Here is a 72,089-nt window from a genome sequence, read left to right on the forward strand (position 1 = left end):
AATTAGGCAAAGCCTCAGAAAGATCCTATGTTCTCGAATTCTCACACAGAATCACATAAAAAGCCTCATGATTGTAATGTTATTAAATATGATAATTGTGATAAGTGTGCATATGACATGGTCATGTTGTGAAATAAAAACAAACGATTCACTGAATTTGTTCTTGTTAAATAGAGAAAATCACCACAAATTACCTAATCGTAGGCATAGCCGTAATTTACAGTAACAATAATCAGAACTGGCCAGTGCAACCCCCCCAAAAACCTAATCTAATTTCCCTAACATAAATAAAGACATTTGCACCATAAATTGGTGCAGAAAAATTCACCAGAATGCAGAAAAAAAAGATTTTGCTTAAAAGTGGAGATCTGCGGCCCATGTACTTAGGCTCAGTCCTTACCGCAGCGGCCCAGGTTCGATTCTGACCCGCGGCCCTGTGCTGCATATCATCCTCCTCTCTCTCCCACTTCCCTGTCTTAAGCTGTCCTATCCAATAAAGGTAAAAAAGCCCCCAAAAAATCTTTAAAAGTGGGGATCTCAACCCCCCCCCCACACACACACACACACACACACACACACACACACACACACACACACACACACACACTAAAAACCTACTAAATGATGAAGAAATGAACACAGAACATACATTTCTGTATAGTTGTATCTGACTGCAGTGAAATCCAGTGAAGCTACAGTATATTGTGTTAGTGTGTGTTGGCTATGAGTGTTTAACACAGTGCATGGGTTAACACAAATATACATTACTCATATGTCCTCATCAGTGAACTCCCACTTATTTTTAAACATTTGTTTAGTGGTCACAAGGCATAAGTAAATGATATTTTCTTGTCCTAAGAAACCAACACACTTGTCATTTAAAAATCAATTCAAATCTCTACAGGCTGTAGGATATAACAAGGAAACATTCTCCTATTCCTTAAATTTATTTTTTATTTTTCACCACTTTGTTGGAAAAAACAAACAAACATTCAAATATAGCCTACAACATTTCAGACACGTAGGCCTACTCAAAATAATGATCCAGAGAAACAATAATATAACTTGATATGGATTGCTATTTTTTTTCTTCTTTCTAGTAGCCTAGCTCACATATGACAGGACACAAAGTGCCTGTATAACCACTGAAGGGAAAACCCGAAATAATGCATGGATACGAAGGCTATTTTAACACGTGAATGTAATATTGATGAAGTTTTCTTTTTTTCTTTTTTTTTCCCGGGACTGGATTTGCTCTGACTACTGACTGCATCCGGCAGCGGTTGCCTTTCGCTTTTATTGTCGGCGGATGGATCCCTTTAATAAGTGAGATGGAAGTGAGTGGAAGCGGCGCTTAGTTTAGCTGCAGCTCTTGTATGCAGAGCAGCAGACAGCACGGTGGAGGAAGAGACACAGCACAGCACTTCAACTGAAAAGTCCAGTAAGGATCCCCGGCTGTCATCTACATCCGCATGCGTCATTAGTTTCCACACCGTCCCGCAGGAAAGATAACATTTAGGTGAGTGAATCGGAACTTACTACAAGTCTTTCATTTGAAAACGTGTATAAAAACGACATATTCAGGTTTACTGTCAGAATATTAAAAGACTTCAGCTCCATGTGTGCATTAGGTGGAAGTAGCTGCTATTGTGTGTTTTGTTGCATATTTAGCTGTTAGTGATGATTTAATGACTTGTAGTTGAACTTATGAGTAGCCTACAGTACGTGCAATTAGATTTGATACTAAAGTTGAATACAGCTTCTTCACAGCACAAATAATGAATGATAATTTGTTCATTTCAGCTGCAATAATTGCTGGAAAAGAGGCATAATTATTATTTGTTACTTACCACCTGTGCTTTTCCCTGGTACAGCCAGTCAAAAATATCTGTATTATTTGGGAACAATATAGAAACAAGAGTGATCTGATGCTACCAAGGCTAGCAATATTCAGGTTGAACACGATTTATTCAGAAAGAAAAACAACATGTAAAATACAAGATGAACAGACTTGACAGGGGAAGAGAAGAAAACCAGGTGATGCTCATGAGTCAAACATGTAAAGGTCCACCTTCCTTCAACTTCACGGTCGACAGTAGAAGTAGAGCCTTGTGTTTGTGTGTAAGAACTCAGGCAGTTTAACTTTCATTTTTTTTCATTTGCAAACCAGAAACATTCCTCAAAAGAAGCATGCAGTTCATGTTAATTCAATGACTTTCATCTCGTTTTGTTATTAGTTTCTGCAGTATTGTTACTGTTTGATAAGAATCCAGTTCATCGGGGCATGAAATTGTTTCAGCTTCTAAAAAAAGAGAGCATGGTTTAGGAACCTCTGCTTTAAAAAGCTGTTTAAAGGAATAATTAGAAATGTGCAGAATACACTTAAGACATTCTCTCAGACATTCAAGAATCTTCCTACCAGCAACTCTTAAGGGCCCTGACACACCAACCCGATAATCGACCGTCGGGCAGTCTGGTAAGGTCAGTGACTCGAGTCTGTTCGGTGTGTTCCGTGCCGTCGGCCTTCATTTTGGCCGACCTGACTTGCTGGGTCGGAGGGCGGGCAGTCGGACTCAATGACCAATCTGATTGGTGGAGTGCTAGCCCTTGACTAGCGAATCAGTGCACTTATGTTAGCGTGACGAACAGCCTCTCAACATCTGACGAAAATCTTTTAAACTGACCTTTGTCGATCTGAAATGAAGACAGATTTCATCAACTGCATGGCCTATTTCTCGCTTAAAATGTTTTCAGAAACACGGTGAACTATCTTCGTAAAATATGAGATTGTATTCTGAATGAGCCGCCATTAAGCTCGGTTGTAAAATCCGGGAGCAGCCAGACCCACGTGACGCGTTCGTCCAAACAGCTGCCGGGTTTTCATTTTTTGGGCGGCAATACAGATTAGCGCCGCTTGCTATTATGGAAACGTATTACGTCTCCATAACAGTACGTTCAAGTCTGCGTCGTACGTTCAAGTCTGCGTCGCTTCGGAGTGTTCCGAGGCACTTTTTTGACCAACTCGGGGAGACTGATCAGTCCGACTGCCTTTCCTCCTGACGGTCGGCTGTCGGGTTGGTGTGTCAGGGCCTTAAGGTCACCAGTTAACACTTTGTATCTTGTTTGTTTAATTCATACACAAACAGTAATGTAAAAATGACAAACTTGTGGTTTAAGAGCTTTTTCCTTTTCAGTCTTTGTGCTAAGGTAAACTAATCAACTCCTGGTTCTAGCTCCAGAGTTAGATATGAGAGTGGTACCTTACCTTCTCATCTAACTTCTAACACATTACCCAAAATGTTCCTTTAACATTCTACTTGAACACATTTATCAAGTGAAAACATCTAAACTGTAAAAAATTTGAAATTTTTTTAGACTGGATAATTATTCAATTACAGTGATTAACTGACAGGAACAATTCTTTATACATTACTCGATAAAGATATTGTTTAACCGCACTACTGTTACATCACTTTGTCTTTATATAACATTGTTTCAGCAGCACTTCACCGAGCCATATTCATGTCATTAGATGGCTCCATTGATCCTCGTAGATAAACTAAAAGTGGATTAACGTCCCGTTACATTTACCTGCTCTCTCTGTCTGCCTCTATCTCTGTGTGTGTGAGAGTGTGTTTCTCCTCCTTTGATGTCTGATCCCTAGTTGTTTTAGTCATTGTGACATTAGAGGTACTTGAATGCAGTAAGTGATTCTGGGAACAGGAAGTAGAGTGTGATGCAGTACAAGCTGCATAACTCTCCCACCACTGCAGTACACTGCGCTGCAGCTGCAGCGCTGCAACTGTGGGGCTATTCTCATGCTAATCGAGATGACTCTGTGCACTGGAGTAATGCATGTGAACCTAACCTCACTGTTGCATGTAATAGTTGGCGGATTTGTCACAATGCATTACATGTCATACATCAAGGCTGAAGACTAACTGCTTGTACAGTAGATCCATGCTGTTGGTTGATTGCATATTTATACACTGAGTTATCAGTTTTTGGGTGGACCTAGGACCTCGAAAACTTTGTCGCTCTGTGACTAAGTGATGAAGTTCCACTATTGGTCTGAGTGAGTGTGATGACATAAGGGTTGGTTTTTCCCCATTGCCCTTTCAAAATATATTGGAGCCACTTGCAATACACTGTGTGTGTGTGTGTGTGTGTGTGTGTGTGTGTGTGTGTGTGTGTGTGTGTGTGTGTGTGTGTGTGTGTGTGTGTGTGTGTCTGTCTGTCTGTATGTCCATCTGTCCGTCCGAGTTTTTTCTCGCACGATTATTTTACAGCGGCTCCGTGCGGAGCTTAGCACCGCCCATGACGATTGTGATTGGTTTAAAGAAATGCCAATAAACCAGAGCATGTTTTTCTCCCATCCTGGAATGCTATGTGGAGTAGCCAGACCCTCCTCTGCTCCACAGCATAGATGGTCTGGCAAAACGAGACTATGTCAGTACAAAATGTCAAGCAATGCTATAGTCCCAGGTCAGATTTATTCCAGGACTACTGTTGTATTAGATTGTACAGATGTACCAAACAAACTGCTAACTGAGTGTATGATGTCATGAAGATTTGGTGGCCATGAGCATTTGATTACCCAGATAAAGACAGACGTCGACTGGTGGTGGTATTGATGTTTTCCTTCAGCTTGTACAGGACCTGATGGCCCTGCAGGCTTACTGCCTTGTCACCCTTTAACCTTCTAGGATCAATGGGCTTGTACCTATGCCTGGTTAGAGCTAATTGATTAGCATTGGCCATCAGCCAGTTTAGTGACCCTTGACTGAGTAGTAGCTCTAAGTGTAAAGGATTTGGAGCAGTCACAGTGTGTTTGTGTGTGAAGGGTCACAACATTTACAGCAAAAGACAACCGTAACAAGAGTCTCTTCTGGTCACGTCATCACTGAGACAGCTGTTTAATCAGTGGATGCTGTACAAACTGTAGCAAAGCTCACAAGTCTCATAAAAACACCAGAGTGCCACAATGCATGTGGTATTAAGCCAAAAGTATAATAATTGTGCACAATGTGTTTGTGTCCACACTCACCTCTGTTTGTCATTCAGACTGACTGTTTGCATTTCAGATTATTCTGTGTTCTCTCTCCGTCTGTTCTTTTGCATCTTGGTCGAGCAGTTTGTCTTTATTTTCTCTGCTCCAGGGAACGAGAGAAGCAGTAGTCAAATAACACCAACAATCTGATATACTCTTGTTTTGCCTTTGTTGCTTAATATCTAATGTTCTACACACTGAGCTACAGCTGATCATTGGACTCCCTTTCGACATTCAAACTGGTACTGATACACGATGTCCTGGGCATCTGGTTTGTTGTTGTTTTAGCATAAAATGTCACGAGCCATGTCACATTTAGGCACTTAGAAACAATTCAACATTATACTGTATATATACACAGTATATTGTTGGAGCTCCTAAATGTGTGGTTTGTTATGGATTTAAATTCTGGATCTTTAGGAGATATATTCAGCTGGTGTCCTTTACTTTGTTACACAAATAACAGTCCGTCTTCTTTATATAAAGCTAAGTTGAAAGATAATTGAATCATATCCCTGTGTATGCACAGAGCCATGTTCTAAGTAATCCAGTTAAGTGGGAGTGGATGTACAGGGGAACAGATGCTTTTGGATAATTACTACAAACACAGTTTGTGGCCTGCCAATAAGATACAGCTTTCAAGAAATGGGGAAACTCTCTAGGGGCGTGTGTGTGTGTGTGTGTGTGTGTGTGTGTGTGTGTGTGTGTGTGTGTGTGTTTTGTTTTTGAGTAACCAGCAATGTTTCTCTGCCAAGATGGAAGTATTGTATAGTATAGTAGCCTATATAACAATGTGGTAACAATGAAGGGAGGGCAGGTGTCACAACGGCATGCTAATTTTGCTATCATGTTTTGGGATATTGGGACTAAGGTTTACACACATTCAGTAATGAGATACTAATCACTTGTTAACAAAAAAGGCACAGGTATCAAACTTCAGTATTTTTTTTGGTACTGGGCAAAATCTGTCTGTAGCGCAGAGTATCGACATTTCCAATCCGATAAGTTGTCTTGTTTACTTATTCTTTCTGGAGTTTAATTACGATTTTTCCAGTTTAGAAAGTTCTGGAGCTTTTGACCATTTCACAGTATCTTCATCAGCAAACTGTTCACCCAATTGCAGATTTTTCAAAGTTTTCAAAGATCAACTGCTGTTTTCAAGGTCAAGAACTTACTCGGACGCACACCATTTTGCTAAGACTGTTTTATGATGGCAAAGTTCTTGCCTTTTAGACTACAATTAACGTTGGAGAAATTTGTTAAACCTACATTGTGTAATTTTTGGAGTTGATTCTTAGCAAAAACCCCTTTTGTTCTTTCACAAATATGTGCTCATTCATGTGTAATTACTTCCACAAACTAATCAAAGTATTCTCGTAAGCGTAGAATCTGACATTTAGAATCATTCAGAATACATACGAGCGAGTCGCTTGAATGAGGGCAGCCATATTGCGCCTCCATCTTTAAAATACATTAGCCAAAGAGGGACATACCTCCGCATTTCGCCCTCTTACACCTAGTGGCACCGTGACGAATGCCAGGGAGAGATTACTCGCCAGGGAAGCGAAAAAGAGAATTAAGAGAATTAAAACGACAACGACAACTGGTCTTGTTGGCAAAGCAACAAGACCAAAGTTAAGGAGTGGCTAGAACAGCTGCGTGTAAATGATGGAGATACTAAGAGCTAATTTCAGGTTCGGCCACCGTAGGAGTTAAAACGCGATCGGAATGGGAGGGGCTAGAAAGTAATATTCAGTTGGTTGTCATATACAATTTCACCGCTAGATGGGAGAAATTCTTACACAATGTAGCTTTAAATTAAAACAAGACCAGGAGTCTGCAGCCATGCTGGAGGCTCGGTGAGGTTGTACATAGGCATAACACCAGCAAGCTAACATCAGCAAGCTAACATGCTCGCATGGCAATGGTTGATTTAAAGCAGACAGTGTTTTGCATGCTAACATTTGCTTGTGGTTGGACTGACCGACCAACATTTCCATCCATAGAGACACACTGCTAGTAGTAAAAAACATGTTTATATTTCTCAGCGTGATAAGAAAGAGAGTATTGTATTGGTTTATTCAAGTGAGTTGTGGGTAAAGTAGTCCTCTTCTTCCTCTTGTCTCTCTGTTGAGTTGTAGTCTATGATTCTGTTGCATCATCTGCCTCTTGTTTACCGGCTTTGCTTCAGTGTGCCGAGTCCCTCGAGGCAAACAGCACAGATAGTAACACGCTTGTTCAGCTGGTGAATAACTGCAATTTCACTCACACACTAGCTAAGTGAAACTAACATTCACGTTCTGTGTATGACTGCGCTGTGGTCATTGCGCTGTGGTCATTATTCAGAGGATTATGGTTATGGTTATTGTGGCTTTTAATTTATGGACCATCTTGTTTCAATTACTGTGACTTTGGCTAGCTGTTATGCTTGAATTCTCACGTCAACCTCAACTCTCAAGAATGGCAATGTTAAAACTATTTGTTTTACAGTCTGCAGTAAATTATGCAAATGTTCAGTTCTTTAGGGACATATGTGTTTAAGATTTGACGTTGAAGTTGGGCTTATCTCCTTGCAGCTTACTACAGAGAAAAGATGACGTGTACTTGGGGCCTTTCTTGGAAATTAAGATAAAATTGTGCACATGACATCAGGGTTAAATTTTTCTTTATTTTATTAAAAAAAAAAACAAAAAAAAAAAACAGCATTAACCATGTAATACATGCTTTGTTTATTGTACTAGGGTCAGTTCTTGGACAAATAATTTGTCTCCTGTTGGACAGCTTGGTTTCCCTTCCTCTTCTCTTGCTGTCAGTGTCCTCCGTCACTCCTTATCAGTTACTCCTCCATGCTGGTCATGCCTCTGGGACTCTGCCCTCACTGGGGTTAAAGAGCGGCACAAGCTTTAAGCCCCACCTCCTCCAGCCTCACTAAACCCTCTGATTGGTACGTTCTTTCCTTCTACACCACCTGCTGGCCCTCCCCCTCGGTCTGTGCTTACCCAGTGGCTCCCGGTCAGTCTGTTTGGATTATTGTAACAGCTCAGGCCTCTCACATGCCCTCCCTTCTCTGCCCACTGCACACACTACAGTATATATTAGAGATGAAGGATTAGGTGACAGAGAACAGCGTTTGTTTTCACCCCAGAGAAGAGAGGAAGAAAGGAGAGTGATCATGGAGGTGAAGTAAGTGGGATGTTTGGGGTTTAAAGATGGAGAGGAGGTTTGGAAAGAGTGAGCAATAGATGGAAAAATGACATGAGGAAAGAGTAAAAGCAAAGATTTGTGATTAAAGGAAATGGGGGGACTGTACCAATGTTGTTTTGGGAAAGTTATGCAGACAGTTGATGAATTGCTTGTATGTCTGTTTGGCTTCTGTAGCTGGAAAAGATTATTATTAAAAGATGGAGCTAATACTAGAAATACAGGTTAGCTCACATGGTTTCAGGTGTTCACAAGCAGTGAACTTTACATAGTGTTTACTTAGAGCAGATGTGCTTTAAGTGGCTTTTCCATGCAGGTGTATACTGCACTGTATGCTGGCAAGAAAATATTGGCTTTATTCTCATTTCCTTGTTCCTGTTTGTCATGATCAGTGGCCTCAGCTGGTTTGTCTTGAAACCAAGAAGGTGCACTGTACATGTGTTGGGAAAAACTCAAGTCAATCTTATTATAATAAAGTTTGTCTCCAAGGGCTTCACAATGTACAACATATTGTGGTGGAATTTCCAGAAACACTGCACTGCACAATAACACATTGTGGTTATACTGTACTGCTTGCTTAATTGTCTCCTCAGTTGAGTGTTCATTAAATGCTCCTGTGTAGTTCATCAAGGTCTCCCGAATGTTCTTCACATATGTGAAATGAGTTGTGCTGCTCCTTTTCCTTAAAGTGCTCATATTATGCTCATTTTCAGGTTCATAATTGTATTTAGAGGTTATATCAGAATAGGTTTACATGGTTTCATTTTCAAAAAACACCAGATTTTTGTTGTACTGCACATTGCTGCAGCTCCTCTTTTCACCCTGTGTGTTGAGCTCTTTGTTTTAGCTACAGAGTAAGACATCTCACTATTCCATCTTTGTTGTGAGTTGCACATGCGCAGTAGGTAAGGACTACTAGCCAGTCAGAAGCAGAGTATGAGGGCGTGCCATGCTAGCAGCTAGGCGAGCATTATAACGTGTTAGAAAGTGACGCACGTTCGTCACGGTAGTAAAGGCTGGACTACAAGAGAGCTCTTTTGGAGCAGTTTGTGAACAGTGTTTTCTGTTGGAGATGGTAAGTCCCTTTGGGGTGGACTTTGGGCTTTTTCACTTTGTAAACCTTTAACATGCACAAAAAAGATATATAACGCAATAAAGGAAAGGGGAAAAAGCCAAAAAGCATAATATGAGCACTTATAAACACACTTGATGTGGTTAAAAAGCCATTTAGTGTTATTTATCAGTGTGGGAGAAGCTGCAGGATGATAATAGAACTCTGACAACAAACATGATGCATCACTTTTCTTCTCATTTAAGGCACCGCCAGGCTAAACGACTGCTAACACTAAAGGCAATGTGCAAAGTGTTATGTAGTTCCTAGCTAAACACAAAAGGAAGGAAATTTGAAACTATGCGGATGGATGGATGGAGTTAGGGAATTTAAGAGGTGCTGGTAGGCAGATTATAACAATTTATCATTACAATTTCATTTGTCTACTCTAAACTCTAAAAAATTGTTAGTATGACTCTGTGTTGACAAGTGCGATGCAGGATTAAAGATCAACTAAATTAAAAACCATTCATGGTGCATTTTGTCTGGGCGTTGAGTCACAGTTTTTTACTTCATTGAATTCTAGTTGACAGATGTGCAGCATGGACAGTTTCCAATGGCACTACGCTAGCACATCTGTAGGCCTTAATTAGAGGTCAGTAGTTAGCATACATGTGCTAACACACACAGACACCCAGACAGGGGCAGTGTCTTATCTTGTGTCACCAGAATGCACGTTTGGCAGATATATAGCCCAGTGACGCAGTTACATTATTTCCCTATTTCCTGCAGCCCTTAGTGCAGCCCTTTTTCTCTGAAACATGTCAATTTGACCCAGGAAACATTAAAGAATGGTAGAGAATTCAGTTCTTCAATAGGATTAGCACTCAACAAAGTTTGCTTAAATTCGCAAAAATGTCTTAAAGCTGCCTGAACTAAACCCCTAAAATAGTGTTCATGTATCGCTATCGATACCCCCAATTGACCAGTAGACTTTCATCTGTGGTTTTCAAAGATGCTGCTGTTCGTTGAGACTTTTCAAAGCGGGAGGGAGAATGTGAAATTAAACTAAATTAAAGAGGGGATGTTCAGGCTAAAGGCGTGCTCTGCCGCTGTAATCTCTCATTATCCTGTCTCCAGTGATTGCTTTAGATTAGCATGAGAGAGTTTTTTAATTCAGAGGAGAGGGTTATGTCACCCTCTCCAGCATTGAAGGCATTTAAAGCCCCTGATTCCACTGAAAGCTTGAAAGCACTACATACAGTATACAGTACACTGCACTATATAAAGGTGTGGTTTAATTTTTTTTGCAACAGCTCCCTGCAGCTGCTGCTAAATCATTACAGCAGCTGAAGTACGGTAGTCTTAGTATTTTTAAGTATTCTGTTGTGAAGCTAGTGTTGATGAAATGGTGCGATTACCAGGGTCACCACAGACATAAGCCTTATTGACAGACCATCTGGTGCTGAGAGGATTTAAAGTACAATACATGCTGACAACAAACTGTCAGCTCACACATAAACATCAGTTATTATGATGATATAGTGGGCTTTGAGTCTGTAGAGTCAACACAGTCTGTGTAGCATTCAGCCATTCAGAACTGTTGCCTAACTAAAAAAGTAACCTGATAAGGTTTAGAAGGTTACTTTTTTCACTATAGTCTTATATTGTGTTCCCAGAATGCACAGTTGGCAGATATACAGCAAGTGACCCATTTACATCCTTCATTCAGAGAACATCCTTTTTCTCTGAAGCATGTAAGATGTGATCAGACAGTTAGATGAGAAGAAGATTGAAAGCACTCTCATGTTTGTGTGTTAAGTATGGAAGATGCAGTTAGCCTAGCTTAGGATAACGACTGGAAGCAGGAGGCAACGGAATGCAACCTCCCCTGAAACCACACATTGTAGTTTTTAGCTATGAAAGCAACAAGCCCTATGGAAATGTCAGTCTGTTGGTTAGTCCTCCACACTGAAATATGCCAACACCTACTGGTGGATTGAGATGAAATTTTGTACAGACATTCATGGTCCCCAGGGGATAAATATTAGTGACTTTGGTGATCCTCTGACTTTCCCATCCTGAGGTTCATGTTTGTGGTTTTGAGTTAAATGTCTACACAACTAAAGGATATACACACATTCAGGTTCCCCTCAGGATGTTTTTAAAAATAATTTTGGTGATCCCTTAACTTTTCCTTTGGCGCCACCATCAAGTCAAAACTCCCAATTGTCCAAATCTTTGGTTTATGACCAAATACCATTACCCTCAGCTGTTACCCTCATGCTAATTAGCATTAGCATGCCAAAACGCTAAGCTAAGCATTGGTGCTTTGACTCTGAGTCTTGCATTACTGTTTGTTTACGGATTAAACAAATGAGATATATGTTCTACCTCGGTATTTAATGCAGACATTTGAGTGCTATGGATTTTCTCATCTAACTTGAATGAGCATATTTCCTGAAAACGATTCAGTGCATCAGTCTTTTTAACTCTCTTATTGTGGTTACGTAGATTGCAGCAACATAACAAACATTGTAGCCTATTTGAATTTGCACAAGCTCTTCAATCCCAAAAACAGTTCTTTCTTTAAGCGTTTTAAGATAGTTTTAGCTTCAGAGGAGAACAAATATGACTCACCCTGTTAAGGTGTGAGGAACATATCAATGTATAAAGTGCAATCAAAATAATCAAAAAACACTTGCACAACAATACAATCTCAAGTTTAAATTGCTGATGTAAATAAAGTGGCTGTGCATGAAAAGAGCAGGAATAAACTGTCATGTGACGTGACTCTCTCGAAATTCTCTACCCTGGAGTTCTCGCGAGAGCACAATTTGAATTTGCTCAGTGAGTCACTCTGGCATTCAGTAATGATGCTCATTAACTATGCCCTTGTAGCCAAGCTGCACCAATCACATCATTGTATCTGATATAGGCGCGCCAGAGGCGAGCTAAACAGATGACGACAGTTTAATCTACCAGTTAGCTCCGCTGGTAGCTAAGCGTATGGGGCTCTGGCTACGTCACCCCGTTTCAGATTTGGGTCTGGATATCCAGGCTACAACATGGTAGCACAGCAGTGAACCTGCATGTGACTGGACTCTTGGACTTCTGACTTGACAAACTACTGAGTCTCACTTTCAATAATGTTCAGGCAAAGTGAGACAATCGGATTTCCATAAGTGCTACCAAACAGCAGTGGTGGAATGTATCTACTACATTTACTCAAGTACTGTACTTAAGTACAAATATATAGGCCTACAAGTACGGCTGAAATGATTAGCCGATTAACACAGAACTGTTTAAATCGTTTCCACTTTCTAAAATGTGAGGATTTTTTTGCATTGAGTACTTTTCACTTTTAATACTTTAAGTACATTTTACTGATAATAACATTTCCAATGCATGGCTTTACTTTTAACAGAGTATTATTACAGTGTGGTATTAGTACTTTTACTTAAGTAAAGGATTTGAATACTTACCACTGCCAAACAGAAACCCCTCATTATCTGAATGAACATGACGTGCAACATGTGACAGATCCACCTGTTTGTCTTTGGTTGTATACATTTTGAAAGCGGTCTTCTGACTGTGCAGGGTCATTATTGTGCAGGGTGACATGGCATTATGTGTGTCACTGTGAACTAGAAACAGAGAGATGGTAAAAACAGCTGAGGTCAGTACTTTGGAAAGAGCGGTGGGATGGACACCAGAGGGAGACCCAGAGTAACATTCAAGCCACCGCAGCTACTATGTCAATCCAAACCTCGAATAAACCTAAAAGTACAGTTTGATAACGGTTTCCTCTTCATACTGGTGAGTGAAAATGACCTGGTTTCAAAATTACAGCTTGCTCTAGAGCCTCTACATACAACATTTAAAGTTAATTGTTGGTCAAAGTTGTGTTTTCTTTGTTGGAGGATGAGTTGAGAGAGCTGTTGTTGTTTTATTACAGCGACTAAGTCAGTTGGAAATGCTGTTTTTGCTTTATGGGGATGTGGGTGTGAACAGCGAAGCAACACAAACAGGTTAAGTAAAGTGTTGACTCTTCAGTGTGTGTTAATGTGTTTGTGCCCCTGAGCTATTAGTGTCTTTACTTTGTTATTTTCATACAGGCCTTCCAGTGATGTAATGGGTCCTGCTGGCCCCTACCTCTCCCATTCAAAAGGCCATTTGACTGAAAAACGAGAATACGGTAAATCTTAAAAGTGCCGTTTCCGTCCTAAATATGCTTTTAAACGAAAGTTTGACCCGGGTACATTTACAAAAAGACCCTAGGTTGCATTTTGGCGAGAGTTGTGTGTGAGAGTGAGTGTAGGAACAAAGTTTGCATTATCCAAATTGAAGGCAGCCTCTGTAACCACTCATTAAAGGTAGAGCTGTGGAGCATCCTGTGGGATTTGAAGCAATGTTTTTTTTGTGTGGCATTTTTAGGCCTATATTTGACAGGACAGCTGAAGACATGAAAGGGGAAAGAGAGGGGGAATGACATGCAGCAAAGGGCCGCGTGTTGCAGTCGAACCCGGGCCCGCTGCGTCGAGGAGTAAACCTCTATATATGGGCGCCCGCTCTACCAACTGAGCTATCTGGAAGCATTTTGCTCATATGGGGAACCTTCAAACCACAAGGCTGGTAATATTAAATTATTTTCCTGTTCCAACAATCCAACAATGTGATAATCCGCCTCTCTATGCTTTTAGCTTCATCCTTTAGAGTACTGAATCCAAGTTGATTGTGCAGCTGCATGTTAATGATACACACACACACACACACACACACACACACACACACACACACACACACACACACACACACAAATGATGTGTTGCATTAGTTTCTCTTTTTCTGTGTCCCACTCCTCTGACTGACTCACTGAGTTTGGCAGAGGCTGAGATGAGATCACTGGAACAGCCTCGAAGCTGCCAGGCATAATGAAATGTGTGAAACAGCTCAGTCAAGATCAATTGAGTTTGTTTTAAAATGGAAAGGTAGAAAAGCTACAAAATAATTTGAGAACTTGTTATTCACTGGTAGATGAAAAACAGCATTTTCTCAGCATATAAAACGATCATTCAAATCAAGCAACAAATCCCAGCCTCAGAAACTAGAAGTCTTTGGAAATATGGTCAAAATGCCCAATATTATAAAATGTCAGCATGTTTCTGATGAACAGCAGAAATCCCCCTCACTGTGTTTTTACTGTTATAGTCTTCCTCAAGACAAAATTAGATTCTTAGCAGATAGATCTTGATCTTGAACTGACTTCAAAGTATGTGTGTTATTATTTGAAGACATATCCAAGAAATAAAAGGAAATTTTAGTTATATTTTTTTCTTCAACTATTGAAGCCATTCATTTCTTAAATAGACTCCCATTCTTACCACCAAGGGTGAACATGCCTTCAGTGTTCTTAAATGAAGATACTTGATGCAAGCAATGGAGACAATTTAGCCAGATAATCATATTTAATTTAGTTTCAATTCATCCATTCAGCCTGACATTTAGGGTTATTTTATTTAGCCTTAACCAATCACATGATGTCATTTTCAGTTGACGCAGAAGATGTGGCTAAAGCAGTTGTCAGAAGCAGTTGCTTTTTTCACATTGATCAAAGAAGTCTGTAAATTTACAGTCACTGTTTATCAGGAATGCAGCTAAGTAGCTAGTTAGCTATGCAGGACGATAACGCTCCCGTTCTTAATCCTGACATTCTGAGATCTACTACGATTGGTTGACTGTTTCTGGGCCAGTCAGGAAACACGCTAAAAACAATTAGCAGACAGGTCGCTGAATTGTGCAAACTTAAAGGGGTGATAGAATGCAAAACCGATTTTACCTCATCATAGTTGAATAATGAAGTTCGGTGGGTAAATAGGACATACATAGAAGCTCAAAATCCCATTGATACCCATTTACTATGCAAATCTCACATTTTGAAACTGCTGCTGAAAACGGGCGAATCTGAACAAAGCTAAAAGTTGACGTCAGCATCCCAACTCCTAGTCTGTGTCACGCCCCAACATTTGCATAGGCTACACCACTGACCTGAGGTCAGCTTAGTCTTCTGAATCTAGCTAGGTCATGCAGATCTCCAGAGGTCCGCTATTGAATTACTAAATTCACTTCTGAGACTTTTTTATGCGAGAAATCAGCTACGTAGAGGTCAAATATGGGCCGTTTTACGAAAATTGATGGCTAATTGCAAATTTTGTCCGACTGTGTGTCGCAGTTCAGCAGGAGCTCAGCAGGCTACGTGACAGCGGCCGGTGCTGCCTCGCCGCCCTGCTTGTCCTACTTCATGGACTCTGGCTTGCTGTGAGCTAGCTGGATCTCCGTCACGAAGGGAAGCCCGCGGCGCTCCATACCCGCGCAAAGTCACCGGTTCTGGGTTACTGGACTACAAAATGCCTAGGCCCTGATGGAGCTCCAGGGCTTGCAGCTAGCCGCGATCTTTACCCATAGGATTGAAGGGACAGTAGCAGCTAACGAAATCCCTAATGTTCACAAAAATGCATTAAATTGAAATCGGAGACCATTGTTAGCTTTATAAGACCTTGGGGTAGATGTTATATAAGTGGCGTGATGAAATTCAAACTGTAAATATACTCTAATTATGCTAAAAGTGAAGCTAACTAGCCGCGATCTGTACACATAGGATTGAAGGGACAGTAGCAGCTAACGAAATCCCTAGCTAATGTTCACAAAAATGCATTAAATTGAAATCGGACACCATTGTTCGCACTGGTCTGGTCTTGGTCTTGTCTCGATGTCGATCCACTCTGGTCTTGGTGATGTCTTGGTTTAGGTGGTCTTGACTACAACACTTGTACACAGTGTGCAGCCATGATGCAGTATTGGCTTCATTCAGAAGCTCAGTGTTTACTCTCTTCTGAAGGTAAAGCTTTATTCAATTACAAATTCAAAATGTGATATATGTGATATAAATGATCTGGTTCTGCTGGGCCACTCAGGGATTGCTTCTGGGCTGCCAATTGAATAGGCCGACTTTAGGTGATCTTTTCTAGTAACTGTAGAAAGCTTTATAGAGTTCATCTTATCACACAGACAGCAGTGCAGTGATTGAGACCTAGGCCTCTGAAATCACATGGGCCCTCAGAGGTCTTCATCTTTATCTTTTCATCTTTTTTGAGAAAAAAAGGAAATGAGTTTCACCTCATTCTTATGTCAAGAGACTATGAAGGAATTACAACATACTGCGTTAAGGTGTGTGTGTGTGTGTGTGTGTGTGCGCGCGCATGTGCGTGCGTGCGCATCTCAAGGAATGTGCATATATATATATATATATATATATATTAGGGCTGTCAGCATTAATGCGTTAATCCCGATGCGATTAAGGGCCGAGCATAACGAGTTAATTTTTTTTAATCGCATGCCACCATTTATTAATTTATTTTACACTTCACTGGGCTTGGCGTCGTGCCTAACAGGCTACTATTTTTACTATTTTACTACTACCTTTGCTGCACCTTTACTTATTATCAAGCTGCCATACTTCCTCGTAACACATCCTGCTGCTGCAGGCTGCAGGCATGATGGAGAACTACAGCAGCAACACAACTCTGAATGGAGCTTTTTATTTTCCAAAACTCCCGGACGGGTCGAAAGCCACATGCACATTGTGTAAAGCCGAATTAAAATATCACCGAAGCACGTCAAGCTTGAGCTACCACCTACGAGCTAATTAACGTGACTCAGGTTGATGCTAGTGGGCTCAGGCAAAGCACTATTTTGGAGAGTGCTACTCGCTGACCTGTTGATGTAACCAAATCCAAAAACATTTACTACAGCTCTTGCAAAATGGGTGGCAACTAACTGCAGACCTGTCAGCATGGTAGAAGACTCGCGTCTTAAAGACTACGGTTGGCATGTTCTGATCCGTCTCATTGTTGTCGAGGAGGACGGTAGTTTCACCACACACAGCCTGTACGACACAGAGAAAGCAGCCACATTGGAACAGCTGCAAGGTGCTGCAAACGCTGTCTCATTAACCGGGGATCACTGGACGTCAGTGAGTAATCAAAATTATTTTGGAGTTACTGCACACTATATTGACTCTGGTAAGGATAGGGATTTTTAGTTTATTAGTTAGGTACTTGGAGGAATTGTGCAATAATGACAATTTGATTTCCAATTAAGATACACTGGTAAGAATTGCTTTCCATTAATCATGTGATAAAACATGTGATTAATCGCGATTAACTATAGAAATTCAGCGATAAAAAAAAAAAATGAATCGTTTGACAGCCCGTTTTGACAGCCCTATATATATATATATATATGCCCTTTCTGTCATACTTGTATTACCTTATACTTGATAATCAGACAATCTAATAATCTATTTCATCTCTAATATTTTGCCTCTGATTTTCCCTCTCTTACCTTTTTTGTTTTGCTCTGTCTTTCTAATAAACAGTGAGTCAGCAGCATGCTGACTCACCCCTTCCTTACACACACACACACACACTCAGAAAGATCGCTTTGGCTTTAACTCTATTGGCTGTGAAGGCGACCCATAACTGCCACCCCTTTTTTCTTTTTCTTCCATTTGTTAGATCACCATACGTCAGCCAGTACTTGCTTGCATACTCCTGATGCTGCACATGCTCGCTGCACTGCAGTGAGCCAGCATTTACTTCAGACAGACAGAGAGAAAGAGAGTGAGGAAGGTAGAATGGACATGAATGGATGAGACAGACTGAGCAAAGAATGCACGTGATGGGAGGAGAGGAAGTGGTCAGGGAGAGTAAAGGAGGGAGGGGGAAGAGATGATGTTAAAACTGACAGACAATCTGGCTAAATCGCCCCTCCTCAACTTCGCTCACGTGTGCGCACACACCCATAAACACACGGAGGAGCTGTGTCGCTCACACACATCCTGTCGTCTTCTGTTTGCCTCGTTGCTGCTACATGGAGGGACGCATCATTTCATGTCAGAGCTGACATGAAGGCAGGTTTGGAGGGATTTTAGTTCCTTCTTTACTCACATGGAGCCAGTGTTTCTGTATATGTACTAGAGTGGGTGACGCCTGTTGATCGGCCTATAGATGCAGCACAGTAAGTGTTCCCATTAATGATGCTGTGAGCCAAACCTTTAGAATAACTGGTTTTGTATTTTGATTATAACTATTTTCTCTTGGCGTCATTATATGCAAAAAGGTGAAATTCCAGTCATCAAGTATGAATTTCTCCAGTTATATTTGCCTTTTTCATGTGTACCCTCTGCTGCGTGTTAAATGACTGCTCAATCCAGCAGGAATTATTCCGCTTAGCTGGTGCAGATCTGATTATGTAAGACTGGAGTGATGTGAGGCTGCTGCAACCTTGTGCACCGTTAGCACAGGGCTGCATCTGTTGTGGCTGTCTGCAGGATTTAGGAATTTGACTTTTATAATCCATGCCATATTTGATGCTCTGTTAATCTGTTTAATCCAGCCCATGAATATATAAGAGAGAGATTAAGAGAAAAAAGAAGAGAGGGAGCGCATACACCGTACAAAGAAGTACAGTCCCCGAGGGTTTCCTCTCAGCAGCAGAAGTGGCCTGTTTCTGTGCCTGTCTTGAATGTGAAGAGACAATAAAAGCACTGACACACTTTCTGTGTCCGAGTTAGCTGCCAGATAACGTTAAAGTGAAGTCCGACATTAAAGTAAAGGAAGCAGTAAACAGATGTTTTGGATACTGGAGAGCAAGTTCTCCACAATTAAGAAGAATCATGTTTATTTTCTGTAGGTTCAGTGTTCTGTCTCTCGCAGATGAGTGCTGAACACCTAGTGCCTTGCTTTCAATTTTATAATCAAATATTTAACAAGTACCTTTTATGACAAACACCCAGCCAGAGCTGCAGCTCTCATTCAAGCTCCCGCTCTTTTTGCGACTGCGCTGCCAAGCAACAATTACTTTTTCTCACCCAATACCAATTTTGATACCTGAACAGTATCTTCTGAAATCGAGTACTGATCCAATACCAATGCACGTGTTCCTCCTGAATCTAAAATCTGTATATACCTCATGATTGTGACAGCCAGTCATGAGTGAATGACTGCGTCTGACAGCTGAAACTCTGAATTAAATAATGATATCATCTACAAAGAAACTGTGTCTAATTTGGATCTGTCACATCTGGCAGATACCTGATCATCTTCTCATCAGTACAGGTGCTAATACAGATCCTCGGGGCACAAATGTGCAAATTTGTAGTAAAACTAAATGAGTTACCATAAACAGGCTGACACATGACTCTGGGGTTTTTGATGCCCTGGGGCAGTTGCCTGCTTTGCCTGGTTTGTAATCCAGCCGTACATTTGGTTTGAATTCTCGCAACTGGATGTGAGCAACCTGAGGCATGCATGGATATATTGTAGAAACTAGATACCAGACTCAAAGATGGCCTTTTATCTGCTCTAGGGAAGTTTTGATATAAACCTCAATGTCCCTCCATCCAAAATTCATAAAAGAGTAATAATTGACCTTCTTTGCAGTTGGAGGTGAGGTTTTATAGACGTCTCTTTTATAATGGTGGTCTATGGGGAACAAGAGGTTACCGTGGAAGCACTTTGGGGGTCATGAGCCAAAAAGGTTGGGAACAACTGTTCTACTGCATTCTCTGTCAGAAGAGCTCCATCTCTGGACTCACTGGACGTAGCCGTAGTTTCAGTCTGAACTTTCAAGTCTCTAGAAGTCCTTAAAGTGCTCAGAGGAATGGAAATTTGAACATCTACAGACCACAAGGTCTTTTTTTAGTGGCTATTTCCAAAGGTCAAGAAATATTGCGGATTCTGTCCTGGTCGTGGAACAACGGACCAGAGCTTCACTCTGGCAAGGATCCTGGAGGGAGCCTGGGAGTATGCCCAACCGGTCTACATGTGTTTTGTGGATTTGCAAAAGGCGTATGACTGGGTCCCCCGGGAGATACTGTGGGAGGTGCTGCGGGAGTATGGGGTCCCTTCTCAGGGTCATCCAATCTCTGTACGACCAAAGCGAGAGCTGTGTCCGGGTTCTCGGCAGTAAGTCGGACTCTTTTCAGGTGAGGGTTGGCCTCCGCCAGGGCTGCGCTTTGTCACCAATCCTGTTTGTAGTATTTATGAACAGGATATCGAGGCGTAGTCGGGGTGGAGATGGGTTGCAGTTCGGTGGGCTGGGGATCTCTTCGCTGCATTTGCAGATGATGTGGTCCTGATGGCATCATCGGCCTGTGACCTTCAGCACTCACTGGATCGGTTCGGAGCCGAGTGTGAATTGGCTGGGATGAGGATCAGCACCTCTAAATCGGAGGCCATGGTTCTCAGCAGGAAACCGATGGAGTGCCTTCTCCAGGTAGGGAATGAGTCCTTACCCCAAGTGAAGGAGTTCAAGTACCTTGGGGTCTTGTTCGCAAGTGAGGGGACAATGGAGCGGGAGATTGGTCGGAGAATCGGCGCAGCGGGTGCGGTATTACATTCTATTTATCTCACCGTTGTGATGAAAAGAGAGCTGAGCCAGAAGGCAAAGCTCTCAATCTACCGGTCAGTTTTCGTTCCTACCCTCACCTATGGTCATGAAGGCTGGATCATGACCGAAAAAACAAGATCCAGGGTACAAGCGGCCAAAATGGGTTTCCTCAGGAGGGTGGCTGGCGTCTCCCTTAGAGATAGCTCAGTCATCCGTGAGGAGCTTGGTAGAGTAGAGCCGCTGCTCCTTCGCGTCGAAAGGAGCCAGTTGAGGTGGTTCGGGCATCTGGTAAGGATGCCCCCTGGGTGCCTCCCTAGGGAGGTGTTGCAGGCACGTAGAGCTGGGAGGAGGCCTCGGGGAAGACCCAGGACTAGGTGGAGGGATTATGTCTCCAACCTGGCCTGGGAACGTCTCGGGATCCCCCAGTCGGAGCTGGTTAATGTGGCTCGGGAAAGGGAAGTTTGGGATCCCCTGCTGGAGCTGCTACCCCCGCGACCCGATACCGGATAACCGGACGAAGATGGATGGATGGATGAAGAAATAACTTTCAATTTCTTGTTTTTTTTAATTGGAGCTAGAGATTTAAAACTTGCATCTACAGTGATGCACATGTTTTAAATACTAAATTAGATTAGATTAGATTAGATCAGATAGACTTTATTGATCCCAAATTGGGAAATTTCAGTGCCACAGCAGCAAATATAAGACACACAGCACACATACAGAATATACAAGAAATTATAAATAGGATAGATTACAAGTTAGAATACAAGAGTTAGTTGGCGCTTTTGCAAACATTTGATGTTGAAGCCATGAGCACAGTTTGACCTCCCTCTTCACAACCTCTCAGATGAGGTATCTGTATCCTAGGCTGTTAGTCCCACTGAATCAGTGAGTAAAGTGTCTATATGTAGGCTAAATCCAATCCGATTTTAATAAAGCAGATTTAAAAACAACAGTTGACCAAAGTGCTGTACAATCAAAGATGACAAAACAAAAAACCCAAAGTAAAACACAAAGACCAGTTTAAAAGACAAAATGACAGTAGTATAGAAAGGCAACTATCATAGTGTGTTAAAAGCCTTGAGCCTTGATCTTGTGACCACAAGGAGTGCCTGATCAGCTGAGCTGAGTGACCATGGGGGGGGCGTATGGTTGTAAAAGGTTGGAGAGGTTGGAGCTAGCGCATTTAATGATTTTGTATGTTAATCATAAAATCAATCCCCTAAAACGTACAGGGAGCCAGGGCGGGGAGTATTTCAGTATGGGGGAAATGTGCTCTCACCTGCGTGGTTCTGTTGAATGACGAGCTGCAGCGTTCTGGACCAACTGCAAGCGTGCGAGGGAGGCCTGGTCTACACCAACATAAAGGACATTACTGTAGTCAAGTCGGGTCGAGATAAAAGCATATATAACTCTTTCAAAATATCGAAAAGACAAAGTGAAAAAAATAAGTATATCCAACTGAGGAAAAGGAAGATCATCTAGAAGTTGGTTTTGTCTTGGAGTAGATGTTTACAGTCTAATTTAAATACTTCTGTGTTTATGAGTGTTCAATTACATTTTATTTATATTGTCAAATCACAACTGGAGTTATCTCAGGACACTAGGGATAGAGTAGGTCTAGACCACACGCTATAATTTACAAAAACCCAACAATTTGAAGCCTGTGGCCACAGCAGCTGATTTGTGTTTCTGTTTGTGCATTTGGCATTTCCTCTCCTTCAGTGAGAGGATGGAAGGAAGAAGGCATTTTGCTTTAAACTTTGATCTTTACCACCTACAGATTTCCACTCGCCTCCATGGGTCATCACTGTGTTTGATCATACTTTGTCTTCTTTTTGCTTTGTCCTCACTTGTCTCGTCCTCCCTCTGTTTCTCTCTGCAGGGTGCTGGGTAAGAGGAAGAGGGACTCCTATGTCAGAGTTTTAGGATGGCCAGTGAAGGCTCCACTATTCCCAGCCCTGTGGTCCGCCAGATTGACAAGCAGTTCTTGATCTGCAGCATATGTCTGGACCGCTACGAAAACCCCAAAGTACTGCCTTGCCTACACACCTTCTGTGAGAGGTGAGTGTTGCTTTAGAATAGAGATTACATGTTTTAATCCTGTGAAGTATGTATACTGGACAGGGAATATGTGTGTCTGATGTTTAAATGTGAAAAAAAGGAGTGAAAAAAGTGGCCAAATAACTAACTCAAATTCAGATGTATGATTTGCATGTTTTCTGCGAAAAAGAGATGATGCATGACAGTAAGTGCTTTTCTTAATGAGAGTATTGTTTTACATCTCTGCTGTTAACTTGGGTGTGTTGGTGCCATCCTCTCTGACAACTAGCCTTTGTTTCTGACACAAAAGAGAAACTGTGAACTGTGCCTGTCTGTCCCTTATACTCTGGTTGCTTCTGGAGAGTCTGTAAACTGTCAGATTGAACAATACAGCAATTTCTCTTCTGGTATACTGTATGTATTTCACACATACATGCCTGTGGTATAAGGGAACTTTTCTGAAGTGGTTGGAGGAAAATAGAATACAATACCTCACATTTTAGTTATTTAGATCCAAACAGATTCCATTTGTTGCGAAGTTAAAGTTGAGAGTATTTAAATGAATGTATAAAGTGTAATATAACGTTAAGTCCTCTATGACAGAAAAGCATTATTGCACTGACCTGAAGCTTCCTCTTATATAGGCTACTGTGAAAGTTTTTTTTTGCCCTTTTATTGCCTTTATTTGATAGGACAGATTAAGGCAGGAAAGTGGGAGAGAGAGGGGGATGAGATGCACCAAAGGGCCATGGGTCGGAATCAAACCCATGGCCACTGAGGTGAGGACTGAGCCTTGGTACATGTGGTGCACGCTCTACCAGATGAGCTATGAAGGCGCCCCATCCTCTTATATTTCTGACCACATCCAATATGATGAAGATGTTGATATGCATTTGTGACCACACTGGTCATTAATGTGATGTTGCTGTACATTGAGTTTATGAAGTACAATAATCCATGCAATCCTTCAGTCCAATACAACGGCACTCTAATAGATCTGTGAAGGTTATAATGGTGGTGGTGGTGGTGTTACATTATATATATATATATATATATATATATATATATATATATACATAAACAAATTTTTTCTCAATGTAACCCACACAACACCACCCACGCCTTTCTCCAGACTGTTTCTTTCACATAACATTTTACAGGATGCTCCCACTCTTTAATATCCCCCCCTCTGTTCTCCTCCTCCAGGTGCCTGCAGAATTACATCCCGGCCCACAGCCTCACACTGTCGTGCCCCGTGTGCCGCCAGACCTCGATCCTGCCGGAGAAGGGTGTGGCGGCATTGCAGAATAACTTCTTCATCACCAACCTGATGGACGTGCTGCAGCGGGCGCCCGACAGCTGCAGCCAGGAGGCCGCCGCTCTCAACAACATCGCCACTGTGGCTACCGGCCAACTGCTCTCCTGCCCCAACCATGGAGGCAACGTAAGTCAGCGAGTCGTACACACTGTCGGTTTCTCTGCCTGTTTCTGTGTTTTCATTTTTACCTCCTCTCTCTCACACTCACACAAAAATTACATAGACCTTAACATAGGGCGTTTTCACACCTAAAAGTCCGGACCAAGGTTCATGTTTTTGTTACATTGTATATATTTGATCCAGTAAGTCTTGGTTTCACACTGCAGTTATGCAAGCACACTAAAGATCTATACGTGATAAAACTACGTCCTGCCGTCATCACATACGTGAGCTGTGTCTCCAGATACTTATAATTGATTAGTTTGTAGATGGGCTTCCCCGTCCTCTCGTATCCTCACTCTGTGTCTGAGTTTTTTCAACTGACTGCTGCTCTCCCCTACTGCTGCGGCTCTTTGTACATTTACGAGGCCTACCACATAACAAGTAAACTGCTGATTTATATTCTGCTCTGATAGCTGACAGCTGTCTGCACACTCTCTCTCTCACGTAGGCTACAAACTAAGCACTGAGCTGTTCCTTAAAGGAGCTTCCCCGGTCTTATAACACCAAGATAGCCTGCCAGAGCTTCCTGTAATTGGTCCGAAAGTCCGAACCATCCAAAAAGTGTTTTCATACTGCAAACGAACCGAACCACGGTTCAGTTTGGTCCGGACCAAGACCACCTCTTTTGATCGGACCAAAATTTGTTCTTTTGATCCGGACCATGTTTCGAGGCACCTTTCTCACCTGCAATTTTGGTTCGGACCAAACTGAAAAGTCTGAAAGTCCGGACCAAATGAGGTAGGTGTGAAAACGCCCATAGTCTCGCTGGCCAGACCTATCTCCACAGCGCTGCGGAGTAAGGTCTGGCCCCTCCACACATACACTCCTGGATAGGAGAAAAAATAACGCTCTGGGATGTTTGCATTTCTTCAAACCAATCACAATTGTCTTGGGTGTTGCTAAGCTCCGGACGCAGCGACGGTGGCTCTGCAAATTGGTCTCGAGAAGGAACTTGTTCTGGTGGAACATGTGCACCCCGCAAAAGAAAACGCCACATACAATATAAAATGAAGTTAACTGTTCACACAATACAGTAACATAAATGTAACTAATAAATTAGCTGGATACATGGTTAAACGTAATTTGCTCTTACCAGTGTATCACCTCGTGTATTTTGTCCATTGCAAATCCCCGCCAATCTGCCCCAAAATGCCCCAGTTAAATAGTAAATGTTGTAAACATATTCCTTGTAAACCTTTACAATCATTCCCAGAAAGAAGCAAGCAGGCCTGCCTTGTTGCACGAGCCAAATTCTCTTCGAAACTTGCCATTTTCAGCGAACAGCTTGCTAGCTCGAAGTTTGTTGATGTTTCCCGAAACCAACAGAGTTTTGCAAGGCGAGGGACATCCGGCGGAATATCTGGCAGTGATGGATGTTCTGGCGATTACTCAGTAAATGAATTGCCGTTGATTCAGACTTACCTTAACATGAAGTTCAGACCTATAAGCAACCACATTTGAACATCCAGCTGTTGTTTGTCTAGTGTTTATAGGCTTTTTTTTTTTTTTTAGCAGAACATGAATTGTTATCCATCTTCTATGGCTGGAAGTTAGTTTAAACACACTTATACAGCATTTACTTGTGTGCAGCGTTCATAATGAATAATTATTGCCTAACAAATCTGATTAAGACCTGATAATGGACAGCTTAGATGTCAAGTTCATTGACCACTGGTTCAGGTCAATTGTTTTTTTATTAGAAATTATAAATATTAACAAGATTAAGAGTGTACATCTAGCTAGCGGCTCTGTTAGACTACACATGGGCACAAGTGGTGCTTATAGCTAAATGCTAACAGCATGCTAAGATGCTCACAACGACAATGCTAACATGCTGATGTTAAGCAGGTATAATGTTTACCATGTTCACCATTTTAGTTTAGTGTGTAAGTATGCTAATATTTGCTAATTAGCACTAAACACAAAGTACAGCTGAGGCTGATGAGAATGTCATCAGTTTTGCATGTATTTGGTCATAAAACCAAAGTTTTGGACACATTACAAATTTGATATTCATCTTGTGGGGAACATGGATGTGTGTACCAAATTTCATGGCAAATCCATCCCGTTGGTGCTGAGACATTTCACTCTCTGAACCAAAAATGTTAACCTGCTGGTGGCGCCAGAGAAAAAAAGTCAGGCAATCAACAAAGTCAGTAGGCTTCATCCTCTGGGGAACATGAATGTCTGTTCATGGCAGTGGTGGAAGAAGTATTCAGATCCTTTACTTAAGTAAAAGTACTAATACCGCACTGTAGAATACTTTGTTACAAGTAAAAGTCTTGCATTGAAAGTGTTACTTTAGTAAAATGATGTAAGTATCATCAGGAAAATATATTTTCCTGATGATACTTACATCATTTTACTTAAAACTAAAGTAAAATGTTAGGATTTTTCTGCATTGAGTACTTTTACTTTTAATACTTAATTGTAAAAGTACTCAACGCAGAAAAATCCTCACATTTTAGAAACTGGAAACGATCCAAACTGTTCTTTGTTTAATCGGCTAATCATTTCAGATGTACTTGTAAGCTTATATATTGTTGTGTAGTTAAATTTATAATAAAACATCGTCTTTTATTGACTACATGTGTTTGTGTGCAAAAATCTTAATTTGTAAAGTAAGTAGTAACTAAAGTTGTAAGATGAATGTAGTGGAGTAAAAAGTACAATATTTTCCTCTGAAATGTAGTGGAGTAGAAGTGGAAAGTGGCATGAAAAGAAAAGACTCAAGTAAAGTACAGGTACCTCAAATTTGTACTTAAGAAGAGTACTTGAGTAAATGCACTTAGTTACATTCACCAACGTCAGCCACGCTGCAAATGTGGCTAAGAAATGTTGTACTTAGCCTCAACCCCATATTTAAGTCAAATCTCTACCTTTTCCTGTTGCTTAGGTCATGGAGTTTTACTGTCCGCCTTGTGAGACGGCCATGTGTCAGGAGTGTACGAGTGGCGAACATGGAGAACACCCAACTGTGCCTCTTAAAGACGTAGTGGAACAACACAAGGCCTCATTACAGGACCAGTTAGACGCTGTCAAGAAGAGGTACAACAGCAGCATTATGTAGACTTCATACTACACTACATACTGTATGCATATTACTCCGAAATAACAGCCGTGATGGCACAAATTAAACCAACACTTTTCCTTTTTTATGTGCACACTCTGTCGTGTGACTGTTGAGTCATTATATTAAAAATGTCTCCTCATTCCTCCGGTCCCTCTGTGGCTCGCAGGTTGCCAGAGATCGACTCAGCCCTGCAGACGCTGTCAGAGATCCTGCAGCAGCTGACCAATCAAAAGAGCTCCATCGAGGACGGCATCCATACTACCTTTGATGAGTTGCAGAAGACTCTGAATGTCCGCAAGAGCGTTTTACTGATGGAGCTGGAGGTCAACTACGGCCTCAAGCAGAAGGTGAAGTAACACGGTCTGAAACAAAGTACTCTAATTCAGCTGACGCGTGCAGAGTGTAGTTTATGTGTTTATGTGCTCGGATGTTTGGTTTAGACTTTGTCACAATAAAGATAAGTGATGTTTGAGTTTTTAGTAATCAGCGTAAAGTATATAATGGTCATTATCTGCCTCTTAAAGGGGCTGTATTAACTGGAGGCTCTGATTTATTCGTATGATGAGGTTTTGGAGTGAATAACAAAAGGAAATGATACAGAAAGACAAAATGAACATTGACCTAATTATGATCTATTTTCGGAAAGCATTAAACCTATGACAGGCTACTCGTCAGGTTGTTTTTGCTGATCTGTGTCAGGGGCTCAGCTGGTCTGATCGGCGATTAACAGGCAGAACGAGGGGGGCCAGGGAGCTGGGGCACCACCCCAATCCAGACAATCATTCACCCAAGTCTTGTTAGTAGCCTGCCACCGGCCCCTCAGGGAGCTCACATGATTTGCTAATGATTTACAATTCACTGGGTTGTGTGCAGTCAAAACACTGGAGCCCAGGGGAAAGTCAGATATATGACTTTCAGCTGTGTTGTTGCTGGTAGCTAGATGGAGCCAGTGTACTGTATGTGCACACTTTGGGTGTGTCATGTGCAGCGAGGGAACACCGTACAGCTCTGCTCTTCATGCAACACTTTATCCTCTTCGTCTGAAGCTTAATCTCTATTCTTACAGTATGTACGTTAGTTTTCAGAGCTCCAGATTGTGAATTGGTATGAAGAGACAGTAGAGATAGTAGAGGGGGAAACATTTGACTCCAGGGATAAATGACTTAATGGCCTCTCTTGTTGGAGAAGAAGAGGAGGGTGATGGTCAGATGCGGGTGAGTCTGTCTACTTTAATGAGTGTGGTGATGTCCCATTAATAACAAGGAACAGTGGAAATTTGCTTAAACTGCATTAGTACTTCTTTTTATACCACGCAAAGTATAGCATACTGATAGATTTCATCATCTTAATGTATTGTGTGTTAGCTTATGATTAGCCAAAATGAACAACACTTTCTTGTTACAAAAACATCCTTAAGTAATGCATGACTTGTGATGATTTAATGCATGAATTACTGCAGCATGTATCATTAATTCCTTTTGTTCAGCATTAAGAAATTAGCAATTCATTTTGAGCGTACGTGTTTAGTTAACACTTAATGGATCATCAGATAATGCGTTACTTGATGCAGGTAAACTATACCAGTAACAGTAATGTCATGGACAAATCTCTGCAAGTCAACACAGGATGGCGAAAACAGATATTCATCTGTTTTCATTGTAGATCACTGCGTATGTCTAAAAGCTGTACGTTTTAGAATCACAAGAATGTATGTTTATGCCAACATGCCCCAAATGAGCTAAGAACCCACCCCTTTAATGGTGACAAGTCATGCGGTAAGCTTTATTTTTATACAGTTGTTGATCTCATAGGGGAATTCTGATTTCACTTGCCCTCCGTACTGGATCTGTCTGCTTTTACTGCACTTATTTGGTCCATGTGGAAGGACTGTCTCTCTAACCACAATGTTATCCTGCTGCCCCCTGGTGTGTGTACTAGGTGCTTCAAGCCCAGCTGGATACCCTGCTGCAGGGCCAGGATGGCATCAACAGCAGCTGTAACTTCACAGAGCAGGCCCTGAGCCACGGCACCGAGGCCGAGGTACTGCTGGTGAAGAAGCAGATGAGCGAGCGTCTCATTGAGCTGGCCAGCCAGGAGCTTCCTCTGCAGCCCGGAGAGAACGACCAGCTGGACTTCATCGTCGAGACGGAAGGACTAAAGAAATCCATCCACAACCTGGGCACCATTGTAACCACTAACGCGGTGGCCTCTGAGACTGTGGCGACAGGCGAAGGGTTACGCCACTGTGTGGTGGGTGTCCCCACTTCCATCACCATAACCACTAAAGACAAAGATGGAGAGCTGTGTAAGATGGGCAACGCAGTCATCACTGCTGAAATGTCCTCACCTGATGGTAGCAAAGGTGAAGGGGAGATACTGGACAACAAGAACGGCACTTACGAGTACCTGTTCGCAGCTCCTAAAGAGGGGACTTTTAATTTATCGCTGCGTTTATATGACCAACATATCAAAGGAAGCCCCTTTAAGATAAAGACCACCAAATCCATAGATGTGTCGGCAAGTTCAGACAGCATCAAGAAGAGGCTGAAGTCTCCGGGCAGTGGTCACATCAAACAGAAGGCTATCAAGAGGCCGGCCAGTATGTACAGCACAGGGAGGAGGAAGGAGAACCCCATCGAGGACGACCTTATCTTCAGAATCGGTAAGAACGCTGTAGCAGCCCAGCAGACCAGCTGCACTTAACGCCAAATATGCACTCACATATGTCTAAAATCTTTTTTTAAAAACATGACATCAAACATGTTTGCCAAAACTTACTAATCTTGTTTTCACTTTATCAGTGCCAAAAGTAAAGTCAAAATATTAATCAATAACTTGTTTTGACAATTCATTATTCATTTAAGTCATTAGTCAGGGAAAAATGCCAAACATTTTTGGATTGGCTGCCTTTCTCTGTTTTATATCATTGTAAATTGAAAATCTTTGGGTTTTGGACTCTTGGTCAGACAAAATGAGCAATTTGAAGACGTAATCTTTTCCACCATTTTCTGCTATTTTGTAGATTTCAGAAATCATTCGTAAAAATAATTGAAATATTACTTGATTATACAAATCATTTGTTGCAGCTTTACACTATACACTATTTCAGTAATAAATACATGTTTTTAATAGCCTTTACAGTACAAGTTTGACATTAACAGACTCAATGCAAGCCAGATTTAGTGTATTGTTATTACAGTACTAACTAACTAAAAGATGCTAGTGCCAAAATGGAGCCAGTATTCTCTTGAATTGCAAAGTGTCCCCTCTTTACATGATTAACTTGATAAAACTACATTTAAAATATAAGCTTGACTTTAAGTTCTAAACCAACAAGTCACATTTTCAGTCTGATGAATGAACGAATGAAGTGAACAATTTTATTTTTAAGCCTGTCATTTACATGACCAATAGATCGACCACAGACAGGTTTGAACAGCTTATACAGATAGTGTCAAAAGAGATATCCAGCAATTTAAATAAATGCATCCATACAGTCTCACCTAAATGCCAGTATAAACAGGTCTAGGCACCAATTCATTCTACCCTGATTCAGTTCATGAAAATATTTTAGTTTGTAATCCATATAAAGTATGAGGTTTTTATTTACCATAAGTCTACTAATGTATTTCATGTTTTTTTCAGGTACAAAAGGAAGAAACAAAGGGGAGTTCACTAATCTGCAAGGAGTGGCTGCCTCAACTGTGGGAAAGGTGCTGATAGCAGACAGCAACAACCAGTGTGTCCAGGTGAAAACAACTTCCTGTGCTGAAGATGCTGCCCTCAACCAGATAGACAGTATGTTACGGGGTGTGGGGAGAGGTCATTGGTGGAGCACTGTAACTTCTCATTGTTCAGTTACCTTGAACAGTGCTGCCTATGCACTTTGCCATCTCCATGGAAATACACTGTGTATATAGTATGCCTTTGTAGGCTACTGAAGACCCAAATGATGCATTTAAGTTCTCTGTTATTATTTTAACTTTAAAGGAGCAATATGTAATTTGGTTTTATTTGATTTGATTTAACCTTTATTTATACAGGTAATCTCATTGAGACACAGGGTCTTATTCTCAAGAGAGACTTGTTAGGGACAATACACAACATCAGTTACCGACTAGTCTATATCCACGACCTTCCACTTCCAGGATTGCCCCGTTGCCGCCAGAAATTCTGGCATATGTCCTTTTTTTCGACCGGATGTCTGTTTTTTTGTGTTGGAATTTTAAACTCCGGTGGATTTCTGAGGACTATGGTTAACTGCTCCTCAGATCTCTGCAGGGTAAATCCAGACAGCTAGCTAGACTATCTGTCCAATCTGAGTTTTCTGTTGAACGACTAAAACAACCTTTGAACATACACGTTCCACCAAAACAAGTTCCTTCCTGAGGCTATTTTCCGGAGGCACCGGGGCTCCCTGCAGCGCTTAGCACCGCCCAAGACGATTGTGATTGGTTTCAAGAAATGCCAATAAACCAGAGCACGTTTCTCTCCCATCCCGGAATGCTGTGCGGACTAGCCAGACCTTCCTCCGCAGCTCGGCAGTGTGTGAAGGAAGGTCTGGCAATGCAAGACAACAAGACAAACAGATTACAACAGTATACACACTATTTACTATATACAATATTTAAATGAAAGTGCCAAGTAGACTTAAAACACTAAAGTACTAAAAGCAAGAACAAGACTCCAAAGATGTTTTTTCCAGTAGCCTTAAAATGAGTTTAAAATCCCCTAGTGGAATCAAGCTGGACAGTTTTAGATCCTGCTGCAGTGTATTCCAGTTTGAGGGGGCAGAAAAAGAGAAAGCCTTTTTGCCAAGCTCTGTACGAACTGATGGGACCTTACTGTCAGTTACGGTATTAAATCAAAAAATGAGATATTAAGGAAACATGCTAAGTTGAAATACTGCCTTCTCTGAAAACAATGCTAACGCCAGTATGTTGTCCTTTGACATTTCCATTGCGGTGCGGAATGTCTGTTTTTGTTTTGGTCTGTGTGTTGTTGTCAACTGCCAACTTTTTAAAACCCGAGTTGCCAGATGTGAAAGATATGATATATGTGTTTTGCAGATTTTCTCCAATGATGGCCAGTTTAAAAGTCGTTTTGGCGTGCGGGGCAGGACTCCGGGTCAACTGCAGCGGCCGACGGGAGTTGCCATCCACCCAAATGGTGACATCATCATTGCAGACTACGACAACAAATGGGTCAGCATCTTTTCAAGTGAAGGCAAGTTTAAGGTAAGTCAGGATTTAATGTTTGATCTTTATTTGATACTAAGACTGTTAGTATCAAAGTATCAAGAGCAAATGAACTACGTTTGATCTTAACTGTGCACCCCTCACCACCATATTAGTGTTTTGCCAAAGGGAACACAATAATGGCCAGGATATTACCACAGATGTTGCTGCCATAAATACTGGAATCAAATGTTACTGTATATTGTCCCTTCAAACCCCCCTCTACCTTTTACAATGATGGACTTTTTGCAATTACACTTTTTCAATGGTACAAATAGAAAAACAGGTGCTTTATTGTAGATGTCACACTCTGATTAACATCTGTTAGTCATTTGCAATTTTCACACCTCGTTCGCCAATTTCTAGAGGTTTACAGAGATGCACAGGTGCAGATTTTCACTTCCCTTTTGAGTCTATTTCAGAAATGTTAATACTGAATCAAACAGTGCAGATTTTACATTGAAGTTCTTCTTCAGCACTTCTAGCCTTGTGCATTGGATAGTTTGATAGAACTTGTATTATTTTCTTACTTATAGTTACAGCAGGGCTTTAATAGCAAAATGTAAAATACTGCCATGTTCCATTTAGGTCAGCCTGTGGTTTATTCACTGAATGCAGCCCTTCTCTCAACCACTGTCCATCTGTAGTGTGTGTATATTTGTGGGATGGTTAATTTTGCAGCCTGTTTAACTTCAAGTCAAAACAGTTTTTTAAAGAGACTCCTGTGAGCATAAAGCGTGATTTATGGTTCTGCGGAGGCTGCATGCAGAGCTTTCGCCGTAGCCTATGTAAGTAGCCTGAAGTTTATACTTGTGCATTGGTGTGTGCGTCGATCTCTTTAGGAGAATAGCAGGGCCGGCATGTGTGTGTGGGGAGTGTGTGGTTGAGCGAGTGAGAGAGTGACGGTGATTAGCTTCGGCGTGAGTGCCGACTCTAGAGTCATAGTGAGAGAAACAAAGTGTCTCCCCTGTGTTTTTTGACCACGGTGGAAAATCTGTAGCAGGAAAAGTTAACCCTCTCCTTGATTTCATGTTGTTTATGGAGAGAGAAAACCAGGAAATGAGTCGGGGGGGAAATGCAATGCTACCAAGCAATGGCCGAGCGATGTGGGTTGCCACGACGTGTAGTTACATTTTTTGAGAGGTGCAGTCAGGCTACGGCGTAGGGTCCGGCGTAGGGTCCGGCATAGGGTCCGTGTCTCCGCGTACCTACGTACGTAGCTACGCCGTAGTTTTAACGCAGAAGCATAGATCAGGCTTTATGCCAGACAAACACTCACTCTTAACTATATGTGAAACAAACTGGTGTTAATATACATATACATATACATTTACTTTGACCATACTCCCTGAAGTTCACTATCATGAACTATGTGATTAGAAACTTCTAACAGAAATGTCAAATCCACGACTTCTCCAGAACAAGATTGGCTCGGGGAAGCTGATGGGCCCTAAAGGCGTGTCAGTGGACAGGAACGGCCACATCATCGTGGTCGACAACAAGGCCTGCTGCGTCTTCATCTTTCAGATCAACGGCAAGCTGGTCACCAAGTTTGGGAACCGTGGCAACGGTGACAGGCAGTTTGCAGGTACACTCAATGGTAATATGTGCACTGCCCCCCTTACAGTCTTTCTCAAACCAGCTCACACCTGCATGTGGAATGAAGACGAATGCCAAACCAGGAACCATAAAGAACCCATCATCCTTTGACTTCGGAGTTTGTTTGTTTTTTAATAAATAGATTAGACAGGAGCCAAAGGACACATCATTTCTCACTGATATCAGTTAAAAAAAACATAGGATAGCCCTAAATGGTCATTACATTATTTACTCAACTGTCCCCAAAACAGCATGTAGCAGCACGGATCATGGTATTATAAGTTTGAACAATCTTGTTTTGTCATTAAATTCATTTGGCTACTTATTCATTTGCATGTCCTCAAAAAAACAAACATTTGTCATGAGGTTGTTTTCTAAACCAAACAGTTTGATTTTGATTAAACGGCACATATCTGAGACTTTGTTGTCTGTGTCCTTAAGGGCCTCACTTTGCTGCTGTCAACAACAACAACGAAATCATTGTGACAGATTTCCACAACCACTCAGTCAAGGTACGGGCAATATCAGACTGGTGGAAGTGTATTACACGTATACAAAGTCTAATATTATGAAATAATGATGACTAGTCCAGATTTTAGTACTAGAAATGATGACTTGTTTTTTTTGTATGATATACTTTTAACAGTGGTGTAGTCTACTCTTTTTTTTTGGGGGGGGCATATCATGGTGGGGGGTCTGAGTGTCCTCTCCCAGGGAGGTTTTTAGCAACGACTTAATTTCCTGTATTCGGATACACTTTTATGCACCAATTTACGGTGGAAATACTTTTATTTAGCCTATGCGAAGAAGAAAAACACAGATGACAATTCAAAATATATAAAAAATATAATGGAAAGTATGTTGTTGCGTGTCATTGGGCATTTTTAAGTGGGTATATGGAAATCCTGTAGCTTTCTTAGTGGGTATACTGCGTAAATCTGCGTATCACGTAGACTACACCACTGACTTTTTAGACTTTTTCTCCTCTATTGAAAAGTCTTGTTTTTCCCTTCTAAACTATTCTTTAGTTGATGCATTTAGTATATTGATAACTGTGTTGGCAAACAATGGCTCACTGGTAAGATTATTGTCTCCATGCTATTACTCCCTTAAAAAAATTGTAGGTGTTCAACACAGAGGGAGAATTCTTACTGAAGTTTGGTTCTAACGGTGAGGGCAACGGCCAGTTCAATGCCCCCACTGGAGTGGCAGTGGATGTCAATGGAAACATCATAGTAGCAGACTGGGGCAACAGCAGGATACAGGTCAGTTAAAAGAAAATCCAAGCAGAAGCAGACTTTTACCCCTGCTGCATTTAACATTTAGACAGGATTTCAGTATATGTCAATTATTTGGTGTTCTTTTTTTTTTTTTTTAAGATTATTTATTGGGGCTTTACCGCCTTTAATTTTTGACAGGACAGCTAGGTGAGAAAGGATTCAAACAGTGGACCTCTGCGTCGAGGCATAAACCTCTCAGCATATGTGCGCCTGCTCAACCACTGAGCCAGCCCGGCCACTATTTGGCGTTCTTAACATTTCCTTGCCACACTATACTCAACGAGACAATGCATATAGACGCAAATTCAAATAAACAGAACAATGACTTTATTCTCTCCCCCCCCGTCTATCAGGTGTTTGATGGCAGTGGTTCGTTCCTGTCCTACATCAACACATCAGCAGACCCGCTGTACGGCCCGCAGGGACTGGCTCTCACCTCTGACGGACATGTTGTGGTTGCAGATTCTGGCAACCACTGCTTTAAAGTCTACCGCTACCTGCAGTAGCCCTTATTTCTCAACGCACAAAACTGTACAGTGTATATACACACACCTCACACACATGCACTCATTAGTTGGCAGATTTGCACTCACCCATTCATCCTTGAATCATGCTGTCGTCGTGCCATCTGTGTGACTGTGATATTCTGTCTGACCTCCTAAGCTGAAGAAACTACAGAGAGAATGACTTGTGGTTTGAATGAAGTGAGAGGATCTATGATATTCACTGCTTTTTTCCCTTGTTATAACGTTGGTCGAGTTAGCGTTATCAGCTGGTTAGCTTAGTGCAGGCGCTAATGGATCCAAGTTTGTATCTCGTAAATTACCCCACTAATAAATGCCCGGAATGATATCAAACTTCTACAGTAGTACAAATAGTTTCTGTACTTATAAAACGAGGCATTAGAAAGTTTGTAACTACACCAGAAGTATATTTAAATAACACTTGCCTGATGGATATATCTCTCGGCTGCTGCGATACTACTGCGATAGCGCAGTAGTATCCATCAGGCAAGTGTTATTTAAATATACTTCTGGTGTAGTTACAAAGGTTATAATGCCTTGTTTTATAAGTACAGAAACTATTTGTACTACTGTAGAAGTTTGGTATCATTCCGGGCATTATTAGTGGGGTACTTTACGAGATACAAACGTGGATCCATTAGCGCCTGCACTAAGCTAACCAGCTGATAACGCTAACTCGACCAACGTTGTAACAAGGGAAAACATCTTATGGGGGGTTTGGCTCGAGGTCAAGGTGCAAAGCAGCCTAGAGTGAAATTACTCCGAACCATCACTTTAATTACACTGATTTGAAAAGGAAAACTTAAACATTGTACATATGTATGATTTGCTGTGATATGGCAGAAAAACTGGAAAAAAAAATAATGCTATTGCACTTGTTCCTAAAATACTGGTTGGACACTGTGTTAAGTTAGATTGAAATTGAAGTAGACTTCTTAGTCGCCTGAAGAATAATAGGATTTCTATTTATAGTTCCAGTGACTGCAGCTTCCTGTTAAATGCTCGGAGTCCTCACATTTTGCCTGTTCTCTATAACGTAAAAATATTCCACCTACCTAGTAGCAGGGTGTTTTAGAGCATGATTAGGCATCTCTGTGCATGCTGTTTTTACTATTAAACACCAGAAAAGCTACTGTGCACTATATATAAATGTTTCAAGCTGACACTCAACAATACCACCAAACTAAACTATGAATGGGAGCACTGTACACGATACTATCTCTATGTAAAAATGACTAGTCAATGTAATTTGTATCGCTTTAAATTGAAACACACACACATTCACACACACACACACACACACACACACACACACTCACTCACTCACTCACTCACACACACACACACACACACACACACACACACACACACACACACACACACACACACAGTTGTTAAAGTATGCTGAAAACTTCTGCTTAATTGTTTTTTACAAAAACAGTTTGTGTGTGCAAGACAAGTGTGATTGTGTGAGTGCGTTGTGATCAATTAAGGTACCAAACAAAAGCCACTCGATGTTGACCTACAAATCTGCTGTGATTATTTGCAAACATCTTATATTTTTTTGCAAAGTTTGAATGAATAGCAAAACTAGTGAAAATAAACTCAGTCCTTAGACGCATCAGTGAAAAGGTTTGTTCAAGTTGCAATGCAGGTTTAATCAAACATCAGATGCAGAGCTGTGATCACCTTCACTCCTTACCATGTGCGCTTTGCCTATACCATGTTTTTCAAAAAATCTGTAGAACTACTAACACGTTGTATTTTAGTAAAAAAAAGAAAAAGAAACGATTTGTTATCCTCAAAGATGAAATATGTAGTTCCAACAATTGAGGTGTGTGTTGTAAAAAAAAAGAAGAAAAAAAAAAAGCACTGTGCTCCTATTATAAAGCCTTCACAATTTGTTTGTCCTCAAGCACATAGTTTTAAGTACTTGCTTTTGAGTTTAGTCATCTATTTTGTACACAATCCTTTTAAATTATTTGTTTTCCATTTTCTTGTTTATATTTGTAATGCCAACTGGAATTAAAGTGCCCATAGGAAAGAATACTGTGTTTGTAATTGATTTTGTGGCGTCATTATAAGGGGCATTTATTATTAACTCTGCATTATGAGGAAATAATGTTTTTTTTTAATGAATATAGCATATATTCGTTTGAAGACTGACACTATTCAAGTCAGAAATGTAATTTGCATGTTCATTATTCTAAAAATCTGTTAAGGTTTGCAGGTAGCCTATTTTAATTCTCCCTGCACTTATCAATCAGTGTTTTCAATATGATTGGTGATAACAAAAGACTGCAAGTCTCGTCTGCACAGAACACTGTCACTCATGTCGTTGTCGTTGACAGCAGACCTACAGAAGTTAATAGTTCATCGTTTGACAATTGGGCATTTTTATTATACATTCCTGTCCCTATTTAAACAATGTATTTTGTTAGACAGCAGAGGGAGTCAGAAAATCACGAGAAGTCGTCAAACAACATCGCTCCTCCCCGTTAAAGTAATGCTGCCTTCACTTGTTGTCGGAAATAATCACGACTGAAGCAGCAAAGAAGACAATTACGACCCAAAACTGGCAAACATGACCGTTTTTCTGCGGTACGCTCAGACGTGACGTTGCACAATAAATCGATGTGCCTAGTAACTTTTAAAATAAATAAATTAAGCACACTTCCTATCAACAATTTGCTAATAACTTACATCCCCGTACTCCGCACGGGACCGTGGTTATTTGGCGTTTACGAGGAGCTATGAAGGCAGCAGATCTCCCGTCACAGCCTTCCGCGGGAAATTTGTCTGTGTTTACGATTTCTTACTTATTTGGATTATAAACATAACCACAGCGCTATATAACACCTTGTAAAGCACAACCTTAATGTTAGCGGACGTTGCTGGTACAGCCAACCTAATAAAATGGTAAGCAGATGTTCATCTTTATGATGATGTGATAGCTAGTGCTTCAGACAAGACCGACGTTTAAAGTTATGTAACGTTACAAGCTAGCTAGCATTTCCAAGCTAGCTCCTAGCCGTAGATATATATATACACGTCACCAAGTTATTACAATGACTTAGCTAGCTATACACTTAGCAATATGTTACCCATCATGTATGTGTACTATGTTACTCTTATTTAGGACCGTCGTACTACGTTTCATTCCTGTATTGCTATGTGACCCATTAACTTTATGTAGCATAACGTTAATCAGCTCTAACGTTACGTCCTCTTAATGGAGGACATATTAATACAGGAACACACCTGAGGAAAGGTGAACCTCTGTGTTAACTATCAGGAGAGATACAGTCAGACATTTTCAGGCGGGTGTAAAATAATAAAAGCTAGACATAGCTACTCAAATGGAGCAGCAAGCCATGTACTGTAAATCACCGAGAACATTGTTGCCTGGTGACCGGAAGCTGTACTACAACAACGCTGATGTAGAAGCTTAGACGTGCAACAAAGAGCCCCACAGGCAGCATGGATAGCCTATATTAAACATGAATATTTCAAAGTGCTGCAAATGGTAGATATGTATTGTGACATGTTCATGTTTTGTTCTTATTGCATGCTAAATACTAGGATATCAATCCCTAATGCAGTGTTTACTGCCACTTGCATATGATTCTATTGCTGTGTAATATAGTGGCATATTAGTGGCTGTTACTAAAAGTATCCAGGCCTTATGTTACATTAAACTATCTGTTACAGTCAAAGAAGAAAGGACTAAGTTTGGAGGAGAAGAGAAGTCGCATGATGGAGATTTTCTTTGAAACGGTGAGTTTTCCCATTGCAGGTGGCCACATAACGGTTTAAAGTAGGAATCAGATTCAGCTTTAATGGCTTGACTCTGTATTTTCGTTGCTCTCAGTGTACTTGCACAGAAATTGACATAACCGCTAAGAATAAGGACAATAAAGCTGTATAGACAGGACTATTATGCCCACACGTATGTGACACATTGGTGTATATTATATATAAAGCACCAAATCAAATATAATCAATCAAATCAAATCAATATAACCATATCAATATAATTTAGACTAAGGCCTCCATATGCCCTCTGTGCTGTCTTGCACTTTGACCACGATGTATTTAAAAGCTAATCACTTTACTTACTAACCAGTTTTGTTATGTGTTTCATTTTCTTTAATGCAATCTGAGTATTAATCTTAATGTCGCTAATTATGATTAAGGCTGTCCACTTTATGTGAAGGAGACAAAAGCATACAAACATACAAACTACCTACCAAACCATAAATGGACCTGACTGTTAATGACTTGACACTTGAGTGATACTGAGAAAGTTTTGTGTTCTAATTTTAAAACCTGCAACAGATAAGGAACAGGTTGTTCTTTAAAGAAAATCATCACTTGGTCATGTGGTTTTCTCTCTCTTTGATACACATACATATCTGCATATATACATCATCTGCACACACATATACTATTTGTAACTAAACTGGCCCAACAAAGTCACATTAGACAATGAAATGAAAATTTTGAAAGAGATTTAAAAAAAAAAAAAATATATATAATTCTTTTTCTGAAGCTAAACAAAAGAAGTCACAGTTTAAGTCCTTGCAAAGTAAGTAATTTTTATTAGTTAATCATAATAAACTAAATAAACTAGTAGTAAAACAAAGTTTAAAAGTGCTGTGCATGGAACATTTCAGCAATACAATGAGATAAAATTAGGCAAAAACAAGTACAGAAATATTTTTTTTGTTTTTGGCTGCCCAAAATAGGTAAACTATGACTAGAAATACATGGAAAGGCATTTATAATAAAACAGTTTTTTTCATTTCCAAAAAGCCTAATAAAGTGCAGCCAAAAACTGGATTCTGATACAGACTTAGATGGTAAATAGTTCCATTTTGTATGATAAAAACAAATGTTTTTCCTTGAATGTGTTCTCTCGTTCTCTTTGTAGAAAGATGTGTTTCAGCTGAAAGACATTGAAAAGATCGCTCCTAAGACAAAGGGAATAAGTGAGTAATGATCAACAGTTTTAGTAGAGATTTTTTAAATGGTCTGTCCAGCTGGTGTTCAGGTTGACTGCCTGTTTAACAAAATCGGTACGGTCGTTTTGTGTGTGTGTTTGCCTTACTGGATTCTACCTGGCAGAGATGTCGCGTCACTCTATTTTTGGTAAAGAAAAGTAACGTGGGAGCTGAGTCTGAACACTAGACACTGTGATTTCTGAAGGGGAAACATAATGCACTAACATTTTAAACATTTGCCATGTTTCACTTTTGTTTGCAGTTGCAGTTATGCCCATTTACCACACTGACCTTGTATGTCAAGCCGCAGCTATTTTTATGGTAATCGACAGTGAACAGAGCTATTTATTGTTGCATACTTCACACTTTAGTTAAACATGCACTTTCATCTGAAAGGGTTGCACTTTTACAACAGTATATTTTGTTCATAATACAAAACATGCACTAAATTAAATCATTCAGGACTTATAAACATAGGCATCAATGTTAGTGAGACCAGCAGATGATTTAGCGCGCTTTTATGTAAAATACCACCAGTTTGTTTCCCAAATACCATTCAGTCAGTATCAACAGGCATTGCACCCTCTTGCCTTCGTGAAAACATTGTGGTGACATGCTTGCAACATGACCATGGCAACCAGGACTAGTTGTTGCCATCTTAATCGTATTTAGTCTGTATACACGGAGCCAGACCCATCAATGGCAGCAATCTCATAGTGCAGAGTATTGTTGGAAGCTTTTGGTTTTAAATAAAACACATTCTCTTAGAGTCAACATGGAGCCCAACATTATGAGTATCGAGGGAACATTTAAAATACAAACTGGGATGTTTAAGTGCTGCAGAGGAACAAAGCTGTGTTGTGTATGTTGGGGTGAACAGAAGAGGGATTTTGTTTTAGAATCGACATAACATTAATCTGGAGAAACTGGATCGTGTTGCTGTGATTAAAAGCACATGTTTTGGTCCCCCTTACTTGGGCATGATAAAGTTACTGAGTGATGGGGGTGGGGGGGGGCAACAAGAGATCTGCATTATGGGCACATTTTCCTGTAGGGGAGAGCTTGGGAGAAAAGGGGCCGAGGGAGTGATCTCAGCTAAACTGAAAAAAGAGTGGTATAGTGGTAACAATTAAAAGGCAGAATAGTTTTGAAGTTTGAAAATGGGCAAAAAGCTATTTGAATCACGTGAACAGAAACATGAGAAAGGACTGGAAAAGACAGCCCTGAAGTCACGCACACACAGAGTTTGGTTGATCCATCCAGAGTGTTTTTAATTTTCAATCCTTTATTGTTTTCTGCTGCTGTTCCAACATCCTCTCAGGACTCAGCACAGCTCAGCCCTGAGCAGATACGCTCTTTCAGTTTTACAATGGACCGGCTGAGCAAATGTGTGGGAGTATTACATTTCACCGCTGACACTGTTCAAGATGGAACTCCTGCTCCATTACATCCTCTCATGCAATGCTCTCTCAGATAAGCATACAACAGCCACATAGGCTGCAGATGTGTGGGTTTAGTTGTGTGAACATTTGAGTGGTACGCCTTGCCAACAGTAAAAATGAGACCTGGTGCTGACTTGTGCTTTTTTTAAATCCTCAGTAGAATGCAATATTATACCGAACATTAGATACATTTTCATATCATTATTTATATGTTCTATGCTTGTAACAATCATACCTCTACTTTAAATCAGTTGTCCACGATCGATAGTCAATAATCCACACATGGCATCAACTGCTAAGAAGGCAGTGCAGTAATAGAAAATGGAGGGTTTTGGACCTTTTGATGTAGGTGGTGTTCTTTCCTCTCTCTGCTGCTTTAAGCTCCCATGTCTGTGAAGGACGTGCTGCAGAGCCTGGTGGATGACAACATGGTGGACTGTGAAAGAGTGGGCACGTCCAACTACTACTGGGCCTTTCCCAGCAAAGCCCTACATGCTCGCAAGAAAAAACTGGAGGAGCTGCAAAGTCAGGTGAGGACACTCCGTTTTAGTCTGAAAACAACGACCTCATATCTCAAAAGCTGCAGGTGTTACTTAACAAAACCCGATGAATACAGAACACTTTGCACTATACAGCACAGACACTGTGATGCACAGCATCTTTCCAGAGCTGATAATGTATTTTTCTATTAAAAATACCTATATTTTTGTGAAAGGAGAAGATAGATTTTCACATTTCTTCACCAAAGGTTGTTTTCTGGAAGACACTGCACACCGTAGTTTACAGTAAATGAGGTCAGCATATAACGAGCACGGCCCAGAAAGCGCTTCTGGTAATAAAAAAGCAAAGAGAAAAATGGGAAGTGGTGGTGGTTTAATTATTGAATTCCCGAATACAAAAACAAAACAAAAATAATGAGCCCTATTCACAATTGAGAATTGAAAATCTCCCATGTTGCACAGTCTTGGTGGCTTTTGTGAGAGTTTTGTTGTCACACTGCAGTAACACTGCTCGTCTTTAGATTTCTGGGTGTCTGTCGCGTCCCACTTCCCTCTCCTGTTGCATGGCAGACAGATGGTGTGAGGGTGGCGACTCCTCAGAGTATGATGGCCACCAGATTTCTGCGACAGAAGTCAAATGATGTAGAGCAGCAATCTGTCACCACATAATGACGTGTGATTATACCATATGCATTACAATATACCGGTCTTATCTGTTAACACAGCAATGTAAATGTGTATGCTTAATGTTATAGAGTCTGTTGGCTCTATAGAGTCTGTATGAAAAAGTTGGAAGTGTAATTTACAAATTACAACACAGCTTCCTTTTTATTTCAGCCAAATTAATATGCTTAACAGCACTGTAATTGGCTATTAATGTCAATAGACCATTGGTCTCTAATGCACTGGTGAGCAGTCATTAGCAATTTAGATTTTAAGGGTGTATACATAACAGTTAGCGTCTTCTATCGGTTAGAAGGTGCTAATCAGTGTTGATTTGTTGCCTTGTCGGTGATCATTGGTTGTACTCAGGTGACGGCTTCCACACTTTTAACTTCAAACAATGTCAAGAACAGTAGTATTGATTTGTATGGCGGAGTACAGGAAACTCTCTATTGTCTACATACTGTATTTTCTTGGCAGCAGTTTGGTGTTGAATATGGCTAATGTTAGACTCTTTTACCTGACAGATTTCTGAAGCAAAGCAGCGCAAAGTGTCTGTAGAGAAAGCAGTTGAAAAAGCGAAAGTAGGACGTCAGGATACAGTAAGAATATTTTCATATGCTTCCACACTTTGTACAGAAAAAAAAATATCTATTTTGAATGAGAAGTGATACAAAATAAATCGACAAAGCCATGTTAATCAGACTTATAAAATCAATCTCTGTCTGTGTGCAGAAGGAGAGAAGCTCTCTGCTGCAGGAGCTGCAGGCTCTAAAAGAGGAACGAACTCAGCTGCAGGCCGAGTTGGACAAGTACAGGGAATGTGACCCAGAAGTCATTGAGGAGATAAGTGAGTACAGATGCAATGTGACTGTTGAAGTCAGTTTTAAGCTTTAGCATCAATCAAATCACCTAGGATCACTGACCAGAGACATCTATCCCCCCCTGTCAAGTGTAACAAAATCCAGTATCATCTGTGAAACCTTAAATGTCCAAATGGTTGAGACTATGTCAGAGTGGTGGTGATTAAACTCTATGATCATTTTGAGCTGTTGGTGATGTATGAAGTTGAATAAGATTAAATGATATTCAATATTTTTGCTACAATATTAACAAAAGTGATATGTATTGCTGCTGTATTGGATTGCATTAAATTGCAGAAAAGATTCCATGGCCCCTGAGCGTCCGAGTGTGTCATGCGTCGGCAATGCAGCTAAAAAGCACCTCGAGTAGAAAGTGGATTTGGGCTAATTACGAGGAATCTGTTGTTTGTTGATTTGTCTTGTGCATGTCTAACAATGTTGAATCAATTATTGCCACTGTATTTAAAAGCTTGTATGTATTATATAACAAGTATTTTGTATAAGGTTTTGACAATTGATAGAATCATCTGACAGTAAGCTTGTAGTTAGCGACTGTAGCGTAAGCTTTAAGTGTTTGTTTTTTTTCTCTCTAAAAATGATGCCAAAGAGAAAAATGTAAACTGGATCCCAACATCAGCTGCCTCATCAAGGCACAGGTGGCGCTATTTTTGCATCCAGTTAGGATCTCTTATTGAGAAGAGAGACGCACTAAAAAGTAGGGCAACGTCCAACAAACAAACCACCATGACTCATACCATGAAGATGTGGTTTCACACCCAACGATGTGCATTAGGAGCTGGACTATTTCAGCACTACCTCCCACAATTTGCCAAACAAAGGAGTGATAAAAATTAGACCTTGGTACAGTTGGCAGACTCAGAAGTATTCAACTCCACAATCATTCAACACAGACAGACTGTAGCAACACTAATGAACATGATACCATGACAAACTCCCAATAACCTTAGAACGTGGCCACCAGTCAAAATCACCTACTTGTAGTGCTAAAAAAAAAACATAAGCAGGATGGGGGGGGGGGACTTAAAAACTACTTTAAAAATGGAAAAATACTTTACACCCTCAAATCTCCTCCTCACACATTTCACTGAACGTTGTCTTGGATGTTTAGACAGCTCTAAATAAGGTGCATTAAAGACATGCTGGTGATTGTATTGCGTTAGACAAGTTAAATGATGACCAGGGAAACATATGACTACATCCATTATGTAGTATAGCTGACTGTATGAATGCAAATCCTCCCAAACACAGTGGAATACAGTTTGTTTGTCTGTGTCACACAACTTGGGGCGTGATTTTGTGATGCAGGTAGTTACTGGTCGCACTAGTCCTCGTCTCTAACCGTACTGCTGAGAACAAACCTGCATGGTGTCTGTTTAGCAGCAGGGTCACAGTTTCTCACTGTTAAATTCTGATGTGAACGAGGAAGTAAAAATTGGCCGTGAGTGGTCACTCAAGATGCATGTGAGATGTTCTCATATCAGTTTTAGGCGTGAACCACAAACTGTTACATGTTGATGCAAGATGGTAGGTGTGAACCTTCCTGCTGAAACAAAGACATCTTTTTTTTCTTGTCTGATCTTAAGACGTGCATGTCAGATGTAATGACGGTCTAAATGATTTGTGTAACCTCCAAGCTCAAAGGGTTTCGGAGATAAAAGCTTTTCAAAAGACTAAGGCAAGGCCACTGGTCATGACTTATTGACACTCTAGTATACTCTATAGTATGTCCACACAATGCACACAGTTATTATTGGTGTTACAAAAAACCTATACTGCCTTGTTACTGCCGACCTGCGGTAAAGGGGGTGTGTTACCTTATGTACGCATGTGACATGTGTGGTGTCATAAAAAATATCTGGTCTGTTTACCTGCACCTCCCAATGTTACACCAAGCATGCATTTAGTCTGCACACACGTCTGCAGGTTTTTTTTCCACTCCAACATGACACAAATATGGACTCGTTTACTGACAATCACAAGGACATGCAGGCCAATAATTCCTGACTAATCACTTTTTTTTTTTTTTTTTAAATAAACCTAGGTTATAGTCTACTAGTGTAAATGGAAAGTGAATTTAGATTAAGGCAGTTTAAGTAACTCAGAAAAGAATATAAGGCAATGGGGATCAGATTTCTTTTCTTTTTTTTACTACAGCTGCAGCCACATGTGTAGCGACTAAATATTCTCTACGCTGTATGGTAGATATGTAAAAATACAAAAAAATGTATTAGCTTGGTGCCACAACATGCTAAAATCCCAAATGCCGTCACATGCTTAACATTTTTATTTGGGTCCCAGAGAAATGACTTCATGATCACATTGCTAGACCCTCTGCAGAAACTCAGCCCACGGGCCCTGTGATAAACTTATTGCCAGGCTTAATCACTGCAACAGCTGTTGGATTCCCAATCCTAATCCCAGGAAAGTTTGGTTTTATTTTTCAGCTTTACAAATAGAAATAAAAAATGTTTCCTATTGAAATGCAGATAACACATTTAAGTAGAACACATTAAATTATTAAATGTTAAGCAATGTACTACAGATCATTAATACAGCCACATTTAATAGATACACCCATTAGTTAGTGAGAAAGAGAAAGGATAAGCGTTCTCTTACTTTCAATCTCTTGTACTTTTGTTTTCACATTCATCACTGTGTCTCTACTTGCCTATGGGTATTATTTCTTCTTTTTTTAACTACACCACATGCACACAGGCACAGCTTTGATACGGATAGCCATCTCCCCCCAGTGAAACTTGATTTGTGCTCTGAGAGCAATCAAGATGCACAATCAAGTATATGACATTACGTTAGGTCTACTGCTGAGGGGGCTTGGACTGAACTTGCAGAATGGGCTCAGACCTGTTCATGCAGATGTGATTCTCATTCAGAGGTTCAGAGAGCATCTTTTAAAGCAAATGTCTGTTAAGACCAGGGGTGAAAGGGCTCAAAGTACATATAGCTAATAATACCTCTGTAATTTTACTCAAGTGACATTTTTGGCACAGGGCATTTAATTGTTAGATAGTATTTTGTGGTATTACTTAGAGCTGCAAAGATTGATCGATTTATCGATTAGTTGTCAACTATTAAATTAATCGCAAACTATTTTGATAAACAATTAATTGGTTTGAGTCATTTTTTAATGTTTTGTTCAGTGTTTTAGGGCAGTTTTGTTTTTATTTAATAGACTTGCAGTGTACTTGTTGCAGAAAACATGTTCCTCTCTGTCAGCTGGGCTTTCACATTAGGCATTTATTTGTTTGGCCTATTTTACATTTGCACAGTATGCAAGTCTTGCTCATAAGCATGGGTCAGAAAACATACACATGCGGTATGGATTTGCAACAAAAAAGGATGATGATGTTCTGTTTCTCTTACCTTTGTTAGTCCGTTATACACAGCGTAATTAAGCAGAACTTCAAATTATACGGTTTTGAAATAGCTTTGCTGTTCAGTAGGTGTGTTTAAGTTTTAATCACAGATCTGAGCTGATGTCTTGAAACAAGCCCTGAACATTTTAATTGATTGCATGTATTCTAACTGATCACAAATCGTTGTTTTGCAGGAAAGTCAAATGTTGTAGCAAAAGAAGCTGTTTCCAGGTGGACAGGTGAGTCATCAAATCTTTTTAATATATACATATTCAATAAGTCTGGAATCGAGATGCAAAAATTTGTTGATTAATGAATTAGTTGATCAACAGAAAAAGAATCGCCAACTATTTTGATAATCGGTTAGTCATTTCAGTTCTTTTGGTTTAGTTTATTAGTTTATAATGCCGTGGACAGTCCCCTTTAATTAACTGCACAGTTAAAGGAGCAGCTTTAGCCTCTACGGCTAATTTTCAGCTGTAGTCCCAGGCATCCTAAAATACAATGGTTAGCAAATTAAAATAAATTACATTACATCTATAATGAAAGCAGGCCTAAGCAAAAATGATTAAGACACACAAACAAGTGGCACACAAACAAGCAAGCACACACAAGCAAGCACAGATGATGGCAAAGGCATTAAAGTAGTTCATGCAGAACTTTGTAGACCAGACAGATGTTTTTGTATTTGATGACATCTTCTCAGCTCAGCAGGTTACAGTTATTTAGGATAATACAATGATGTGAACGATTAGGCTTCTGGTCCTGGCTAGTGGCTTTAGTGACGAGCTGTTAGTTTGTCCCCAGCTTGTCAGACAATATGTTAGATGTGACATAAGTCATGGCATCCATAAATAATTTGGCAGCATTACAAGTTAGTGCATTTCTAATTTATTTAAATGTGGCTAGGCTAAACTTGATCCTATTGCACACTTTCTTAACATGTGCTTTGAAAGAACGATTATAATCAATAATAATACCCAGATACTTAAATTGTGGCACACTACTAATGTTTTTGACCTGAAATGGTTATATTCGACACAGTGTTGCAGTGTCTTTTTGTGAAAAACATTCCTACAGTTTTATTTACATTAAGTTGAAGGTAGGAACGATTTAGCCAATTGGTGATCTGAGCCATGGCTGTGGTGAGTTTGGCAGCAGCCAGATGTTTTGTCTTGGCATGCACATATACTACGGGTTGTCTGCATACATTGGTGTTTTGATATCTGGGCAAACTAACGGCAAATAATTAATATATAAACTAAACAGAAGCGGGCCAAGTATCGATCCTTGTGGTACCCCTGTGCATAAGAGCTGATGAACGATGATTGTTCACAGAAACGTATTGGCTTCTACCAGTTGGCAGTTTTGCTCAAGCAAAAATGCCAAATGTGATGGTTTCAGCTTTTCAAATGTGAGAATTTATTTGGTAAATTGAATCATTTAGGATTTTGGACCACAGACTTGCAGACAAAAGAAGACATTGGATAACATCACCTTGGCCTTTTTTTCTGATGTTTTATAGACCAAACAGTTGATTAATCAAGAAAATATTCAGGCAGATTAATCAATGTTGAAAACAATCGTATACGTAAGTGATTAATCGTTTGGTCTATAAAATATGACTGTCAGTAAAAAGTGAAAAAATACATGCGTTTTGCTTATTTTATTCAATCAAGAGTTGAACCCAAAAGATATTCAGTTTATTATTATATATAACAAGGAAACCCATCAAATCCTCACATTTCAGAAGGTGGAACCAGTGATTTTTGTTTTTTTGTCGATTGGCTAATTAATTAAAGATCCTCTCAGCTCTAATCATTAGTTGCAGCCTCAGTCCAGATCAATAATACAGTTACTGCGGAAAGTTGCCTCTAAATATTCAGTACACAAATAACTGTGGCAGGTCTAAGCTGTAAGAGCACTTTGTGGTCAGCATGTCATCTCTATGCAGTCAAGACTTAGGCTCTCTGTGTGCATTCATTGACCTAAGTGGTAACCTTGGAGACAGCTGACTTTAGGGCATTATGGTAACCAGCCGGACCTGCGGTGTTTTGACTCTTGAGGGTCAACAAAGTTGCTTTGTCTGTATCCGTTGGCCCAGTTTTGCTTTACTTCCATATAATTATACTCATGAGTCATATCTGCCTCTTCCATGACTTGTACTTCCCTCATCTGGGGTGGACACTCCTAAACAAATGCATAAAATGTTTCCTAGCTGTAATGTTCTCAGCTATCCTGTTACATCTAAAAGCACAATTTTGTCAGTTCTGCCAATCAGCTAGTTTTTTTACTTTCTTGCATTTTCACATGCACTCTTCTTATTGCTATGTAGCTGGCATTATCTCGGCTTCTAACAACAGACTCCTGCAGGCTTCAGTAACAACCCCACTTAATGTATTGAATTGCCGGTGGCTGCAACTTGTTCTGTGAAAGCCAATCTTACTTTTCAAAAAGATACACTCACGCATAAAAGCTCACTCACAAGCCCGGACACAGTTAATCACTTGCATTTCAAAAACTGGAGTCCAGTGATCCTACAGGACTCAAGTGAAAGACATTACTATAGCATGATTCAGATTTTATTGACTTAAGCTTTTGATAAGACAGGCCTTACTCTACAGAAAGCTATTTGATTTACTCTTTAAATGGGTGTCGCATCCACAGTTTTCAGCTTGTCTCGTATATCACTTCTAAAATCTTTCCTTCTAATCATAGATTAGATTGTAATAAACTGCAATAGAAAGTAATTGTAATTTCTGATTACAGCCACGGTGAAGGTTATCTAGGCTATTTGTAGAATTAATAAGCTGATATGTGAATGAAGTACAATCAGATTAATTGTGTATTGTTATGTACGTATTGTATTTGTGTTGAAATTCTACACTTTTATGACTTTTGTATACAAAAAGGTATTTTCAGATTCTATATTTCACACACATTTGTTTTCACTATCAAGGTAAATTCAAGAAATATGTTACAGTTTATACTGCAGGCAACAGATGCAAATGCAAATAGACAGTGGTGATTACATGCATTCATCATAAATATTAATTGAATCAAATAATTAGCAAAAATTAGAGTAAAGCTAATTAATTGGCCAAGTCATAGTCAAAAATTGAAGGCCTATAATAGTAAGATTTTACAAATATTCCACCTCTACTTAATATTTGAGGGAAGGTGCCAAGAAATGCAATTGTAAGTCAATCAGGGATATTTATTGAGACTAATATTCCATCACACAGTTCTACCTACCTACACCTACCTACCATTTAGCAAGATTGTTATGCAAAAATTCTGGTGCACTTGCATCACACATTGGAGCTTTGTCATAGTAAGCCTCCACTATGACCAGATTTGCCTTAATTGCCCAAATTATCTTCAGAAGGTAATAATAAAATCTCCAGCCAATATAACTAAACTTTCCCCAAAACTGCATCAGCAAGTGCTTCAGAGCAACGAGACAAAAAAGTTTGTTCTTGGACTTCAAGAATATTCTCATGATCCCAGACTGACTTTGCTATCTATAATACTATATATAACACTGGAGGGAGCATTCGGGTATTTTGGCTAGTTAAACAAAGATTTTGATTTCTGTTTTCAGACAATATTTTCGCCATAAAGTCATGGACAAAGAAGAAGTTCTCTTTTGATGACAGCCACATTAATAAAGCCTTTGGGATTCCTGAAGACTTTGACTACATGGACTGACTGCCAGCTTTTCTACCAGAGTTCATGGTCACAATAAGCGCCAAATAAGTGTTTAAGCTTTCAGTTTGAAGCGAGTATACCTGGTCTCAGCAGTTCTAGTTTATGTTATGTGTAGTAACGTGAAAGGCATATGTATGGCCTGGTGTAGGCTTTGAATAAGGGCAGATTTTAGTAATTTTGCTGTGGCAGATGGAATTTATCAGCCGATATGTTGCATTGGTGCAACCAGAAAAGAAATGCAATCACTAGTGGCTGTGAAGGATGAGGGGGTTCTGTGATGAACACAGCCTAGCAGCCTGAGTTTTGGGACACCTGTTTGCATGAAAACTGAGAGCCCCAAAATGATGATGGAAGGGAATTAACACTTAACACATCTGTGCAGCCAATGATCTAATGCATATGGTTTAAACAGATGGTTTGGAATCAAATGCTTGTGCTCTTTTTCCTACCTTTTATTTTTGCTGAAAGAAAAAAGGAAAAAAAAACTCCTTTTGTGCAACATCTATTTTTCACAAATAGTGCACTGGGACTGACGGGAGAATTGAATTACAGAGGACATGTTTAGGATTTGTTATGTGTACAAGTGCTGTAAATATTTAAAGTAAATTTACTTATTGCAGAAGCTCTTTTCTCATGCTGCAAATAAAATGTCCCTTTGAGTTAAAAAGCCGTTGTTTGCAATTTTATGGATTCTAAAACTTGGCGTGCTGTGTACAAATGTATTTTCACCAGGCCTTCTATCTTTTGTGCTTTCATTACTTTAGAAATTGTCACTGAAACATTGCAAGATCTGTCACAAGCACTTTTTTGTTTTCAAAGCTGCACAATCACTTTCTGTATGAACAAACAAGTAACACTGTTGTCATGACATGTCCAGAATGACTATTGCCCTGCTTATTTTCCTCCCTTTTTCTCTGTCAAACCAGATACAAAACAGGTAGTTGTGTGTTCCATGTTTAATCAATGACCTAGTTGACAAGCAATGTGTCGGGGGTTTGTTGATTTAAATTGCAAATGTGCTCGCCTGGTCTTACTCATCAGTTTTCTTTCCAGTAGATGAATGCTTTGCAGACATATTGTTCTGTTGTTTTCGTGACTTGCTTTTTATTTATAGTGTTTCTTAATGCATGTTATTTTTATTTATTTTTTTATCTCTAAACCGTTAAAAAAGAAAATGATAGTATTAAGAGACAAATGATATGCGAAACATTACAAATCCTTGCAAACCTACTGTAGACTGATTAAAAGTGTTGGCAGTTTTCTGTTTATAATGCTTCCCAATGCATACGTTCAGTTATTCAACTGATAAGGATAATCTTTTACTAAATGATTTGCCGATGCAAATGTCTGTTATTACAAAATGTAAGGACAGACTGTGACAACCCTAAGCTCCTTATTAGAATCCAGCAAAAAAAAAAAAATTCTAAATGCCTAGTTGCAGTTTTGTAAGGTGTGGCTGACACACCCACAGAAGAGTAACCTGATTCACGTCCGTACCTGTCCAACCTATCCTAACTGATTCATGAGTTTGACATGCTGATTGTCAAAGTTTTCCTAGAGGGCCGTGCATAGTTTTATCTCACGGTCACTCACTTAAAGACTTCTTTGGTTAAAACGTGTCTTGTCCTCACACAAGATCAACAATAAAATAATAAATAACTTAAAGTATAGGCCAAAAGATTATATGACACTAAACTGATGAAAGCTTTTTTATTGAATGTAAGGTTTGCTCAAAGTTCCTATGAAGTAGGGTAAATAGATTTGTACTAATGTAATAGTTCAAAGTAAAAACATATTACAAGCTATTCTTTAAGGGGTTAAAAGATATGAGTATTTCCTCCACCACTGACTCTTAAGTGTCAAATAAATGTAGTGTAAAAAGTACAATATTTCCCTCTGAAAGTAGTGGAATAGAAGTGATTGATTGATTGATTGATTTTATTTGACCACTTAAATATAAAAATATGAAACAGTACATGTGTCATACATTAAAAATACATAAATAGTCAGGGATGACACAATAAAGCCCAAAGACTTATTTCCATTGTGGTCCCTATAAGGGAAGGGGGAGAGGACATTCATTCATCATACATTAAACAAATTCATCCACATTACACAGAAAAATTAACAATACAAATAGACTATGATATGATAATGACTACGATTGGCACCTAAGCCATACTTTCAACCTCCATTTAAAACGGTAGTAACGGAAGAATGGAAAGTGCAAGTATGTCAAAATTGTACGCATTTGTACGTTTCATTCAACCACTAAGTAAAAGTAGCATGAGATAGAAATACTATATAATAAGTAGATTAGTGTTATAGTACTGCATCATATCATATAAGCATATCATATGTTTCTTATGTAAAAAGTAACTAGTAACTAAAATTGTCAAATAAATGTAGCGGAGTAAAAAGTGCCATATTTCCCTCAAATGTAGCGGAGTAGATATAAAGTAGCAGGAGATGGAAATACGTAAAGTATAAGAACCTCAAATCTGCACTTCAATCCAGTACTCCAAAAATAAATATTCAAATGTGTTTATTTACTTTCCACCACTGTAGGGTACGTTACATGTAGCATATATTTGCATGATGGCCTTTTTGTCACCTTTGTTTTGTTTTACCTTAAGCAGCAGGCACGTAAACAGCCTCGTTGCAAGTGTCAGTGGTGTCTGCCTTCATTGTACAATGTGTCTGAGAGGGCGGGGAGGGACAGAGGGAGTGCTGCTGCTGCTCCTGTTCCTGCTTCTGCTGCTGGGTGAGAGAAAGAAACCAACGCAGCGAAACACAAGGTAGGCTGCTAGCTGAGAGGGCAGCATGGCGGGTCTTCAGGACTTCCAACAAGGCAGCCACTGTCACAGGAAAACGTGGATCAATATACTACTAGGAATACTACAAATACTTTTACCTTGCGTACAGCACGGAGGTGCTCAGCTACAAGGTTTGTACTCGCCTTTATCTTCCGCTTCGGGGTGTAAGGTTAGTTAACAACGCGACCGTTGCAAAAAAATGTGAAAACCTTAATTTAGCTCACTGACTTGACAGCACCCTTTATACTGGATAATAGGTGGCAGGCTAAATTGTCCAAACAGCTTGTAAAATTGAAATAAGCGAAAATGTCCTGAATACATTTTCAAGCCGACTTGAGCATTATATTTTGATTTTTACCAACATGGAAGAGCTAACGTTAATGTTTTGTCAACCTGCTAGTCCATGCTAGCTTCCAGTTCCCTTTGCTGTTTGGTTAAGCGACATAATAACTTGTTCAGGGAGGCAAGTAACGTATTACCGGGGCTTTAAAGGGGCACTTACTAGTGGCTCTGTAGTAAAGCTACATATTGCTGTAAGATAACTCTACACGGTTAAACAGCCGTGTGTACTGAAGTAGCAGGAGAGCTGTTTTCCAAGTTCGTTAGCCACCAAGCTAACCTTCCAGCTAATGAAGCAGCTAGCAAACAGCCTTTGTCAGCCTGCCGAGGCAGAGTCATTTCCTCACTTGTCTGTGTAATTATCATATAGTGTATTCATTTGTTATAACCAGTAATTGTAACGGAGACGGTCAGTTTGCATGTCACTTCTTCTAAATAAGGCGCATTCGCAATCGGTTGTTTTTTCAATGTTGCCCAGTTTCCAACCCAACATCTCGCTGATATTTTTATTTCTTGCACCCACAAAGCTCTGAGTCATATGTCCACCAGCGTGGTCGAGGTCTGGCAACCAGAAGATGCGGACCCATTAGTCCAACTTCAGGTAATCATAATTTCTTTCTTGCTGTGTGTTTGTATGGAGGAGGAATCGAGAGTATTTATTTGCACAACACAGATCTTCTTAACAAACGCAGCCAGATGCATGAGCACGTGTGGTTAGTGCATCCCCATTGTTTGGCTCCACTTTGCAGTTAGTTGAGTTGTGCATATTATATTTTATTATGTGAGGAAATATGACCATACACAACCATTTTGTTATGATATTGTGCAAATGTAGTTATCGAGTTTGCACAGTTAAAGACACGACTCTGCAGTAAAAAAAAAACAGAGCGGGAGGCCACCTGCCATGTGGCTCCTCCTTATTTTCTTTTGTACATAGTGTCCATTGTGGAGTTCAGTCAGTAACACACACTAAGAACATTTTAGGACTGAGACTGTCTGAGTACTTCTTTGCTGTTCCTCCTGCGTACTGCTTTAAAGTAATTTTCCTGCTTCTGTAGTCTGCATATATGCTTTTTGTTATGCAGGATCTGAGTTACAATTTCTTAAACATTTTCAAATAGGCAGTTGTGATGATTATGTAATCATGGAGCAAGACCTAAAAACAAACAGGAGCTCAGTGCTTACTGCCTGTCATGAGGTCACCAGCTGACTGTCATGTTACCTGAGGGAGGGGAGGGGGGTGTGGCATTGTCTGCAGTCCTATGTAAACAGATGTGAATAGCGTTGACAATTTGGTTCCTTCCAAAATAAGTAAAAACAATGCACATTACACCAAAGTAGTTTTGATACAGTAAAGTCTGTTTTTCAAAGTTGAATGGTAGGCTTTTGTGAAATTTGATATAAAATAAATAAAAGCAGGTTTGTCCTCACAAAAGTTTCCCAACGTTTTTGAAATACTTATTTTGCAATCTGAAAACTTGAGCAACTACCATAGACGTGCAAAATACAACAATGAAGATAATTCTTATTTGTTGGATAGATAAAAAACTCCCACTCATTTCTACCTTGCAGACCAGATGGCAGAATTGTTGACATTGTTAGGTGTCATGTTTAGATAGGCAGCAGTGAATGAAGTGACTGTCTCTGTTACATGCACTATGTGAAATAGAGCATGACATGGATGTATTTCATCTATGTGCCAGTGCTGCTGGTCGTCAGCTGGTTAAGTAGTGTGGTGTTTGTTGCTGCAGGCACATTGAAGTGGTGATGCAGGAGATACAGTGTCCTGTGCCATTATACTTAGTAAAAAAATAAATAAAAAAAATCAAACCATATATACAATTTGGTAGGTCTAGGACGATATGCTTTTGTCCCGATTTTATTCTTTCACGATACATTGGTGCCGATTCGATTTGTATTGCGATTTTTATTCTAGAAGCGGTTTTCTTTTCCTTCTTTAACAAAAACAAAAGTTGAATAATACACTTAGAGACGATATATCATCAGGCATTTCTAAATACTTAATTGTTTTCTAAAAAGAATGCACATCGCAAGTCAGTCTGACATTTATTTCATTTGTAAAGAGGTACATAACATGTATTTCAGTCTGTTTTGGTGCAAGCGGATAAGGTGTAGTCGGCGTTGGCGGTCCCATATAAACGGAAAACATTTAGGTGAATCATAGGTAACAAGAGAAGAGGAAAAAAATATGGATTCTAGGGGAAAGAATCCATTTAAAAAATTGTCTACAAAAAAATCATGATACTTTTTTTTATTTCACCCCTAAAATTTGGGCAGCAGAGATCATAATGGAACAGGTATCGTGTGCATAACTAGAACTTGTAATCTTTGCCTATTTCATCTCATACCTCTTACTGTTTTGTAAACATTGACCTGTGTTTTGGATGTGACTAAGGATCATATGTTCGGATAGGCTACCTAGTCATTATTAGATTAGTTCAAGGTTTTAACTTTTTCATCTGCCTTTTTGTGTTTTGTATACAGGTCCTTGTCACGTGTTTTAAATCCCTGCATTCATAGTCCCTGCAACTAGAATCCAAATCATAAACAAATGGTACTGCTTTTGAATATTCATTGTGCTTTAATGTCACCTGCTGCAACAGCCTGTGTTCTGTCATTTGTTGTGAAAAATCTGTTTTGTCTCGTTGACTTAAGCCATTAAATTGCCAAGCTTTGATGGTGCTGGGGTCATTGTAGGATATGATACAGAATAACACAAGGATACATCAGTTAAAACTGTTCAAGCTGCAGCCTGTAACCTTTGCCATGTTTAGACAACGGATGTGCGATTGTGGATAGAATCTGTCATTATATAATTTTTTTATATATATATATGATTTATTTACTTGATAAACTGTTAATAGATCACAACCAGGTTGGGAAATTAACTTTTTTGCCCACCAGCCACTGTGGCTGGTGGATGCTCAATTGTACAAGCCACTTATATTTTTTACCAGCCACTTTTTACGGAATTCAAATTTATAAAAGAGTTCACTAGCATATTTTGAATTGCTTCAATACATTATTTTTTTTAGTATTAATACATATTTTATTAATATAGGCAAATAAAAAGTGATGTGAAATAAGCCTGCGAGACCATGGTAAAATAGTGTTTGGTCATATTTTACAGTAATTGTAGGCCTACATGTTTAATGAACAAAAAAAACATTGACTCATCTCTCAGTAACGTAGCATTAAACCGTCCCTCCAGGATTTCGCAGCCTTTTTTTTGAGATTGTTGCGGCCTAAAATGCCTGATTTTGCAGGAGCTTTTGTAAAAAAAAATGCGATAAAAGTTGCAATGTCTTTTTGTATTTTTGTTGCAATGAAGTTGCGAGAGACAGTGAAAGTTGCTTTTTTTTTTGTATAGTTCTTTAAAAATAAAAAGGAAACTTATTTTGGGGAGAATAAAATTACCAAAAAGGCTCATGATGCTGCAAATGTTGGTATAATATGAAAATGGCTGGTGGATTTAAGACAAAAAGTAATAATTTATTGAATGAATCAAATTTGAAGTGAACTGAGCAGCAGACAGCCGGCAGGATTCAAACAGCAGCAGCTTTCAGCGACTGAAAAATCGTTACAGCGTACGTTGATGTTTAATGCAGGTTGGCAGGACGGTCTGAAATGTTTTGCACGGTCTTTCGTGGTACGTTTTGTCAATGCGCCACTTGTTCGAAAAGTAGGCTACCTTCTCTTTTTCTTTACTTCGCCCTCAACATTCGTACATTCAGAGCTAATGCTGACTCCGCGGCGGGCCTCTTAACACCGGGGATATGTCGCCACATGTTTTTAACCAATAATTTTCGTTTCGTCTGTACCTCAGCTCAGCTACACGGTGTCTCGGACTAGCGCTGAAAACTACTCGACAAAAGTCTGGAGTTGACGGAAATATGCGTGGTCAAAGCCCCGGCTGTGAACGGTTTTATTTCCTATAACTTCACAATAAAAGTCCTCCGTTATTTTGGTATTTGAATGTTTTTATTATGAAGCAGCAAAATTCTGAAATGTTGGGCATTCATTAGCTCATTAACTCCTATAAGCATTGTGCATTGTTTCTTAGCAACAGCATTCTTTGACAAAAGCTGTCCAATCTGTTACAAGGAATGTTTTACAATCCACCCGCCACTGTGGCTGGTATACAAGGCAAAGTCACCCACCACTTTGAAAAAGTACCCGCCATTGGGTGCTAATTTCCCACCCTGATCGCAACTATAAATAGGAATGTCTGCTTTTTGCTTATCCAGCAAATGATAAGGCTGATAAATTATAATGCCATATCACATTGATGAAAAAATCCTATTAGAAATCCTGTAAATCCAATATTGCCATAAACCAGTCCTGTTTTTTATTGCAGTAATTCCTGTAGTGGCTTAATATAACTAATGACATTTAATGGGTAGCCTAGTTGCTACCTCCATAGAAACAATACTCTGACAACTCTGTATCCATGAAGCCATGATGTAGCCGTAAGGCCCCGATTGTTCCTATGGAAACTGTTTTCATGCAGTTTTAATGCAGTACTGCTGCCGTGTGAAATGTGCTGTATTTGAAAGGATTTTCTCAGGTTATTGTGAAACTGAGCCTCATTTTGCAGACTTATTTATTAAACTGCGGAAGAAAGATTAAACACTGTTATTACACAAATCAGCTACAATAAAACTTGTGCACTGCTGGTCATATTTACCCTCCAGACATGCACAGTGTAATCTAGTGAGGCAATAGTTTGAAGTTTGCACATGGTTCAGCATAATTTGATTTTTTTCCAATAATTCAAGTTACGTGATTTGTGAATGTCGCGACGGATGCTCTGTACTTTGGGGGAAACACATTATTATTGCTACAAAGTAAGAGAAAGGAAAAATGTAAGGACTTTGTTGATGTGTTTTTTCGTGTCGATAATTTTGATTTTTCCTCCACCGTAAGAAGAGCATTGAAATGATCTGTGGGATGTACGGATACATTTGTTAATCCTGAGGGAATTATTCAAGGTCTTCACAGCATAATAACCAACACACAACTGTATCATTAGTTAATGGATAAATAACACTAAGTATGTAGAAGATACTGTATGTTGTGTAAAACGTGCCTCTCTGAGATCAAGAAAAATGAGGATTGTCAGAACAACATTATCTAGCCGGATTACCAATTACAACAAACGCAGCAAATCTTCAGATATGCTGTGTTCATTCAGTAATCCTGCATACACAGTGTGAGAACATGTACAACAAACTGGAGGTTTTATTCTGAGAAATACAGTATACTCTGCCAACACTGGCAGAATTTGCTGCCTGCTGTCTAACCCTTGGAGTCAGGGTGGAAAAGATGTAATGCCAGTTTTAGTTTCCCACAGCTATTCCAGTTTACTGCTTGGATTTCCTGGTTTATTCACAGTGAAATCATTATTTATGCAAAAAATAAAACCTAAGACGCACATGCACCGTGAAGCTTATCAGGGCATTTGGTGGTGTACCAATGTGCATCAAACCTCCTTGATTAAGAATATCATCATAGTAGCCAGAAGGCAGTTTGCCATACCAGTAGACTTTCATCCCACAGAGCCTCCTGATGTGGTTCTTTCTAGGCCACAGTGTGAATGTAGAATAAATGGGTTACTGTTTGCTGTTTTGACCATATTGACTAAAGTGCTTTTTTTATTTTTTTTTTATTTCCTTTTCAGGTGGAGAAGGAACGAAGAAAAGATGGTCTTCCACTGGAAGACGGGTATGTTTTATTTTAGTTTATTTTCTATGAGAACAGCATGAAATGGCTCTTCTGTGGGCTTTTTCTTTTTACACATTTGTAATGCATTACACATTCAGCAACCCTAAATGAAAAGACGTAATAGATCGATTTAAACCATCCCACATTGCCAGTTCAAACAGTGGTCAGAGAAAGTCACACATACATTCAGCAGTTTAAAAGAATCAGTTGTACGAAGTTAATGAAAGGTGTCCACCTGTTCATGAGTGGCACTTGTGAATATGTCGAGACTTTGCACCAAGCCACATTATTACCAACAAACCCCAAACCAGCATACAGATTGCATCATACTGAAGTGTTTTCTCATGTTTAGTGTAGACTATAATTACACTGTAAGACACAGAATACAAAGCAGGGTTGTGGGTTTGGTTTGTGAACAGCCCAGTGGAAAAACAAGCCTACCTCTGCATCACCAGAGAATGACTGTGCTATAGTACATACAAGAAGTTTTAATGTAATGTGAACATATTCCACAAGCTATAGTATAGCACTGTTAAAGGGTTGATTTGATATGCAGAATTAAACTGTAGATATGGGGTGACATGTTTTTGCATTCACGCAGACGAGGTGTGGTTTCAGTTTAATAGGACTGAAGGTTTCTAAAAAGGCTTTTAAAAGTCTTTCCCTGTATGCAGGCTGTGTTGTTTCTGTTGGTGAGTGAGGGGGTGTGTGACGAAGAGAGTTCTGGGGGCGTGTGTTAGAGAGGCACAGAACCAAATTCCTGGCTAATTTTAGAACTCCTTGAAAGAAAAAGGAGGGTCGGTCTGCCTTTCCCAGCTGTTTTTGTTCTCGCAGAAAATTCTTTGAAAATTGTTATAGCAAAATATCAACTATTATTTAGTAATAGCTTGCTCAGAAACAGAGTGTCTTTGTTTGTCCTTGTTATTAATGTTGAATATATATATTTTGTAAGTCACACATTACATTTGTACTTGCTTCTGCTCCTTGTTTATCTTTTTTAGAGAAGCAATGTCATAGCCCGTCATATACCTAAACTGGGCTACATACTGTATTGTGTTTCCCACACAAGTGTTCCTGGCATAGAAGTTTGTAGTAACAAATTACAGTTTGGCTGACTTGTCTGTTCAAGTTGTTTGTATTACTTTGCATGATTTTAATGGTGGTACCTTATGATATTCTATAACCCAACATGAGAGAATCATTCAGTTGTGGCAGTAGTACGAAATGAGTTTGATGTCTAAATTCAAAGACGAGTGCTAATGCAGCCTAGCAAAAAATTTTTTATCTCCTGCAACTGTATGTAGGAGCCCCAAGACTGAGTCAATCTGAGTAATAGATAATTCCAACTTGGGCATGGAGACTAAAAATCTATATCAGAAAGCCTGCAATTCAAACTTGGGCTATGTGGTCGGGGGGTCGATCAAATGAAAAGATGCTATTAAGTTGCATTATGGGAAATGGAAAGATTCAGTGTTTTTGGAGCATCACCCATACTAGAGACTAAAGCCCCTTTCACACAGCCTGTTCAAGGCACGACTGATGTGCCTTACTGGAAGCCGCCTCGCCATCTGTGTGAAAGTTACGAAGACGGAATCGGGGGCCGAAGTTGTTGGGGACAAAATGCATAAAGTTGGCAATGTCTGGGTCCTGTCAGGTTTTGCGTGGTTGCTCAGCGGTGCGAACCGCCTCGCACACACTAGCCACTGTCGCTGTTGTGTTACACGTCATGCCCCTTTTGCTCCCGGAGTGCCAGCATGTTATGTGAAATCACACACTGGGTCGGCATTGTGCTGCTGTTGCTTGGTTCAGTCTGAATAAGCAATGCAGACATACGCTGTGGCACTATTACAAAAAGTCTTGTGTGAAAAATGCTAAAAAGTCAGGATTTCGAGGCCTGCTGCTTCGATTTTGACCTTTTTTTGACCCCAACATTATGAAAGTGCACTAAATCGCTGGAGTACTACTTTAAAGTGACATTCAATTCAATTATATTCATAGTGTCATATCATAACAGAAGTTTTCTGAGGACATTTTCACAGATTAGGTCTAGACTGCACTCAACAATTCCCCCCCCCCCAAGAGCAAGCATTTAGTGTTACATTAAGTGTTGATATAATGTTAATCTGGTTAACATGCAGCCAACTGTTGCTGAACAGTGTGGGAGTATGGCTATTTTGAAGTCTAGGGAGGTGAGAGGCAAAGGAGGCTTTGTAGTGCTGGATGACCTCGAACTGTGGGTTGTGAGGCCTCTCGTGCCAGGGTTATCAGGCACTTGGCAGGCCTGCCATCACTCCTGTCCAGCCTAAAGAGCAAAGCAGGCTGCAGATACATAGGTTAATGATATCATTGTCTGCATCCGGTCTTGTGTCGAAATGTCCTGGCTCTTTTCCTTGTCTTTTTTTATCTTTTTTATTTTTACTTTAATCTCCACCACAATCACTTCTCATAATACCCGTGCTACGTCATTCTGTTGAGTTAAAAAAAATCTTCCTGGCACGAACATTCTTTTTACTACAGTATAGTGTTAATACTGTGGCACACAGGGTTTTAATTTAACTGTTATATTTATTGTTTCTGTGTCTTCTACAAATGCTTGTGAACACCAGTTGACCTAAACTCTCCACTGGTCCTAACCTCTCCCCTCTCCCCATGGCTCAGGTCACTGCTAACATTGACTTTATTTGAGTTAGATCCAGGGGATCAAATAGCGCCAAACATAACTTGTTATTTTTGTGCTGTGGACAGAACACTTGGACTACAGCTCAGTGGCATGCTTGTTGAGAGGCTGACTTTTTCTGTATGGCCAGCTGCTGTTGAATTCAGAGAAAATTCTAAGTTACTAATACATATTACAAGGTAAATCCTTCCTCGGCCTTTAAAGAAGCTCACAGGAACCTGGCACAACTAACTATTGAAGTTTACTTTTTAACATTAAATCTGGCTTTTGCATATTGAAACTAAGTAGTTTTACACCGTGACACCCCGTATGCACATTGCACGCTGTCTTTTATTCCAGATCGTTATATGAATCTGCTTTTTAATTAGATAAATGGTATTTTGATATTGAAACTGCGGACATCAGATTTCATACAACAAGGCCCGATCTACATCAACGTTCTGCCATCAACCAACATTTAATTTCCCCTTCACATTTGACCCCTCATATGCTCACCCACACACACAGCATTTTAGCTCTGACTAACCCAGTTTAAAGTTATGTTTGACATGTTATGAATTTACAATTATAACTGCAGAGAGAAGGAAGCAGTTTTGTAATAGAGTATAGAGTGTCCCTCTTATCAAGTCAAACACCACTGCCAGCTTATTTGTTCTTTGTGTTGTAAAATTTCACTTCTTATCATGGGCTAAATCCACAGCAGAGGGAAAGAAGAAAGTGAAACATTGTAATTTCACAGGTGGTAAACCACGGGGCAGTTCTTAAAAGCAGGTGAATGAACAGGTGTGTGTGTGTGTGTGTGTGTTAAAAGTGAAAGGCAGATATAATAGTATATAATACCCTTTTTCCACCCAAATTAGTGTGTGCAGGTTTTTTTTTTTTTTTTTTTCTGCTACAGCTCTCCGATACAGTGGACAAAGCTGCAAACTCACTAATAAACTCCTTTACTCGCTCTGCATTCACTGTCATTATCTCACTCGTACCCTTTTCTCACTGGCCAAAAAAACCACCTACAGCCACTAACATCTGGCTTTTGTCTGCAGTGGGAAAGTTACAATCTGCATTCACTCCCAGGACAAGTGACTCTGCAGTAGATATGAGTATTCATCGGCTCCAGCTCCGATCGTCAGTGATGGAAACGGGACACGCTAATTTTCAACCCTTTTCCGCGCGATAATACTGTGATGTGCGTCACCTCCATCGATAACTCAATCCCGGCCACAAATTCCGTCCGTCTCTGCCTAAGCAGCGCTCAAACATTAAATTAGTTGGCACTGAGTTATAAACTGAGACTGATTAAGTAACCGATGTATAAAAGAAGTAACCACTGTGACATTTTAACTATCCTCCATGCTGCTTTCTACTGTCAGTACTTTTAGTACTGCACTAACCCTATGTTGTAGGAGTAGCATATGTCTTTTGGAGAATAGCAGAGCCAGCACGTAGTCATTTGTCCCAGGACTGATGTATGCAACCTTTCCCATTGCAGACAAAAGCCAGATGTTAATCGGTGCAAGTGGGCTTTTGTTTTAGCCAGTGGGAAAGGGGTATTATTGTTAGCAACACTAGGTTGCAATATCTGTCTACAAATAATGTCACCCATTTGACAGCAGTGTGGTTTTAAGTACATAGAAAAGTTTAAAGTTAAATAAAAGAACTGTAATCTCTGATCAGGTCTCTCTAGCCCACGGTGAATCATGTTATCAGCATTATAAAATAAAAAAGGACAATGAAGGTTTTTTTTTCTCCCATTCAGTCCTTAAGGGAACAAGAGCTAGATGGTGTCAATGTATCCCTCTCAAACATGTTTGTGTGATCTATGTGTGTGTTAATCAGTTTTATACTCTGAATTGGACCTTAATTCACTGAGATACCATGGAGTAGGTGCAGTTTATTTATTCTGCAATAATCTGAATTACATTGCTCTGATCATAATCAAATATGTGTGCATGTATTGGTGTGGGTGGGGGCCAACATTACAAATTAGATTTCTTTTGGAGATTAGGGGGCTGCACGTGTTAAATTAATTCAGATGTTTTCTTCAATTGTGTTTTGTCTGTTTGCATGTGTTTCGTCAAGTTGCAGTGCGTTTGCCCCTGTCGGCCACCGTACTTTTCATTTCTTTCCTTTTGATTTTGCATCCTTGTCAATTGACTACATAGACAAAGCTGCTGCTTAGAAAGCAGTCAGTAGAGCGTGGGCACAGGCAGGTTATCTATGTAAAATACAACCAGCAAACTGTTGCCATTTTTAGCAGAAATAACGTATCTGAAATCTACATCACCACTAGTTAAAATGTCCCTTAACCTGTGGTAGTGTACATCATCTTACATAATTACAGTGGTGTGAAAAAGTGTTTGCCCCCTTCCTCATTTCCTGTTCCTTTGCATGTTTGTCACACTTAAGTGTTTCGGAACATCAAACCAATTTAAACAAAAGTCAAGGACAACACAAGTAAACACAAAATGCAATTTGTAAATTAAGGTGTTTATTATTAAAGGAGAAAAAAAATCCAAACCATCATGGCCCTGTGTGAAAAAGTGATTGCCCCCCTTGTTAAAACATACTATAACTGTGGTTGTCCACATCTGAGTTCAATTTCTCTAGCCACACCCAGGCCTGATTATTGCCACACCTGTTCACAATCAAGGCATCACTTAAATAGGAGCTGCTTGACACAGTAAGGTCCACCAGAAGATCCTTAAAAGCTACACATCATGCCGAGACCCAAAGAAATTCAGGAACAATTGAGAAAGAAAGTAATTGAGATCTATCAGTCTGGAAAGGGTTATAAAGCCATTTCCAAAGCTTTGGGAATCCAGCGAACCACAGTGAGAGCCATTATCCACAAATGGCGAAGACATGGAACAGTGGTGAACCTTCCCAGGAGTGGCCGGCCGCCCAAAAATTACCCCCAAGAGCGCAGCGACGACTCATCCAAGAGGTCACAAAAGACCCCACAACAACGTCCAAAGAACTGCAGGCCTCACTTGCCTCAGTTAAGGTCAGCGCTCATGCCTCCACCATCAGGAAAAGACTGGGCAAAAATGGCCTGCATGGCAGAGTTCCAAGGAGAAAACCACTGCTGAGCAAAAAGAACATCAAAGCTTGTCTCAATTTCTCCAGAACACATCTTGATGATCCCCAAGACTTTTGGGACAACATTCTGTGGACCGATGAGACAAAAGTGGAACTCTTTGGAAGGTGTGTGTCCAAGTATATCTGGCGTAGAAGGAACACTGCATTTCATAAAAAGAACATTATACCAACTGTAAAATATGGTGGTGGTAGTGTGATGGTCTGGGGCTGTTTTGCTGCTTCAGGACCTGGAAGACTTGCCGTGATAAAAGGAACTATGAATTCTGCTGTCTACCAAGAGATCCTGAAGGAGAATGTCCGACCATCTGTTCGTGTACTCAAGCTGAAACGAACTTGGGTTCTGCAGCAGGACAATGATCCTAAACACACCAGCAAGTCCACCACCGAATGGCTGAAGAAAAACTAAATGAAGACTTTGGAGTGGCCTAGCCAAAGTCCTGACCTGAATCCTATTGAGATGTTGTGGTATGACCTTAAAAAGGCCGTTCATGCTCGAAAACCCTCTAATGTAACTGAATTAGGACAATTCTGCAAAGATGAGTGGGCCAAAATTCCTCCAGGACGCTGTAAAAGCCTCATTGCACGTTATCGCAAACGCTTGGTTGCAGTTGTTGCTGCTAAGGGTGGCCCAACCAGTTATTAGGTTTAGGGGGCAATCACTTTTTCACACAGGGCCATGATGGTTTGGATTTTTTTTCACCTTTAATAATTAACACCTTCATTTACAAATTGCATTTTGTGTTTACTTGTGTTGTCCTTGACTATTGTTTAAATTGGTTTGATGTTCCGAAACACTTAAGTGTGACAAACATGCAAAGGAACAGGAAATGAGGAAGGGGGCAAACACTTTTTCACACCACTGTAATTGAGCTTGATGCAACCATTTTTTTTAATTTTTTTTAAACAGTACAGTATGTAAGTGAGTAAGTTTGTAATTTTGTCTCCCAGCAGCGGACTACAAACAGTGTCCTGTTAAACACTAACCACATTATCAAAACAGAAGTCTGTACACCACTGTCAGACCTTGTAAACTTTAGCTGTTCCCACTGTCAACAGACAGAACTGAGATCAGTCTGATATCCTGCACATTAACTTTAAAGATTAACACTTTTGGAACATTTACACTGGACTGGAAACCACCACAAATATTGTAAATGAGATTGGCAAATTGGATTGCTTCCTTAACAGGAAACTACCTACTCAGAACATTTGCATTAAATATATAACCTTGTCCTGTACTTTTCAATGGTACGTATTCATGTTCATCATTGGGATTGTTTTGGACATGATGCTTAAGTTATTAATCTTTTGCTCTTTTTTTTATTTATTTTTTGAGAATGGGATGTTAAAGCAGCTTGACAGGGAGTCCTGGTGTGTTTGCTTGGTCCAACAACTGATTCATTGTTTAACCTTTAGAGTCTTGCAAATCCCACAGCTGCTTCCTTCCAGTTATTAGGAGTTGCTTCATGAGACATGTCCCAGCATCGGCAGAATGTGTCCGCAATCGTTGATATTCATGCTAGAAACTGTAAAATGCTCTATAAGAATAATCAAATTTAGTTTTTATGAGACAAAGGTACAAATCTAAAATGTTAGTCTAGATATGTAAAGACAGGGTTAACATCAGGAAGAACTCAGACTTAATCGAGGTAGTAGTTGTGTAAAAACGTGAGTTGCCTCAGGGCGAGCTTTTCATTTCTTGCAAAATTCTTTATTACTAATGTTCACAAGTGTTTTGAAAACATGCAAGCTTGCGAGACTAAGCCTGCACGTTGTGCGTTTTCTGTTACTAAAGGCACAACAGGCGTTTTGTCATATTTTTATATTAATATTATATTATATTCGCGGGGGCAGCAGCGCCTCCGGAAAGCAGCAGAGACGCGCCCAGTGGAAAATGCCCGTCCACTCTCGCTGTAAAAATAAAGATGAGCAGCATGCCATCCGTGGTCTGTGCAGCTTTAGGTTTATAATGGACGCGCTCTGCTGTGGGCGTATGTGCTCCAAGTGTATTTCTGCCGTAGTTTCGGTTTTTCACCTCCGATGTAGCGCAGCGTTCAGCCACTTCCCTAGCTAAACTTTGTGTCATTCAGAGACTAGAGTCTCAAACGGCATAGACCAGAGTCTCAAACGGGGCTCTGAGTCTGTCAGACGGTCTGAGATCTACCGTATCAGCAGAGCAATCACCTAATGCACAGCAGACTATGTTGCGGGTGGATTATTTTCAGAAATATAGTGACTTTATTCTTGTAATAGCCTATTACAACTCCTCCAAATCTCAGAGAACACAGATGGGATGAGTTGTATTTTGAATGTGCACAAAGTTTTGCAGCAGGGGCCAGGCCAGTTATGGTTAGGCCAAATGTTGATGCTATTTAACTAACCTCTACAAACTGGGCAGCTAAAATAAACATGCACTGCCTATTAACAAGCTGGGCAAGTTCTGGGCTGTTGTAGCTGTCAGTGGACATTGGAGCAGTTTCAAGAGAGAGGTTCTTTATTTTAAGAATAGAATCTTAGGAATAGAGTTAAAGGGTAATTTCGTTTTTTTATTTTTTCAACCTGTACTCTATTTTCCCATGTTTTTGTGTGTAAGTCACTGATGGGAACAACAATCTTTGAAATATGGTCCTGTATTAAATGAGAATGTTGTGACTTGTAGCCGCAGACCGGGCTCTGATGTAATCCTATAGGGCAAATGTGCATCGTCAATTTTGTGTCTGGCAACATTATGGAAAGAAAACCTCTTTAAAGTGCTCATATTATGCTTTTTGGCTTTTCCCCTTTCCTTTGTGTTATATATCTTTTTTTTATGCACGTTATAGGCTTATAAAGTGAAAAAGCCCAAAGTCCACCCCAAAGGGACTTACCATCTCCAACAGAAAACACTGTTCACAAACTGCTCCAAACAGCTCTATTGTAGTCCAGCCTTTACTTCCGTGACAAACGTGCTTCATTTTGTAACACCTATAATGCTCGCCTAGCTGCTAGTATGGCACGCCCTCATACTCTGCTTCTGACTGGCTAGCAGTACTTACTGCGCATGTGCGAGTCCCAACAAAGATGGAACAGAAGTGAGATGTCTCACTCTGTAGCTAAAACAGAGAGCTCAACACACAGGGTGAAAAGAGGAGCTGCAGCAATGTGCAGTACAACAAATAAGTGGTGTTTTCTGAAAATTAAACCACATAAACCTATTCTGGTACAACCTCTAAATACAATTATGAACCTGAAAATGAGCATAATATGAGCACTTTAAGACCTTTTTGTTTAACCAGAAATAGCTCTGAGCTCTCTAGCGCTAAACCCACCAGACTCCATTTAAAAAAACTAATAATACTTTTAGTGTGTATAGAGTCAACAGATTTTCACATGTCAATCAGTAAACTGCCTGGGAAAACCCTGATGAACTTCTGGCAAATTTGAGATTTGCTCTGCTAGTCAGTCTGGCCAAGAGCCCATTCAAGCCCATTTCCAATTTTTCCAAATCGAAGCACCATTCACAACCGATGACGATAGTGTAGCGACAGCAAGCAGCTTTTTGTTTACATTCAACATGACGGCCACCAAAGCGCAGCAACTCGTTGATGCTGCTGTCGCTGCCAAGTCACCCGGATCGTTGGTCTGATTGGTTGAAGGACTATCCAATTGCGCCCAGAGGCATTTGAGTGGCGTCCCTTTGGAAATGGGCTGTGGATGAACCTTGCCCAGACCCACTCTCAGTTACAACTGAGAAGGGTCTGGTGTCAACCAGGCTAGTAAACTGTGTTTATTTTAACCAAAACTAGAGTTGTGATTGTTGGGAAAGTTGAAGGAAGACCAAAAGGGCTTTTCATATTTTGTTTTTGAATCAAGTGTAAGTTTACGATGCTTAAATTACTGTTTATTTACATGGAGTGTGGTGTCTTTAGTGCAGTGGTAAATGGAGGATGATAGCAGCTAGCAGCTGACCTGATGACAGCAAGGGCCACAGGTTAAGAGGTCCCGGAGGTTTGGCCTACTAAGTAGCCTGCCTACAATTTTAAGCGAGAACAAAAATATATAGTTTTTATACAGACTTTTGTATACATGATATATTCTAGTGTATTATCATTATTTGTTTAACGTGCAAATATTTTTTTTTTTTTTTACCTCAACCTCATACCAGATAAAGACCTGCGCACCCCCTGTGATCTTTGCCGCCCCCCTGAGGGGTCCCTGGACCCCAGTTTGGGAACCACTGCTTAAGTGAACGCATTGTTTGTTTCGCTGACGGTGTTGTTCGCCGACAGCAGCGATCTTGTTTAACACTGGACCAATGTCAAAGATTGTTGTTTCTGTCAGTCACTTAGACACAAACATAGGGTTGAAAAAAAGGGCACTCCTTAAAGATGACTTTTTAACACTTGAACCGTAGTCCTTCCACTTCCTTGCTTCTGTTGGTCATCAGCTGTCTGAGTCTTTCGTCAACTGAGTCCAATCTTGCTTTTACTCATGCACACATATACATGCACAATCTCAAATCAGCTGCTGCTTCCCTGCTTCAAGGCACCCATTCCCAAAGCTCATTATCTCACACACACACACACACACACACACAACAAAAACACAGTGGAGCTCCAAAAGTAGCTGCTGAAGAAAGATTGGAGAGGAGAGTTTCCTGTTTTAACTTCGGCTTGTGGTTGGTTGCTTGTAGCGTTCCATACATGTTGTGCAAAGCAACATAGATTGTAGCAGCTGCTTTGTTGGTGTACAGTAGGAAGTCTTTATATGACATTGATATCTGCCTGTTGTGGGTTAAGTACATTCAACTCATAACTGATTTAAAAATAAATCTCATCTCTCAAGTTTTCTATTGCGTGTTCACAGTGCTTTTCATAGTGCACACAGTGCCTGAGGTGGGACAAATAATTGTACTAAATGTATCTTGTTTGATTGAAACTGTTATTTGGTAGTGAGGATATTCTTTTGTTGTGCCCAGCTTAAGGAAATTCCTTAAAACACAATACACCGTGGGTCGGAGAGAAACATATTTTCAATTGCTCTGTATGTCTGGCACATAATGCAGAATTGACAATAAAGTTGACTTGACTATTGATTTAGCTGTTAAAAGTATTTAATGGTTTATTAGGAAGTGTGGAACCTTTTTCTTAAAGGGGAACTATGCATTAACTGAACAGCTTAGACAGTTCCCTCTCCTTCCAGCAACACATAAACCACCTTCAATCTAGAGTTAAGTGTAGGATTGGTTTCCTATTCCGCAACAGGGCCTCCTTCACTCACGCTGCCAAACTCGCTTTGGTGAAAATGACAATTTTACCAATTCTAGATTTCAGTGGTGTCATATACAGAACTGCCTCAAACTCTCTCCTGAAAAAACCGCATGTTGTCTACCACAGTGCCATACGTTTTGTGACCAGAGCCCCTTATAACACCCACCATTGCAACCTCTATGCATTAGTTGGCTGGCCCTCGTTACACACCCGACGCCTCACTCACTGGTATCGACTCATTTACAAATCCTTGCTAGGCAAAGCCCTGCTGTACCTACGCTCACTGGTCACTATAGGTTTACCCACCCGCAGCATAGAGTTATTGGAATGGTTATATGACTTTTTTTCGGATTGAATGGTGGTCGTCTTGCTTCCCCTAGCGCCTGTGAGCGGAAAAACCACCCTTGCAACTTTTGGCCGGCGAGTATCGCGTGATATAATATCAGGTCTCGCGATATAACATATTGCTTTAGGCACTGCACACATACACGCCCCCATCCAGGAACCGGCTAGCAAGAACAAGGTAGCGATGGAGTTTTTCACACTATCGTCATGGCTGAGCCGGCAAAAAAGAAGCAGAAAGCTAGGAAAGCAT

At 40.1% G+C, this 72,089-nt stretch overlaps 3 protein-coding genes across 10 annotated transcripts in view; all 3 read left to right on the forward strand.

The window, feature by feature from the left end:
* The first annotated feature begins 1,308 nt into the window (after positions 1 to 1,308).
* Positions 1,309 to 36,272, forward strand: LOC144526301 (tripartite motif-containing protein 2). Of its 7 annotated transcripts, none has more exons than XM_078263724.1 (14): positions 1,309 to 1,519; positions 13,421 to 13,500; positions 13,740 to 13,937; positions 22,642 to 22,820; positions 24,006 to 24,243; positions 27,176 to 27,327; positions 27,519 to 27,699; positions 29,291 to 30,014; positions 30,998 to 31,101; positions 32,422 to 32,589; positions 34,009 to 34,189; positions 34,630 to 34,700; positions 35,313 to 35,453; positions 35,822 to 36,272. In XM_078263724.1, the coding sequence occupies exons 4-14, from the start codon at positions 22,687 to 22,689 to the stop codon at positions 35,972 to 35,974; spliced, it is 2,247 nt and encodes a 748-aa protein (XP_078119850.1). In that variant the 5' UTR covers positions 1,309 to 1,519; positions 13,421 to 13,500; positions 13,740 to 13,937; positions 22,642 to 22,686; the 3' UTR covers positions 35,975 to 36,272. The 7 variants fall into 7 exon arrangements, with proteins under 7 accessions (XP_078119850.1, XP_078119858.1, XP_078119825.1 ...); XM_078263699.1 differs by lacking the exon at positions 1,309 to 1,519 and adding an exon at positions 8,055 to 8,233; XM_078263707.1 differs by lacking the exons at positions 1,309 to 1,519; positions 13,740 to 13,937 and adding an exon at positions 8,055 to 8,233.
* Positions 36,273 to 38,795: 2,523 nt separating this feature from the next.
* mnd1 (meiotic nuclear divisions 1 homolog (S. cerevisiae)) lies at positions 38,796 to 52,778 on the forward strand. Its single transcript, XM_078263751.1, has 8 exons — positions 38,796 to 38,911; positions 39,704 to 39,769; positions 40,926 to 40,983; positions 42,819 to 42,967; positions 44,128 to 44,202; positions 44,336 to 44,450; positions 48,053 to 48,097; positions 51,463 to 52,778. The coding sequence occupies exons 1-8, from the start codon at positions 38,909 to 38,911 to the stop codon at positions 51,567 to 51,569; spliced, it is 618 nt and encodes a 205-aa protein (XP_078119877.1). The 5' UTR covers positions 38,796 to 38,908; the 3' UTR covers positions 51,570 to 52,778.
* Positions 52,779 to 54,313: 1,535 nt separating this feature from the next.
* tmem131l (transmembrane 131 like) overlaps positions 54,314 to 72,089 on the forward strand; it is a 43,985-nt gene continuing 26,209 nt past the window's right edge. For both annotated transcript variants that reach the window (XM_078263763.1, XM_078263771.1), the window contains exons 1-3: positions 54,314 to 54,516; positions 55,252 to 55,325; positions 60,426 to 60,469. In XM_078263763.1, the coding sequence (XP_078119889.1) occupies positions 54,393 to 54,516; positions 55,252 to 55,325; positions 60,426 to 60,469 (242 nt within the window). In that variant the 5' untranslated portion in view covers positions 54,314 to 54,392. The remainder of the gene's footprint in view (positions 54,517 to 55,251; positions 55,326 to 60,425; positions 60,470 to 72,089) is intronic.

This window comes from Sander vitreus, chromosome 2, assembly GCF_031162955.1.
Source record: "Sander vitreus isolate 19-12246 chromosome 2, sanVit1, whole genome shotgun sequence".
NCBI classification, from domain to species: domain Eukaryota; kingdom Metazoa; phylum Chordata; class Actinopteri; order Perciformes; family Percidae; genus Sander; species Sander vitreus.

Coding starts and splice junctions, on each gene's coding strand:
- LOC144526301 (XM_078263724.1), top strand. CDS start 22,687: ATGGCCAGTGAAGGCTCCACTATTCCCAGCCCTGTGGTCCGCCAGATT. Junction 27,700..29,290: donor ACTACGGCCTCAAGCAGAAG/GTGAAGTAACAC, acceptor TGTGTGTACTAG/GTGCTTCAAGCCCAGCTGGA. Junction 32,590..34,008: donor CAAGTGAAGGCAAGTTTAAG/GTAAGTCAGGAT, acceptor CGACTTCTCCAG/AACAAGATTGGCTCGGGGAA.
- mnd1 (XM_078263751.1), top strand. Junction 39,770..40,925: donor TGGAGATTTTCTTTGAAACG/GTGAGTTTTCCC, acceptor TTCTCTTTGTAG/AAAGATGTGTTTCAGCTGAA. Junction 48,098..51,462: donor AGCTGTTTCCAGGTGGACAG/GTGAGTCATCAA, acceptor TTCTGTTTTCAG/ACAATATTTTCGCCATAAAG.